A 71908-nucleotide genomic window follows, 5' to 3' on the forward strand; every position below is an offset into this window, starting at 1 on the left:
TCGGGAAAAAATCGGGAAAAAATCGGGGAAAAAAATCGGGAAAAAAATCGGAAAAAATCGGGGAAAAATCGGGAAATATCGGGAAAAAATCGGCGAAAAATCGGGAAAAAATCGGGAAAAAATCGGGAAAAAATCGGGAAAAAATCGGGGAAAATATCGGGAAAAAATCGGGAAAAAATCGGGAAAAAATCGGGGAAAAATCGGGAAAAAATCGGGAAAAAATCGGGAAATATCGGGAAAAAATCGGGAAATAATCGGGGAAAAAAATCGGGAAAAAAATCGGAAAAAATCGGGGAAAAATCGGGAAAAAATCGGGAAATATCGGGAAAAAATCGGGGAAAAAATCGGGAAAAAAATCGGAAAAAATCGGGAAAAATCGGGAAAAATCGGGAAAAATCGGGAAAATATCGGGAAAAAATCGGCGAAAAATCGGGAAAAAATCGGGAAAAAATCGGGAAAAAATCGGGAAAAATCGGGAAAAAATCGGGAAAAAATCGGGAAAAAATCGGGGAAAATATCGGGAAAAAATCGGGAAAAAATCGGAAAATATCGGGAAAAAATCGGGAAAAAATCGGGGAAAAAAATCGGGAAAAAATCGGAAAAAATAGGGGAAAAAATCGGAAAAAATCGGGGGAAAAAATCGGGAAAAAATCAGGAAAAATCGGGAAAAAATCGGGAAAAAATCGGGAAAAACTCGGGGAAAAAATCGGGGAAAAAATCGGGGAAAAATCGGGAAAATATCGGGAAAATATCGGGAAAAAATCGGGGAAAAAAATCGGGAAAAAAATCGGGAAAAAAATCGGAAAAAATCGGGGAAAAATCGGGAAAAAATCGGGAAATATCGGGAAAAAATCGGGAAAAAATCGGGGAAAAAATCGGGAAAAAAATCGGAAAAAATCGGGAAAAATCGGGAAAAATCGGGAAAATATCGTGAAAAAATCGGGAAAAAATCGGGAAAAAATCGGGAAAAAATCGGGGAAAAAATCGGGGAAAAAATCGTGAAAAAATCGGGAAAAAATCGGGAAAAAATCGGGGAAAAAATCGGGGAAAAAATCGGGGAAAAATCGGGAAAATATCGGGAAAATATCGGGAAAAAATCGGGGAAAAAATCGGGAAAAAAATCGGGAAAAAAATCGGGAAAAAAATCGGAAAAAATCGGGGAAAAATCGGGAAAAAATCGGGAAATATCGGGAAAAAATCGGGAAAAAATCGGGGAAAAAATCGGGAAAAAAATCGGAAAAAATCGGGAAAAATCGGGAAAAATCGGGAAAATATCGGGAAAAAATCGGGAAAAAATCGGGGAAAATATCGGGAAAAAATCGGGGAAAAAATCGGGGAAAAATCGGGAAAATATCGGGAAAATATCGGGAAAAAATCGGGGAAAAAATCGGGAAAAAAATCGGGAAATATCGGGAAAAAATCGGGGAAAAAAAATCGGGAAAAAAATCGGGAAAAAAATCGGAAAAAATCGGGAAAAAATCGGGAAATATCGGGAAAAAATCGGGAAAAAATCGAGAAAAAATCGGGAAATATCGGGAAAAAATCGGGAAAAAATCGGGGAAAAAAATCGGGAAAAAAATCGGAAAAAATCGGGGAAAAATCGGGAAAATATCGGGAAAAAATCGGCGAAAAATCGGGAAAAAATCGGGAAAAAATCGGGAAAAAATCGGGGAAAATATCGGGAAAAAATCGGGAAAAAATCGGAAAAAATCGGGGAAAAAATCGGGAAAAAATCGGGAAAAAATCGGGAAAAAATCGGGAAAAAATCGGGGAAAAAATCGGGGAAAAATCGGGAAAAAATCGGGAAAAAATCGGGAAAAAATCGGGGAAAATATCGGGAAAAAATCGGGGAAAAACGGGAAAAAATCGGGGAAAAAATCGGGAAATAATCGGGGAAAAAATCGGAAAAAATCGGGAAATAATCGGGGAAAAATCGGGGAAAAAATCGGGAAAAATCGGGAAAAAATCGGGAAAAAATCGGGGAAAAAATCGGGAAAAAATCGGGAAAAAATCGGGAAATAATCGGGAAAAAATCGGGAAAAAATCGGGAAAAAATCGGGGAAAAAATCGGGAAATAATCGGGGAAAAAATCGGAAAAAATCGGGAAATAATCGGGGAAAAATCGGGGAAAAAATCGGGAAAAATCGGGAAAAAATCGGGAAAAAATCGGGGAAAAAATCGGGAAAAAATCGGGAAAAAATCGGGAAAAAATCGGGGAAAAAATCGGGGAAATATCGGGAAAAAATCGGGGAAAAAATCGGCGAAAAATCGGGAAAAAATCGGGAAAAAATCGGGAAAAAATCGGGAAAAAATCGGGAAAAAATCGGGGAAAAAATCGGGGAAAAAATCGGGAAAAAATCGGGAAAAAATCGGGAAAAAATCGGGGAAAAAATCGGGGAAATATCGGGAAAAAATCGGGGAAAAAATCGGCGAAAAATCGGGAAAAAATCGGGAAAAAATCGGGAATATATCGGGAAAAATCGGGAAAAAATCGGGGAAAAAATCGGGAAAAATCGGGAAAAAATCGGGAAAAAATCGGGGAAAAAATCGGGAAAAAATCGGGAAAAAATCGGGGAAAAAATCGGGAAAAAATCGGGAAAAAATCGGGAAATAATCGGGGAAAAATCGGGGAAAAAATCGGGAAAAATCGGGAAAAAATCTGGAAAAAATCGGGAAAAAATCGGGGAAAAAATCGGAAAAAATCGGGAAAAAATCGGGAAAAAAATCGGGGAAAAAATCGGGGAAAAAATCGGAAAAAATCGGGAAAAAATTGGGAAAAAATCGGGGAAAAAATCGGGAAAAAATCGGGATAAAAATCGGGAAAAATCGGGGAAAAAAATCGGGAAAAAATCGGGAAAATCGGGAAAAATCGGGAAAAAATCGGGAAAAAATCGGGAAAAAATCGGGAAAAAATCGGGAAAATATCGGGAAAAAATCGGGAAAAAATAGGGGAAAAAAATCGGGAAAAAAATCGGAAAAAATCGGGGAAAAATCGGGAAAATATCGGGAAAAAATCGGCGAAAAATCGGGAAAAAATCGGGAAAAAATCGGGAAAAAATCGGGAAAAAATCGGGAAAAAATCGGGAAAAAATCGGGGAAAATATCGGGAAAAAATCGGGAAAAAATCGGGGAAAAAATCGGGGAAAAATCGGGAAAAAATCGGGAAAAAAATCGGGAAATATCGGGAAAAAATCGGGAAATAATCGGGGAAAAAAATCGGGAAAAAAATCGGAAAAAATCGGGGAAAAATCGGGAAAAAATCGGGAAATATCGGGAAAAAATCGGGGAAAAAATCGGGAAAAAAATCGGAAAAAATCGGGAAAAATCGGGAAAAATCGGGAAAAATCGGGAAAATATCGGGAAAAAATCGGCGAAAAATCGGGAAAAAATCGGGAAAAAATCGGGAAAAAATCGGGAAAAATCGGGAAAAAATCGGGAAAAAATCGGGAAAAAATCGGGGAAAATATCGGGAAAAAATCGGGAAAAAATCGGAAAATATCGGGAAAAAATCGGGAAAAAATCGGGGAAAAAAATCGGGAAAAAATCGGAAAAAATAGGGGAAAAAATCGGAAAAAATCGGGGAAAAAATCGGGAAAAAATCAGGAAAATCGGGAAAAAATCGGGAAAAAATCGGGAAAAACTCGGGGAAAAAATCGGGGAAAAAATCGGGGAAAAATCGGGAAAATATCGGCAAAATATCGGGAAAAAATCGGGGAAAAAAATCGGGAAAAAAATCGGGAAAAAAATCGGAAAAAATCGGGGAAAAATCGGGAAAAAATCGGGAAATATCGGGAAAAAATCGGGAAAAAATCGGGGAAAAAATCGGGAAAAAAATCGGAAAAAATCGGGAAAAATCGGGAAAAATCGGGAAAATATCGTGAAAAAATCGGGAAAAAATCGGGAAAAAATCGGGAAAAAATCGGGGAAAAAATCGGGGAAAAAATCGTGAAAAAATCGGGAAAAAATCGGGAAAAAATCGGGGAAAAAATCGGGGAAAAAATCGGGGAAAAATCGGGAAAATATCGGGAAAATATCGGGAAAAAATCGGGGAAAAAATCGGGAAAAAAATCGGGAAAAAAATCGGAAAAAATCGGGGAAAAATCGGGAAAAAATCGGGAAATATTGGTGAAAAAATCGGGAAAAAATCGGGGAAAAAATCGGGGAAAAAATCGGAAAAAATCGGGGAAAATATCGGGAAAAAATCGGGGAAAAAATCGGGGAAAAATCGGGAAAATATCGGGAAAATATCGGGAAAAAATCGGGGAAAAAATCGGGAAAAAAATCGGGAAATATCGGGAAAAAATCGGGGAAAAAAAATCGGGAAAAAAATCGGGAAAAAAATCGGAAAAAATCGGGAAAAAATCGGGAAATATCGGGAAAAAATCGGGAAAAAATCGGGAAAAAATCGGGAAATATCGGGAAAAAATCGGGAAAAAATCGGGGAAAAAAATCGGGAAAAAAATCGGAAAAAATCGGGGAAAAATCGGGAAAATATCGGGAAAAAATCGGCGAAAAATCGGGAAAAAATCGGGAAAAAATCGGGAAAAAATCGGGAAAAAATCGGGGAAAATATCGGGAAAAAATCGGGAAAAAATCGGAAAAAATCGGGGAAAAAATCGGGAAAAAATCGGGAAAAAATCGGGAAAAAATCGGGAAAAAATCGGGGAAAAAATCGGGGAAAAATCGGGAAAAAATCGGGAAAAAATCGGGAAAAAATCGGGGGAAAATATCGGGAAAAAATCGGGAAAAAATCGGAAAAAATCGGGGAAAAAATCGGGAAAAAATCGGGAAAAAATCGGGAAAAAATCGGGAAAAAATCGGGGAAAAAATCGGGGAAAAATCGGGAAAAAATCGGGAAAAAATCGGGAAATATCGGGAAAAAATCGGGAAATAATCGGGGAAAAAAATCGGGAAAAAAATCGGAAAAAATCGGGGAAAAATCGGGAAAAAATCGGGAAATATCGGGAAAAAATCGGGGAAAAAATCGGGAAAAAAATCGGAAAAAATCGGGAAAAATCGGGAAAAATCGGGAAAAATCGGGAAAATATCGGGAAAAAATCGGCGAAAAATCGGGAAAAAATCGGGAAAAAATCGGGAAAAAATCGGGAAAAATCGGGAAAAAATCGGGAAAAAATCGGGAAAAAATCGGGGAAAATATCGGGAAAAAATCGGGAAAAAATCGGAAAATATCGGGAAAAAATCGGGAAAAAATCGGGGAAAAAAATCGGGAAAAAATCGGAAAAAATAGGGGAAAAAATCGGGGAAAAAATCGGGAAAAAATCGTGAAAAATCGGGAAAAAATCGGGAAAAAATCGGGAAAAACTCGGGGAAAAAATCGGGGAAAAAATCGGGGAAAAATCGGGAAAATATCGGGAAAATATCGGGAAAAAATCGGGGAAAAAAATCGGGAAAAAAATCGGGAAAAAAATCGGAAAAAATCGGGGAAAAATCGGGAAAAAATCGGGAAATATCGGGAAAAAATCGGGAAAAAATCGGGGAAAAAATCGGGAAAAAAATCGGAAAAAATCGGGAAAAATCGGGAAAAATCGGGAAAAATCGGGAAAATATCGGGAAAAAATCGGGAAAAAATCGGGGAAAAATCGGGAAAAAATCGGGAAATATCGGGAAAAAATCGGGAAAAAATCGGGGAAAAAAATCGGGAAAAAATCGGAAAAAATCGGGGAAAAAATCGGAAAAAATCGGGGAAAAAATCGGGAAAAAATCGTGAAAAAATCGGGAAAAAATCGGGAAAAAATCGGGAAAAAATCGGGGAAAAAATCGGGGAAAAATCGGGAAAATATCGGGAAAAAATCGGCGAAAAATCGGGAAAAAAATCGGGAAAAAATCGGGAAAAAATCGGGAAAAATCGGGAAAAAATCGGGAAAAATCGGGAAAAAATCGGGGAAAATATCGGGAAAAATCGGGAAAAAATCGGAAAATATCGGGAAAAAATCGGGAAAAAAATCGGGGAAAAAAATCGGGAAAAAATCGGAAAAAATAGGGGAAAAAATCGGAAAAAATCGGGGAAAAAATCGGGAAAAAATCAGGAAAAATCGGGAAAAAATCGGGAAAAAATCGGGAAAAACTCGGGGAAAAAATCGGGGAAAAAATCGGGGAAAAATCGGGAAAATATCGGCAAAATATCGGGAAAAAATCGGGGAAAAAAATCGGGAAAAAAATCGGGAAAAAAATCGGAAAAAATCGGGGAAAAATCGGGAAAAAATCGGGAAATATCGGGAAAAAATCGGGAAAAAATCGGGGAAAAAATCGGGAAAAAAATCGGAAAAAATCGGGAAAAATCGGGAAAAATCGGGAAAATATCGTGAAAAAATCGGGAAAAAATCGGGAAAAAATCGGGAAAAATCGGGGAAAAAATCGGGGAAAAAATCGTGAAAAAATCGGGAAAAAATCGGGAAAAAATCGGGGAAAAAATCGGGGAAAAAATCGGGGAAAAATCGGGAAAATATCGGGAAAATATCGGGAAAAAATCGGGGAAAAAATCGGGAAAAAAATCGGGAAAAAAATCGGAAAAAATCGGGGAAAAATCGGGAAAAAATCGGGAAATATCGGGAAAAAATCGGGAAAAAATCGGGGAAAAAATCGGGGAAAAAATCGGAAAAAATCGGGGAAAATATCGGGAAAAAATCGGGGAAAAAATCGGGGAAAAATCGGGAAAATATCGGGAAAATATCGGGAAAAAATCGGGGAAAAAATCGGGAAAAAAATCGGGAAATATCGGGAAAAAATCGGGGAAAAAAAATCGGGAAAAAAATCGGGAAAAAAATCGGAAAAAATCGGGAAAAAATCGGGAAATATCGGGAAAAAATCGGGAAAAAATCGGGAAAAAATCGGGAAATATCGGGAAAAAATCGGGAAAAAATCGGGGAAAAAAATCGGGAAAAAAATCGGAAAAAATCGGGGAAAAATCGGGAAAATATCGGGAAAAAATCGGCGAAAAATCGGGAAAAAATCGGGAAAAAATCGGGAAAAAATCGGGAAAAAATCGGGGAAAATATCGGGAAAAAATCGGGAAAAAATCGGAAAAAATCGGGGAAAAAATCGGGAAAAAATCGGGAAAAAATCGGGAAAAAATCGGGAAAAAATCGGGGAAAAAATCGGGGAAAAATCGGGAAAAAATCGGGAAAAAATCGGGAAAAAATCGGGGAAAATATCGGGAAAAAATCGGGAAAAAATCGGAAAAAATCGGGGAAAAAATCGGGAAAAAATCGGGAAAAAATCGGGAAAAAATCGGGAAAAAATCGGGGAAAAAATCGGGGAAAAATCGGGAAAAAATCGGGAAAAAATCGGGAAATATCGGGAAAAAATCGGGAAATAATCGGGGAAAAAAATCGGGAAAAAAATCGGAAAAAATCGGGGAAAAATCGGGAAAAAATCGGGAAATATCGGGAAAAAATCGGGGAAAAAATCGGGAAAAAAATCGGAAAAAATCGGGAAAAATCGGGAAAAATCGGGAAAAATCGGGAAAATATCGGGAAAAAATCGGCGAAAAATCGGGAAAAAATCGGGAAAAAATCGGGAAAAAATCGGGAAAAATCGGGAAAAAATCGGGAAAAAATCGGGAAAAAATCGGGGAAAATATCGGGAAAAAATCGGGAAAAAATCGGAAAATATCGGGAAAAAATCGGGAAAAAATCGGGGAAAAAAATCGGGAAAAAATCGGAAAAAATAGGGGAAAAAATCGGGGAAAAAATCGGGAAAAAATCGTGAAAAATCGGGAAAAAATCGGGAAAAAATCGGGAAAAACTCGGGGAAAAAATCGGGGAAAAAATCGGGGAAAAATCGGGAAAATATCGGGAAAATATCGGGAAAAAATCGGGGAAAAAAATCGGGAAAAAAATCGGGAAAAAAATCGGAAAAAATCGGGGAAAAATCGGGAAAAAATCGGGAAATATCGGGAAAAAATCGGGAAAAAATCGGGGAAAAAATCGGGAAAAAAATCGGAAAAAATCGGGAAAAATCGGGAAAAATCGGGAAAAATCGGGAAAATATCGGGAAAAAATCGGGAAAAAATCGGGGAAAAATCGGGAAAAAATCGGGAAAAAATCGGAAAAAATCGGGGAAAAAATCGGAAAAAATCGGGGAAAAAATCGGGAAAAAATCGTGAAAAAATCGGGAAAAAATCGGGAAAAAATCGGGAAAAAATCGGGGAAAAAATCGGGGAAAAAATCGGGAAAAAATCGGGAAAAAATCGGGAAAAAATCGGGGAAAAAATCGGGGAAAAAATCGGGGAAAAATCGGGAAAATATCGGGAAAATATCGGGAAAAAATCGGGGAAAAAATCGGGAAAAAAATCGGGAAATATCGGGAAAAAATCGGGGAAAAAAAATCGGGAAAAAAATCGGGAAAAAAATCGGAAAAAATCGGGAAAAAATCGGGAAATATCGGGAAAAAATCGGGAAAAAATCGGGAAAAAATCGGGAAATATCGGGAAAAAATCGGGGAAAAAAAATCGGGAAAAAAATCGGGAAAAAATCGGGAAATATCGGGAAAAAATCGGGAAAAAATAGGGAAATATCGGGAAAAAATCGGGACAAAATCGGGGAAAAAAATCGGGAAAAAAATCTGAAAAAATCGGGGAAAAAATCGGGAAATATCGGGAAAAAATCGGGAAAAAAATCGGGGAAAAAATCGGGAAAAAATCGGGAAAAATCGGGAAAAAATCGGGAAAAAATCGGGAAAAAATCGGGGAAAAAATCGGGAAATAATCGGGGAAAAATCGGGGAAAAAATCGGGAAAAATCGGGAAAAAATCGGGAAAAAATCGGGGAAAAAATCGGGAAATAATCGGGGAAAAAATCGGGGAAAAAATCGGAAAAAATCGGGGAAAAACGGGAAAAAATCGGGGAAAAAATCGGGAAATAATCGGGAAAAATCGGGAAAAATCGGGAAAATATCGGGAAAAAATCGGGAAAAAATCGGGGAAAATATCGGGAAAAAATCGGGAAAAAAATCGGGAAATATCGGGAAAAAATCGGGAAAAAATCGGGGAAAAAAATCGGGAAAAAATCGGAAAAAATCGGGGAAAAAATCGGAAAAAATCGGGAAAAAATCGGGGAAAAAATCGGGGAAAAAATCGTGAAAAAATCGGGAAAAAATCGGGAAAAAATCGGGGAAAAAATCGGGGAAAAATCGGGAAAATATCGGGAAAATATCGGGAAAAAATCGGGGAAAAAATCGGGAAAAAAATCGGGAAATATCGGGAAAAAATCGGGGAAAAAAAATCGGGAAAAAAATCGGAAAAAATCGGGAAAAAATCGGGAAATATCGGGAAAAAATCGGGAAAAAATCGGGAAAAAATCGGGAAATATCGGGAAAAAATCGGGGAAAAAAAATCGGGAAAAAAATCGGGAAAAAATCGGGAAATATCGGGAAAAAATCGGGAAAAAATAGGGAAATATCGGGAAAAAATCGGGACAAAATCGGGGAAAAAAATCGGGAAAAAAATCGGAAAAAATCGGGGAAAAAATCGGGAAATATCGGGAAAAAATCGGGAAAAAAATCGGGGAAAAAATCGGGAAAAAATCGGGAAAAATCGGGAAAAAATCGGGAAAAAATCGGGAAAAAATCGGGGAAAAAATCGGGAAATAATCGGGGAAAAATCGGGGAAAAAATCGGGAAAAATCGGGAAAAAATCGGGAAAAAATCGGGGAAAAAATCGGGAAATAATCGGGAAAAAATCGGGAAAAAATCGGGAAAAATCGGGAAAAAATCGGGAAAAAATCGGGAAAAAATCGGGGAAAATATCGGGAAAAAATCGGGAAAAAATCGGAAAATATCGGGAAAAAATCGGGAAAAAATCGGGGAAAAAAATCGGGAAAAAATCGGAAAAAATAGGGGAAAAAATCGGAAAAAATCGGGGAAAAAATCGGGAAAAAATCGTGAAAAATCGGGAAAAAATCGGGAAAAAATCGGGAAAAACTCGGGGAAAAAATCGGGGAAAAAATCGGGGAAAAATCGGGAAAAATCGGGGAAAAATCGGGAAAAAATCGGGAAATATCGGGAAAAAATCGGGAAAAAATCGGGGAAAAAATCGGGAAAAAAATCGGAAAAAATCGGGAAAAATCGGGAAAAATCGGGAAAATATCGGGAAAAAATCGGGAAAAAATCGGGGAAAATATCGGGAAAAAATCGGGAAAAAATCGGGAAATATCGGGAAAAAATCGGGAAAAAATCGGGGAAAAAAATCGGGAAAAAATCGGAAAAAATCGGGGAAAAAATCGGAAAAAATCGGGGAAAAAATCGGGAAAAAATCGTGAAAAAATCGGGAAAAAATCGGGAAAAAATCGGGAAAAAATCGGGGAAAAAATCGGGGAAAAAATCGTGAAAAAATCGGGAAAAAATCGGGAAAAAATCGGGGAAAAAATCGGGGAAAAAATCGGAGAAAAATCGGGAAAATATCGGGAAAATATCGGGAAAAAATCGGGGAAAAAATCGGGAAAAAAATCGGGAAATATCGGGAAAAAATCGGGGAAAAAAAATCGGGAAAAAAATCGGGAAAAAAATCGGAAAAAATCGGGAAAAAATCGGGAAATATCGGGAAAAAATCGGGAAAAAATCGGGAAAAAATCGGGAAATATCGGGAAAAAATCGGGGAAAAAAAATCGGGAAAAAAATCGGGAAAAAATCGGGAAATATCGGGAAAAAATCGGGAAAAAATAGGGAAATATCGGGAAAAAATCGGGACAAAATCGGGGAAAAAATCGGGAAATAATCGGGGAAAAAATCGGGGAAAAAATCGGAAAAAATCGGGGAAAAACGGGAAAAAATCGGGGAAAAAATCGGGAAATAATCGGGAAAAATCGGGAAAAATCGGGAAAATATCGGGAAAAAATCGGGAAAAAATCGGGGAAAATATCGGGAAAAAATCGGGAAAAAATCGGGAAATATCGGGAAAAAATCGGGAAAAAATCGGGGAAAAAAATCGGGAAAAAATCGGAAAAAATCGGGGAAAAAATCGGAAAAAATCGGGGAAAAAATCGGGAAAAAATCGTGAAAAAATCGGGAAAAAATCGGGAAAAAATCGGGAAAAAATCGGGGAAAAAATCGGGAAAAAATCGGGAAAAAATCGGGAAAAAATCGGGGAAAAAATCGGGGAAAAAATCGGGGAAAAATCGGGAAAATATCGGGAAAATATCGGGAAAAAATCGGGGAAAAAATCGGGAAAAAAATCGGGAAATATCGGGAAAAAATCGGGGAAAAAAAATCGGGAAAAAAATCGGGAAAAAAATCGGAAAAAATCGGGAAAAAATCGGGAAATATCGGGAAAAAATCGGGAAAAAATCGGGAAAAAATCGGGAAATATCGGGAAAAAATCGGGGAAAAAAAATCGGGAAAAAAATCGGGAAAAAATCGGGAAATATCGGGAAAAAATCGGGAAAAAATAGGGAAATATCGGGAAAAAATCGGGACAAAATCGGGGAAAAAAATCGGGAAAAAAATCGGAAAAAATCGGGGAAAAAATCGGGAAATATCGGGAAAAAATCGGGAAAAAAATCGGGGAAAAAATCGGGAAAAAATCGGGAAAAATCGGGAAAAAATCGGGAAAAAATCGGGAAAAAATCGGGGAAAAAATCGGGAAATAATCGGGGAAAAATCGGGGAAAAAATCGGGAAAAATCGGGAAAAAATCGGGAAAAAATCGGGGAAAAAATCGGGAAATAATCGGGGAAAAAATCGGGGAAAAAATCGGAAAAAATCGGGGAAAAACGGGAAAAAATCGGGGAAAAAATCGGGAAATAATCGGGGAAAAAATCGGAAAAAATCGGGAAATAATCGGGGAAAAATCGGGGAAAAAATCGGGAAAAATCGGGAAAAAATCGGGAAAAAATCGGGGAAAAAATCGGGAAAAAATCGGGGAAAAAATCGGGAAAAAATCGGGAAAAAATCGGGAAATAATCGGGAAAAAATCGGGAAAAAATCGGGAAAAAATCGGGGAAAAAATCGGGAAATAATCGGGGAAAAAATCGGAAAAAATCGGGAAATAATCGGGGAAAAATCGGGGAAAAAATCGGGAAAAATCGGGAAAAAATCGGGAAAAAATCGGGGAAAAAATCGGGAAAAAATCGGGAAAAAATCGGGAAAAAATCGGGGAAAAAATCGGGGAAATATCGGGAAAAAATCGGGGAAAAAATCGGCGAAAAATCGGGAAAAAATCGGGAAAAAATCGGGAAAAAATCGGGAAAAATCGGGAAAAAATCGGGAAAAAATCGGGGAAAAAATCGGGGAAAAAATCGGGAAAAAATCGGGAAAAAATCGGGAAAAAATCGGGGAAAAAATCGGGGAAATATCGGGAAAAATCGGGAAAAAATCGGGAAAAAATCGGGAAATAATCGGGGAAAAATCGGGGAAAAAATCGGGAAAAATCGGGAAAAAATCGGGAAAAAATCGGGAAAAAATCGGGGAAAAAATCGGAAAAAATCGGGAAAAAATCGGGAAAAAAATCGGGGAAAAAATCGGGGAAAAAATCGGGAAAAAATCGGGGAAAAAATCGGAAAAAATCGGGAAAAAATCGGGAAAAAAATCGGGGAAAAAATCGGGAAAAAATCGGGAAAAAATCGGGGAAAAAATCGGGAAAAAAATCGGGAAAAAATCGGGAAATATCGGGAAAAAATCGGGAAAAAATAGGGAAATATCGGGAAAAAATCGGGACAAAATCGGGGAAAAAAATCGGGAAAAAAATCGGAAAAAATCGGGGAAAAAATCGGGAAATATCGGGAAAAAATCGGGAAAAAAATCGGGGAAAAAATCGGGAAAAAATCGGGAAAAATCGGGAAAAAATCGGGAAAAAATCGGGAAAAAATCGGGGAAAAAATCGGGAAATAATCGGGGAAAAATCGGGGAAAAAATCGGGAAAAATCGGGAAAAAATCGGGAAAAAATCGGGGAAAAAATCGGGAAATAATCGGGGAAAAAATCGGGGAAAAAATCGGAAAAAATCGGGGAAAAACGGGAAAAAATCGGGGAAAAAATCGGGAAATAATCGGGGAAAAAATCGGAAAAAATCGGGAAATAATCGGGGAAAAATCGGGGAAAAAATCGGGAAAAATCGGGAAAAAATCGGGAAAAAATCGGGGAAAAAATCGGGAAAAAATCGGGGAAAAAATCGGGAAAAAATCGGGAAAAAATCGGGAAATAATCGGGAAAAAATCGGGAAAAAATCGGGAAAAAATCGGGGAAAAAATCGGGAAATAATCGGGGAAAAAATCGGAAAAAATCGGGAAATAATCGGGGAAAAATCGGGGAAAAAATCGGGAAAAATCGGGAAAAAATCGGGAAAAAATCGGGGAAAAAATCGGGAAAAAATCGGGAAAAAATCGGGAAAAAATCGGGGAAAAAATCGGGGAAATATCGGGAAAAAATCGGGGAAAAAATCGGCGAAAAATCGGGAAAAAATCGGGAAAAAATCGGGAAAAAATCGGGAAAAATCGGGAAAAAATCGGGAAAAAATCGGGGAAAAAATCGGGGAAAAAATCGGGAAAAAATCGGGAAAAAATCGGGAAAAAATCGGGGAAAAAATCGGGGAAATATCGGGAAAAAATTGGGGAAAAAATCGGCGAAAAATCGGGAAAAAATCGGGAAAAAATCGGGAAAAAATCGGGAAAAATCGGGAAAAAATCGGGGAAAAAATCGGGAAAAATCGGGAAAAAATCGGGAAAAAATCGGGGAAAAAATCGGGAAAAAATCGGGAAAAAATCGGGGAAAAAATCGGGAAAAAATCGGGAAAAAATCGGGAAATAATCGGGGAAAAATCGGGGAAAAAATCGGGAAAAATCGGGAAAAAATCGGGAAAAAATCGGGAAAAAATCGGGGAAAAAATCGGAAAAAATCGGGAAAAAATCGGGAAAAAAATCGGGGAAAAAATCGGGGAAAAAATCGGAAAAAATCGGGAAAAAATTGGGAAAAAATCGGGGAAAAAATCGGGAAAAAATCGGGATAAAAATCGGGAAAAATCGGAGAAAAAAATCGGGAAAAAATCGGGAAAAATCGGGAAAAATCGGGAAAAAATCGGGAAAAAATCGGGGAAAAAATCGGGGAAAAAATCGGGAAAAAATCGGGAAAAAATCGGGGAAAAAATCGGGAAAAAATCGGGAAAAAATCGGGAAAAAATCGGGAAAAAATCGGGAAAAAATGGGGGAAAAAATCGGGGAAATATCGGGAAAAAATCGGGAAAAAATCGGGGAAAAAAATCGGGAAAAAAATCGGAAAAAGTCGGGGAAAAAATCGGAAAAAATCGGGGAAAAAATCGGGAAAAAATCGGGAAAAAATCGGGAAAAAATCGGGAAAAAATCGGGAAAAAATCGGGGGAAAAATCGGGGAAAAATCGGGAAAAAATCGGGAAAAAATCGGGAAAATATCGGGAAAAAATCGGGAAAAAATCGGGGAAAAAAATCGGGAAAAAAATCGGAAAAAATCGTGGAAAAATCGGGAAAATATCGGGAAAAAATCGGCGAAAAATCGGGAAAAAATCGGGAAAAAATCGGGAAAAAATCGGGAAAAAATCGGGAAAAAATCGGGAAAAAATCGGGAAAAAATCGGGGAAAAAAATCGGGAAAAAATCGGAAAAAATCGGGGAAAAAATCGGAAAGAATCGGGGAAAAAATCGGGAAAAAATCGTGAAAAATCGGGAAAAAATCGGGAAAAAATCGGGAAAAAATCGGGGAAAAAATCGGGGAAAAAATCGGGGAAAAATCGGGAAAATATCGGGAAAATATCGGGAAAAAATCGGGAAAAAATCGGGGAAAAAAAACGGGAAAAAAATCGGAAAAAGTTGGGGAAAAAATCGGAAAAAATCGGGAAAAAATCGGGAAAAAATCGGGAAAAAATCGGGAAAAAATCGGGAAAAAATCGGGGAAAAAATCGGGGAAAAATCGGGAAAAAATCGGGAAAAAATCGGGAAATATCGGGAAAAAATCGGGAAAAAATCGGGAAAAATCGGGAAAAAATCGGCGAAAAATCGGGAAAAAATCGTGAAAAAATCGTGAAAAAATCGTGAAAAAATCGGGAAAATATCGGGAAAATATCGGGAAAAAATCGGGAAAAAATCGGGGAAAAAAATCGGGAAAAAATCGGAAAAAATCGGGGAAAAAATCGGAAAAAATCGGGGAATAAATAGTGAAAAAATCGGGAAAAAATCGGGAAAAAATCGGGAAAAAATCGGGGAAAAAATCGGGGAAAAAATCGGGGAAAAATCGTGAAAATATCGGGAAAATATCGGGAAAAAATCGGGGAAAAAATCGGGAAAAAAATCGGGAAAAAATCGGGGAAAAAATCGGGAAAAAATCGGGAAAAAAATCGGGAAAAAATCGGGAAAAAATCGGGAAAAAATCGGGAAAAATCGGGAAAAATCGGGAAAAAATCGGGAAAAAATCGGGGAAAAAATCGGGAAATAATCGGGGAAAAAATCGGGGAAATATCGGAAAAAAATCGGGAAAAAATCGGTGAAAAAAATCGGGAAAAAAATCTGAAAAAGTCGGGGAAAAAATCGGAAAAAATCGGGGAAAAAATCGGGAAAAAATCGGGAAAAAATCGGGAAAAAATCGGGAAAAAATCGGGGAAAAAATCGGGAAAAAAATCGGGAAAAAATCGGGGAAAAAATCGGGGAAAAATCGGGAAAATATCGGGAAAATATCGGGAAAAAATCGGGAAAAAATCGGGGAAAAAAATCGGGAAAAAAATCGGAAAAAGTCGGGGAAAAAATCGGAAAAAATCGGGGAAAAAATCGGGAAAAAATCGGGAAAAAATCGGGAAAAAATCGGGAAAAAATCGGGAAAAAATCGGGGAAAAAATCGGGGAAAAATCGGGAAAAAATCGGGAAAAAATCGGGAAATATCGGGAAAAAATCGGGAAAAAATCGGGAAAAATCGGGAAAAAATCGTGAAAAAATCGGGAAAAAATCGGGAAAATATCGGGAAAATATCGGGAAAAAATCGGGAAAAAATCGGGGAAAAAAATCGGGAAAAAATCGGAAAAAATCGGGGAAAAATCGGAAAAAATCGGGGAAAAAATCGTGAAAAAATCGGGAAAAAATCGGGAAAAAATCGGGAAAAAATCGGGAAAAAATCGGGGAAAAAATCGGGGAAAAAATCGGGGAAAAATCGGGAAAAAATCGGGAAAAAATCGGGAAATATCGGGAAAAAATCGGGAAAAAATCGGGGAAAAAATCGGGAAATAATCGGGGAAAAATCGGGGAAAAAATCGGTAAAAATCGGGAAAAAATCGGGAAAAAATGGGGGAAAAAATCGGGGAAATATCGGGAAAAAATCGGGAAAAAATCGGGGAAAAAAATCGGGAAAAAAATCGGAAAAAGTCGGGGAAAAAATCGGAAAAAATCGGGGAAAAAATCGGGAAAAAATCGGGAAAAAATCGGGAAAAAATCGGGAAAAAATCGGGAAAAAATCGGGGGAAAAATCGGGGAAAAATCGGGAAAAAATCGGGAAAAAATCGGGAAAATATCGGGAAAAAATCGGGAAAAAATCGGGGAAAAAAATCGGGAAAAAAATCGGAAAAAATCGTGGAAAAATCGGGAAAATATCGGGAAAAAATCGGCGAAAAATCGGGAAAAAATCGGGAAAAAATCGGGAAAAAATCGGGAAAAAATCGGGAAAAAATCGGGAAAAAATCGGGGAAAAAAATCGGGAAAAAATCGGAAAAAATCGGGGAAAAAATCGGAAAGAATCGGGGAAAAAATCGGGAAAAAATCGTGAAAAATCGGGAAAAAATCGGGAAAAAATCGGGAAAAAATCGGGGAAAAAATCGGGGAAAAAATCGGGGAAAAATCGGGAAAATATCGGGAAAATATCGGGAAAAAATCGGGAAAAAATCGGGGAAAAAAAACGGGAAAAAAATCGGAAAAAGTTGGGGAAAAAATCGGAAAAAATCGGGAAAAAATCGGGAAAAAATCGGGAAAAAATCGGGAAAAAATCGGGAAAAAATCGGGGAAAAAATCGGGGAAAAATCGGGAAAAAATCGGGAAAAAATCGGGAAATATCGGGAAAAAATCGGGAAAAAATCGGGAAAAATCGGGAAAAAATCGGCGAAAAATCGGGAAAAAATCGTGAAAAAATCGTGAAAAAATCGTGAAAAAATCGGGAAAATATCGGGAAAATATCGGGAAAAAATCGGGAAAAAATCGGGGAAAAAAATCGGGAAAAAATCGGAAAAAATCGGGGAAAAAATCGGAAAAAATCGGGGAATAAATAGTGAAAAAATCGGGAAAAAATCGGGAAAAAATCGGGAAAAAATCGGGAAAATATCGGGAAAAAATCGGGGAAAAATCGGGAAAAAATCGGGGAAAAAATCGGGAAATAATCGGGGAAAAAATCGGAAAAAATCGGGAAATAATCGGGGAAAAATCGGGGAAAAAATCGGTAAAAATCGGGAAAAAATCGGGAAAAAATGGGGGAAAAAATCGGGGAAATATCGGGAAAAAATCGGGAAAAAATCGGGGAAAAAAATCGGGAAAAAAATCGGAAAAAGTCGGGGAAAAAATCGGAAAAAATCGGGGAAAAAATCGGGAAAAAATCGGGAAAAAATCGGGAAAAAATCGGGAAAAAATCGGGAAAAAATCGGGGGAAAAATCGGGGAAAAATCGGGAAAAAATCGGGAAAAAATCGGGAAAATATCGGGAAAAAATCGGGAAAAAATCGGGGAAAAAAATCGGGAAAAAAATCGGAAAAAATCGTGGAAAAATCGGGAAAATATCGGGAAAAAATCGGCGAAAAATCGGGAAAAAATCGGGAAAAAATCGGGAAAAAATCGGGAAAAAATCGGGAAAAAATCGGGAAAAAATCGGGAAAAAATCGGGGAAAAAAATCGGGAAAAAATCGGAAAAAATCGGGGAAAAAATCGGAAAGAATCGGGGAAAAAATCGGGAAAAAATCGTGAAAAATCGGGAAAAAATCGGGAAAAAATCGGGAAAAAATCGGGGAAAAAATCGGGGAAAAAATCGGGGAAAAATCGGGAAAATATCGGGAAAATATCGGGAAAAAATCGGGAAAAAATCGGGGAAAAAAAACGGGAAAAAAATCGGAAAAAGTTGGGGAAAAAATCGGAAAAAATCGGGAAAAAATCGGGAAAAAATCGGGAAAAAATCGGGAAAAAATCGGGAAAAAATCGGGGAAAAAATCGGGGAAAAATCGGGAAAAAATCGGGAAAAAATCGGGGAAATATCGGGAAAAAATCGGGAAAAAATCGGGAAAAATCGGGAAAAAATCGGCGAAAAATCGGGAAAAAATCGTGAAAAAATCGTGAAAAAATCGTGAAAAAATCGGGAAAATATCGGGAAAATATCGGGAAAAAATCGGGAAAAAATCGGGGAAAAAAATCGGGAAAAAATCGGAAAAAATCGGGGAAAAAATCGGAAAAAATCGGGGAATAAATAGTGAAAAAATCGGGAAAAAATCGGGAAAAAATCGGGAAAAAATCGGGGAAAAAATCGGGGAAAAAATCGGGGAAAAATCGTGAAAATATCGGGAAAATATCGGGAAAAAATCGGGGAAAAAATCGGGAAAAAAATCGGGAAAAAATCGGGGAAAAAATCGGGAAAAAATCGGGAAAAAAATCGGGAAAAAATCGGGAAAAAATCGGGAAAAAATCGGGAAAAATCGGGAAAAATCGGGAAAAAATCGGGAAAAAATCGGGGAAAAAATCGGGAAATAATCGGGGAAAAAATCGGGGAAATATCGGAAAAAAATCGGGAAAAAATCGGTGAAAAAAATCGGGAAAAAAATCTGAAAAAGTCGGGGAAAAAATCGGAAAAAATCGGGGAAAAAATCGGGAAAAAATCGGGAAAAAATCGGGAAAAAATCGGGAAAAAATCGGGGAAAAAATCGGGAAAAAAATCGGGAAAAAATCGGGGAAAAAATCGGGGAAAAATCGGGAAAATATCGGGAAAATATCGGGAAAAAATCGGGAAAAAATCGGGGAAAAAAATCGGGAAAAAAATCGGAAAAAGTCGGGGAAAAAATCGGAAAAAATCGGGGAAAAAATCGGGAAAAAATCGGGAAAAAATCGGGAAAAAATCGGGAAAAAATCGGGAAAAAATCGGGGAAAAAATCGGGGAAAAATCGGGAAAAAATCGGGAAAAAATCGGGAAATATCGGGAAAAAATCGGGAAAAAATCGGGAAAAATCGGGAAAAAATCGTGAAAAAATCGGGAAAATATCGGGAAAATATCGGGAAAAAATCGGGAAAAAATCGGGGAAAAAAATCGGGAAAAAATCGGAAAAAATCGGGGAAAAATCGGAAAAAATCGGGGAAAAAATCGTGAAAAAATCGGGAAAAAATCGGGAAAAAATCGGGAAAAAATCGGGAAAAAATCGGGGAAAAAATCGGGGAAAAAATCGGGAAAAAATCGGGAAAAAATCGGGAAAAAATCGGGAAATATCGGGAAAAAATCGGGAAAAAATCGGGAAAAATCGGGAAAAAATCGTGAAAAAATCGGGAAAAAATCGGGAAAATATCGGGAAAATATCGGGAAAAAATCGGGAAAAAATCGGGAAAAAAAATCGGGAAAAAATCGGAAAAAATCGGGGAAAAAATCGGAAAAAATCGGGGAAAAAATCGGGAAAAAATCGGGAAAAAATCGGGAAAAAATCGGGAAAAAATCGGGAAAAAATCGGGGAAAAAATCGGGGAAAAAATCGGGGAAAAATCGGGAAAATATCGGGAAAATATCGGGAAAAAATCGGGAAAAAATCGGGGAAAAAATCGGGAAATAATCGGGGAAAAAATCGGAAAAAATCGGGAAATAATCGGGGAAAAATCGGGGAAAAAATCGGTAAAAATCGGGAAAAAATCGGGAAAAAATCGGGGAAAAAATCGGGAAAAAATCGGGAAAAAATCGGGAAAAAATCGGGAAAAATCGGGAAAAAATCGGGGAAAAAATCGGGGAAATATCGGGAATAAATCGGGAAAAAATCGGGGAAAAAAATCGGGAAAAAAATCTGAAAAAGTCGGGGAAAAAATCGGAAAAAATCGGGGAAAAAATCGGGAAAAAATCGGGAAAAAATCGGGAAAAAATCGGGAAAAAATCGGGGAAAAAATCGGGGAAAAATCGGGAAAAAATCGGGAAAAAATCGGGAAATATCGGGAAAAAATCGGGAAAAAATCGGGAAAAATCGGGAAAAAATCGGCGAAAAATCGGGAAAAAATCGTGAAAAAATCGGGAAAAAATCGGGAAAAAATCGGGGAAAAAATCGGGGAAAAAATCGGGGAAAAATCGGGAAAATATCGGGAAAATATCGGGAAAAAATCGGGGAAAAAAATCGGGAAAAAATCGGAAAAAATCGGGGAAAAAATCGGAAAAAATCGGGGAAAAAATCGGGAAAAAATCGGGAAAAAATCGGGAAAAAATCGGGAAAAAATCGGGGAAAAAATCGGGGAAAAAATCGGGGAAAAATCGGGAAAATATCGGGAAAATATCGGGAAAAAATCGGGGAAAAAATCGGGGAAAAAATCGGGAAAAAATCGGGGAAAAAATCGGGAAAAAATCGGGAAAATATCGGGAAAAAATCGGGGAAAAAATCGGGAAAAAATCGGGAAAAATCGGGAAAAATCGGGAAAATATCGGGAAAAAATTGGGGAAAAAATCGGAAAAAATCGGGAAAAAATCGGGAAAATATCGGGAAAAAATCGGGAAAAAATCGGGGAAAAAATCGGGAAAAAAATCGGAAAAAATCGGGGGAAAAATCGGAAAAAATCGGGAAAAATCGGGAAAATATCGGGAAAATATCGGGAAAAAATCGGGAAATATCGGGAAAAAATCGGGAAAAAATCGGGAAAAAATCGGGAAAAATCGGGAAAAAAATCGGAAAAAATCGGGGAAAAAATCGGGGAAAAAATCGGGAAAAAATCTGGGAAAAATCGGGAAAAAAATCGGGAAAAAATCGGCGAAAAATCGGGAAAAAATCGGGAAAAAATCGGGAAAAAATCGGGGAAAAAATCGGGAAAAAATCGGGAAAAATCGGGAAAAATCGGGAAAATATCGGGAAAAAATCGGGAAAATATCGGGAAAATATCGGGAAAAAATCGGGAAATATCGGGAAAAAATCGGGAAAAAATCGGGAAAAAATCGGGAAAAATCGGGAAAAAAATCGGAAAAAATCGGGGAAAAAATCGGGAAAAAATCGGGGAAAAAATCGGGAAAAAATCTGGGAAAAATCGGGAAAAAGAATCGGGAAAAAATCGGCGAAAAATCGGGAAAAAATCGGGAAAAAATCGGGAAAAAATCGGGGAAAAAATCGGGAAAAAATCGGGAAAAATCGGGAAAAATCGGGAAAATATCGGGAAAAAATCGGGGAAAAAATCGGGGAAAAATCGGGAAAAAATCGGGGAAAAATCGGGAAAATATCGAGAAAATATCGGGAAAAAATCGGGAAAAAATCGGCGAAAAATCGGGAAAAAATCGGGAAAAAATCGGGAAAAAATCGGGAAAAAATCGGGGAAAAAATCGGGGAAAAAATCGGGAAAATATCGGGAAAATATCGGGAAAAAATCGGGGAAAAAATCGGGAAAAAAATCGGGAAAAAATCGGGGAACAAATCGGGAAAAAATCGGGAAAAAAATCGGGAAAAATCGGGGAAAAAAATCGGGAAAAAATCGGGAAAAATCGGGAAAAATCGGGAAAAAATCGGGAAAAAATCGGGAAAAAATCGGGGAAAAAATCGGGAAATAATCGGGGAAAAAATCGGAAAAAATCGGGAAATAATCGGGGAAAAATCGGGGAAAAAATCGGTAAAAATCGGGAAAAAATCGGGAAAAAATCGGGGAAAAAAATCGGGAAAAAAATCTGAAAAAGTCGGGGAAAAAATCGGAAAAAATCGGGGAAAAAATCGGGAAAAAATCGGGAAAAAATCGGGGAAAAAATCGGGAAAAAATCGGGAAAAAATCGGGAAAAAATCGGGAAAAAATCGGGAAAAAATTTGGGAAAAAATCGGGGAAAAAATCGGGGAAAAATCGGGAAAATATCGGGAAAATATCGGGAAAAAATCGGGAAAAAATCGGGGAAAAAAATCGGGAAAAAATCGGAAAAAATCGGGGAAAAAATCGGAAAAAATCGGGGAAAAAATCGGGAAAAAATCGGGAAAAAATCGGGAAAAAATCGGGAAAAAATCGGGGAAAAATCGGGGAAAAAATCGGGGAAAAATCGGGAAAATATCGGGAAAATATCGGGAAAAAATCGGGGAAAAAATCGGGGAAAAAATCGGGAAAAAATCGGGGAAAAAATCGGGAAAAAATCGGGAAAATATCGGGAAAAAATCGGGGAAAAAATCGGGAAAAAATCGGGAAAAATCGGGAAAAATCGGGAAAATATCGGGAAAAAATTGGGGAAAAAATCGGAAAAAATCGGGAAAAAATCGGGAAAATATCGGGAAAAAATCGGGAAAAAATCGGGGAAAAAATCGGGAAAAAAATCGGAAAAAATCGGGGGAAAAATCGGAAAAAATCGGGAAAAAATCGGGAAAATATCGGGAAAATATCGGGAAAAAATCGGGAAATATCGGGAAAAAATCGGGAAAAATTCGGGAAAAAATCGGGAAAAATCGGGAAAAAAATCGGAAAAAATCGGGGAAAAAATCGGGAAAAAATCGGGGAAAAAATCGGGAAAAAATCTGGGAAAAATCGGGAAAAAAATCGAGAAAAAATCGGCGAAAAATCGGGAAAAAATCGGGAAAAAATCGGGAAAAAATCGGGGAAAAAATCGGGAAAAAATCGGGAAAAATCGGGAAAAATCGGGAAAATATCGGGAAAAAATCGGGGAAAAAAATCGGGGAAAAATCGGGAAAAAATCGGGGAAAAATCGGGAAAATATCGAGAAAATATCGGGAAAAAATCGGGAAAAAATCGGGGAAAAAATCGGGAAAAAATCGGGAAAAATCGGGAAAAATCGGGAAAATATCGGGAAAAATCGGCGAAAAATCGGGAAAAAATCGGGAAAAATCGGGAAATATCGGGAAAAAATCGGGAAAAAATCGGGAAAAAATCGGGAAAAATCGGGAAAAAAATCGGAAAAAATCGGGGAAAAAATCGGGAAAAAATCGGGGAAAAAATCGGGAAAAAATCTGGGAAAAATCGGGAAAAAAATCGGGAAAAAATCGGCGAAAAATCGGGAAAAAATCGGGAAAAAATCGGGAAAAAATCGGGGAAAAAATCGGGAAAAAATCGGGAAAAATCGGGAAAAATCGGGAAAATATCGGGAAAAAATCGGGGAAAAAATCGGGGAAAAATCGGGAAAAAATCGGGGAAAAATCGGGAAAATATCGAGAAAATATCGGGAAAAAATCGGGAAAAAATCGGGGAAAAAATCGGGAAAAAATCGGGAAAAATCGGGAAAAATCGGGAAAATATCGGGAAAAAATCGGCGAAAAATCGGGAAAAAATCGGGAAAAAATCGGGAAAAAATCGGGAAAAAATCGGGGAAAAAATCGGGGAAAAAATCGGGGAAAAAATCGGGGAAAAATCGGGAAAATATCGGGAAAATATCGGGAAAAAATCGGGGAAAAAATCGGGAAAAAAATCGGGAAAAAATCGGGGAACAAATCGGGAAAAAATCGGGAAAAAAATCGGGAAAAATCGGGGAAAAAAATCGGGAAAAAATCGGGAAAAATCGGGAAAAATCGGGAAAAAATCGGGAAAAAATCGGGAAAAATCGGGAAAAATCGGCGAAAAATCGGGAAAAAATCGGGAAAAAATCGGGAAAAAATCGGGAAAAATCGGGAAAAAATCGGCGAAAAATCGGGAAAAATCGGGAAAAAATCGGGAAAAAATCGGGAAAAAATTGGGAAAAAATCGGGGAAAAAATCGGGGAAAAATCGGGAAAATATCGGGAAAATATCGGGAAAAAATCGGGAAAAAATCGGGGAAAAAAATCGGGAAAAAATCGGAAAAATCGGGGAAAAAATCGGAAAAAATCGGGGAAAAAATCGGGAAAAAATCGGGAAAAAATCGGGAAAAAATCGGGAAAAAATCGGGGAAAAAATCGGGGAAAAAATCGGGGAAAAATCGGGAAAATATCGGGAAAATATCGGGAAAAAATCGGGGAAAAAATCGGGGAAAAAATCGGGAAAAAATCGGGGAAAAAATCGGGAAAAAATCGGGAAAATATCGGGAAAAAATCGGGGAAAAAATCGGGAAAAAATCGGGAAAAATCGGGAAAAATCGGGAAAATATCGGGAAAAAATTGGGGAAAAAATCGGAAAAAATCGGGAAAAAATCGGGAAAATATCGGGAAAAAATCGGGAAAAAATCGGGGAAAAAATCGGGAAAAAAATCGGAAAAAATCGGGGGAAAAATCGGAAAAAATCGGGAAAAAATCGGGAAAATATCGGGAAAATATCGGGAAAAAATCGGGAAATATCGGGAAAAAATCGGGAAAAAATCGGGAAAAAATCGGGAAAAATCGGGAAAAAAATCGGAAAAAATCGGGGAAAAAATCGGGAAAAAATCGGGAAAAAATCGGGAAAAAATCTGGGAAAAATCGGGAAAAAAATCGGGAAAAAATCGGCGAAAAATCGGGAAAAAATCGGGAAAAAATCGGGGAAAAAATCGGGAAAAAATCGGGAAAAATCGGGAAAAATCGGGAAAATATCGGGAAAAAATCGGGAAAAAAATCGGGGAAAAATCGGGAAAAAATCGGGGAAAAATCGGGAAAATATCGAGAAAATATCGGGAAAAAATCGGGAAAAAATCGGGGAAAAAATCGGGAAAAAATCGGGAAAAATCGGGAAAAATCGGGAAAATATCGGGAAAAAATCGGCGAAAAATCGGGAAAAAATCGGGAAAAAATCGGGAAATATCGGGAAAAAATCGGGGAAAAAATCGGGAAAAAATCGGGAAAAATCGGGAAAAAAATCGGAAAAAATCGGGGAAAAAATCGGGAAAAAATCGGGGAAAAAATCGGGAAAAAATCTGGGAAAAATCGGGAAAAAAATCGGGAAAAAATCGGCGAAAAATCGGGAAAAAATCGGGAAAAAATCGGGAAAAAATCGGGGAAAAAATCGGGAAAAAATCGGGAAAAATCGGGAAAAATCGGGAAAATATCGGGAAAAAATCGGGGAAAAAATCGGGGAAAAATCGGGAAAAATCGGGGAAAAATCGGGAAAATATCGAGAAAATATCGGGAAAAAATCGGGAAAAAATCGGGGAAAAAATCGGGAAAAAATCGGGAAAAATCGGGAAAAATCGGGAAAATATCGGGAAAAAATCGGCGAAAATCGGGAAAAAATCGGGAAAAAATCGGGAAAAAATCGGGAAAAAATCGGGGAAAAAATCGGGGAAAAAATCGGGGAAAAATCGGGAAAATATCGGGAAAATATCGGGAAAAAATCGGGGAAAAAATCGGGAAAAAAATCGGGAAAAAATCGGGGAACAAATCGGGAAAAAATCGGGAAAAAATCGGGAAAAATCGGGGAAAAAAATCGGGAAAAAATCGGGAAAAATCGGGAAAAATCGGGAAAAAATCGGGAAAAAATCGGGAAAAAATCGGGGAAAAAATCGGGAAATAATCGGGGAAAAAATCGGAAAAAATCGGGAAAAAATCGGGAAAAAATCGGGGAAAAAATCGGGAAAAAATCGGGAAAAAATCGGGAAAAAATCGGGGAAAAAATCGGGGAAAAATCGGGAAAAAATCGGGAAAAAATCGGGAAATATCGGGAAAAAATCGTGGAAAAAATCGGGAAAAATCGGGAAAAATCGGGAAAAATCGGGAAAAATCGGGAAAAAATCGGGAAAAAATCGGGAAAAAATCGGGGAAAAAATCGGGAAATAATCGGGGAAAAAATCGGAAAAAATCGGGAAAATATCGGGAAAATATCGGGAAAAAATCGGGAAAAAATCGGGGAAAAAAATCGGGAAAAAATCGGAAAAAATCGGGGAAAAAAATCGGAAAAAATCGGGGAAAAAATCGGGAAAAAATCGGGAAAAAATCGGGAAAAAATCGGGAAAAAATCGGGGAAAAAATCGGGGAAAAAATCGGGGAAAAATCGGGAAAATATCGGGAAAATATCGGGAAAAAATCGGGGAAAAAATCGGGGAAAAAATCGGGAAAAAATCGGGGAAAAAATCGGGAAAAAATCGGGAAAATATCGGGAAAAAATCGGGGAAAAAATCGGGAAAAAATCGGGAAAAATCGGGAAAAATCGGGAAAATATCGGGAAAAAAATTGGGGAAAAAATCGGAAAAAATCGGGAAAAAATCGGGAAAATATCGGGAAAAAATCGGGAAAAAATCGGGGAAAAAATCGGGAAAAAAATCGGAAAAAATCGGGGGAAAAATCGGAAAAAATCGGGAAAAAATCGGGAAAATATCGGGAAAAATCGGGAAATATCGGGAAAAAATCGGGAAAAAATCGGGAAAAAATCGGGAAAAATCGGGAAAAAAATCGGAAAAAATCGGGGAAAAAATCGGGAAAAAATCGGGGAAAAAATCGGGAAAAAATCTGGGAAAAATCGGGAAAAAAATCGGGAAAAAATCGGCGAAAAATCGGGAAAAAATCGGGAAAAAATCGGGAAAAAATCGGGGAAAAAATCGGGAAAAAATCGGGAAAAATCGGGAAAAATCGGGAAAATATCGGGAAAAAATCGGGGAAAAAATCGGGGAAAAATCGGGAAAAAATCGGGGAAAAATCGGGAAAATATCGAGAAAATATCGGGAAAAAATCGGGAAAAAATCGGGGAAAAAATCGGGAAAAAATCGGGAAAAATCGGGAAAAATCGGGAAAATATCGGGAAAAAATCGGCGAAAATCGGGAAAAAATCGGGAAAAAATCGGGAAAAAATCGGGGAAAAAATCGGGGAAAAATCGGGAAAAAATCGGGGAAAAATCGGGAAAATATCGAGAAAATATCGGGAAAAAATCGGAAAAAATCGGGAAAAAATCGGGGAACAAATCGGGAAAAAATCGGGAAAAAAATCGGGAAAAATCGGGGAAAAAAATCGGGAAAAAATCGGGAAAAATCGGGAAAAATCGGGAAAAAATCGGGAAAAAATCGGGAAAAAATCGGGGAAAAAATCGGGAAATAATCGGGGAAAAAATCGGAAAAAATCGGGAAAAAATCGGGAAAAATCGGGGAAAAAATCGGGAAAAAATCGGGAAAAAATCGGGAAAAAATCGGGGAAAAAATCGGGGAAAAATCGGGAAAAAATCGGGAAAAAATCGGGAAATATCGGGAAAAAATCGGGAAAAAATCGGGAAAAATCGGGAAAAAATCGGGAAAAATCGGGAAAAATCGGGAAAAAATCGGGAAAAAATCGGGAAAAAATCGGGGAAAAAATCGGGAAATAATCGGGGAAAAAATCGGAAAAAATCGGGAAAATATCGGGAAAATATCGGGAAAAAATCGGGAAAAAATCGGGGAAAAAAATCGGGAAAAAATCGGAAAAAATCGGGGAAAAAATCGGAAAAAATCGGGGAAAAAATCGGGAAAAAATCGGGAAAAAATCGGGAAAAAATCGGGAAAAAATCGGGGAAAAAATCGGGGAAAAAATCGGGGAAAAATCGGGAAAATATCGGGAAAATATCGGGAAAAAATCGGGGAAAAAATCGGGGAAAAAATCGGGAAAAAATCGGGGAAAAAATCGGGAAAAAATCGGGAAAATATCGGGAAAAAATCGGGGAAAAAATCGGGAAAAAATCGGGAAAAATCGGGAAAAATCGGGAAAATATCGGGAAAAAAATTGGGGAAAAAATCGGAAAAAATCGGGAAAAAATCGGGAAAATATCGGGAAAAAATCGGGAAAAAATCGGGGAAAAAATCGGGAAAAAAATCGGAAAAAATCGGGGGAAAAATCGGAAAAAATCGGGAAAAAATCGGGAAAATATCGGGAAAAATCGGGAAAAAAATCGGAAAAAATCGGGGAAAAAATCGGGAAAAAATCGGGGGAAAAAATCGGGAAAAAATCTGGGAAAAATCGGGAAAAAAATCGGGAAAAAATCGGCGAAAAATCGGGAAAAAATCGGGAAAAAATCGGGAAAAAATCGGGGAAAAAATCGGGAAAAAATCGGGAAAAATCGGGAAAAATCGGGAAAATATCGGGAAAAAATCGGGGAAAAATCGGGAAAAAATCGGGGAAAAAATCGGGAAAAAATCGGGAAAAATCGGGAAAAATCGGGAAAATATCGGGAAAAAATCGGGGAAAAAATCGGGGAAAAATCGGGAAAAAATCGGGGAAAAATCGGGAAAATATCGAGAAAATATCGGGAAAAAATCGGGAAAAAATCGGGGAAAAAATCGGGAAAAAATCGGGAAAAATCGGGAAAAATCGGGAAAATATCGGGAAAAAATCGGCGAAAAATCGGGAAAAAATCGGGAAAAAATCGGGAAATATCGGGAAAAAATCGGGAAAAAATCGGGAAAAAATCGGGAAAAATCGGGAAAAAAATCGGAAAAAATCGGGGAAAAAATCGGGAAAAAATCGGGGAAAAAATCGGGAAAAAATCTGGGAAAAATCGGGAAAAAAATCGGGAAAAAATCGGCGAAAATCGGGAAAAAATCGGGAAAAAATCGGGAAAAAATCGGGGAAAAAATCGGGAAAAAATCGGGAAAAATCGGGAAAAATCGGGAAAATATCGGGAAAAAATCGGGGAAAAAATCGGGGAAAAATCGGGAAAAAATCGGGGAAAAATCGGGAAATATCGAGAAAATATCGGGAAAAAATCGGGAAAAAATCGGGGAAAAATCGGGAAAAAATCGGGAAAAATCGGGAAAAATCGGGAAAATATCGGGAAAAAATCGGCGAAAAATCGGGAAAAAATCGGGAAAAAATCGGGAAAAAATCGGGAAAAAATCGGGGAAAAAATCGGGGAAAAAATCGGGGAAAAATCGGGAAAATATCGGGAAAATATCGGGAAAAAATCGGGGAAAAAATCGGGAAAAAAAATCGGGAAAAAATCGGGGAACAAATCGGGAAAAAATCGGGAAAAAAATCGGGAAAAATCGGGGAAAAAAATCGGGAAAAAATCGGGAAAATCGGGAAAAATCGGGAAAAAATCGGGAAAAAATCGGGAAAAAATCGGGAAAAAATCGGGGAAAAAATCGGGAAATAATCGGGGAAAAAATCGGAAAAAATCGGGAAAAAATCGGGAAAAAATCGGGGAAAAAAATCGGGAAAAAATCGGGAAAAAATCGGGAAAAAATCGGGGAAAAAATCGGGGAAAAATCGGGAAAAAATCGGGAAAAAATCGGGAAATATCGGGAAAAAATCGGGAAAAAATCGGGAAAAATCGGGAAAAAATCGGCGAAAAATCGGGAAAAAATCGGGAAAAAATCGGGAAAAAATCGGGAAAAAATTTGGGAAAAATCGGGGAAAAAATCGGGGAAAAAATCGGGAAAAAATCGGGAAATATCGGGAAAAAATCGGGAAAAAATCGGGAAAAAATCGGGAAAAATCGGGAAAAAAATCGGAAAAAATCGGGGAAAAAATCGGGAAAAAATCGGGGAAAAAATCGGGAAAAAATCTGGGAAAAATCGGGAAAAAAATCGGGAAAAAATCGGCGAAAAATCGGGAAAAAATCGGGAAAAAATCGGGAAAAAATCGGGGAAAAAATCGGGAAAAAATCGGGAAAAATCGGGAAAAATCGGGAAAATATCGGGAAAAAATCGGGGAAAAAATCGGGGAAAAATCGGGAAAAAATCGGGGAAAAATCGGGAAAATATCGAGAAAATATCGGGAAAAGATCGGGAAAAAATCGGGGAAAAAATCGGGAAAAAATCGGGAAAAATCGGGAAAAATCGGGAAAATATCGGGAAAAAATCGGCGAAAAATCGGGAAAAAATCGGGAAAAAATCGGGAAAAAATCGGGAAAAAATCGGGGAAAAAATCGGGGAAAAAATCGGGGAAAAATCGGGAAAATATCGGGAAATATCGGGAAAAAATCGGGGAAAAAATCGGGAAAAAAATCGGGAAAAAATCGGGGAACAAATCGGGAAAAAATCGGGAAAAAAATCGGGAAAAATCGGGGAAAAAAATCGGGAAAAAATCGGGAAAAATCGGGAAAAATCGGGAAAAAATCGGGAAAAAATCGGGAAAAAATCGGGGAAAAAATCGGGAAATAATCGGGGAAAAAATCGGAAAAAATCGGGAAAAAATCGGGAAAAAATCGGGGAAAAATCGGGAAAAATCGGGAAAAATCGGGAAAAAATCGGGGAAAAAATCGGGGAAAAATCGGGAAAAAATCGGGAAAAAATCGGGAAATATCGGGAAAAATCGGGAAAAAATCGGGAAAAATCGGGAAAAAATCGGCGAAAAATCGGGAAAAAATCGGGAAAAAATCGGGAAAAAATCGGGAAAAAATTTGGGAAAAAATCGGGGAAAAAATCGGGGAAAAAATCGGGAAAAAATCGGGAAATATCGGGAAAAAATCGGGAAAAAATCGGGAAAAAATCGGGAAAAATCGGGAAAAAAATCGGAAAAAATCGGGGAAAAAATCGGGAAAAATCGGGGAAAAAATCGGGAAAAAATCTGGGAAAAATCGGGAAAAAAATCGGGAAAAAATCGGCGAAAAATCGGGAAAAAATCGGGAAAAAAATCGGGAAAAAATCGGGGAAAAAAATCGGGAAAAAATCGGGAAAAATCGGGAAAAATCGGGAAAATATCGGGAAAAAATCGGGGAAAAAATCGGGGAAAAATCGGGAAAAAATCGGGGAAAAATCGGGAAAATATCGAGAAAATATCGGGAAAAAATCGGGAAAAAATCGGGGAAAAAATCGGGAAAAAATCGGGAAAAATCGGGAAAAATCGGGAAAAATATCGGGAAAAAATCGGCGAAAAATCGGGAAAAAATCGGGAAAAAATCGGGAAAAAATCGGGAAAAAATCGGGGAAAAAATCGGGGAAAAAATCGGGGAAAAATCGGGAAAATATCGGGAAAATATCGGGAAAAAATCGGGGAAAAAATCGGGAAAAAAATCGGGAAAAAATCGGGGAACAAATCGGGAAAAAATCGGGAAAAAAATCGGGAAAAATCGGGGAAAAAAATCGGGAAAAAATCGGGAAAAATCGGGAAAAATCGGGAAAAATCGGGAAAAAATCGGGAAAAAATCGGGGAAAAAATCGGGAAATAATCGGGGAAAAAATCGGAAAAAATCGGGAAAAAATCGGGAAAAAATCGGGGAAAAAATCGGGAAAAAATCGGGAAAAAATCGGGAAAAAATCGGGGAAAAAATCGGGGAAAAATCGGGAAAAAATCGGGAAAAAATCGGGAAATATCGGGAAAAAATCGGGAAAAAATCGGGAAAAATCGGGAAAAAATCGGCGAAAAATCGGGAAAAAATCGGGAAAAAATCGGGAAAAAATCGGGAAAAAATCGGGAAAAAATTTGGGAAAAAATCGGGGAAAAAATCGGGGAAAAATCGGGAAAATATCGGGAAAATATCGGGAAAAAATCGGGAAAAAATCGGGGAAAAAAATCGGGAAAAAATCGGAAAAAATCGGGGAAAAAATCGGAAAAAATCGGGGAAAAAATCGGGAAAAAATCGGGAAAAAATCGGGAAAAAATCGGGAAAAAATCGGGAAAAAATCGGGGAAAAAATCGGGGAAAAAATCGGGGAAAAATCGGGAAAATATCGGGAAAATATCGGGAAAAATCGGGGAAAAAATCGGGAAAAAATCGGGGAAAAAATCGGGAAAAAATCGGGAAAATATCGGGAAAAAATCGGGGGAAAAAATCGGGAAAAAATCGGGAAAAATCGGGAAAAATCGGGAAAATATCGGGAAAAAATTGGGGAAAAAATCGGAAAAAATCGGGAAAAAAACGGGAAAATATCGGGAAAAAATCGGGAAAAAATCGGGGAAAAATCGGGAAAAAAATCGGAAAAAATCGGGGGAAAAATCGGAAAAAATCGGGAAAAAATCGGGAAAATATCGGGAAAATATCGGGAAAAAATCGGGAAATATCGGGAAAAAATCGGGAAAAAATCGGGAAAAATCGGGAAAAATCGGGAAAAAATCGGAAAAAATCGGGGAAAAAATCGGGAAAAAATCGGGGAAAAAATCGGGAAAAAATCTGGGAAAAATCGGGAAAAAAATCGGGAAAAAATCGGCGAAAAATCGGGAAAAAATCGGGAAAAAATCGGGAAAAAATCGGGGAAAAAATCGGGAAAAAATCGGGAAAAATCGGGAAAAATCGGGAAAATATCGGGAAAAAATCGGGGAAAAAATCGGGGAAAAATCGGGAAAAAATCGGGGAAAAATCGGGAAAATATCGAGAAAATATCGGGAAAAAATCGGGAAAAAATCGGGGAAAAATCGGGAAAATCGGGAAAAATCGGGAAAATATCGGGAAAAAATCGGCGAAAAATCGGGAAAAAATCGGGAAAAAATCGGGAAATATCGGGAAAAAATCGGGAAAATATCGGGAAAAAATCGGGGAAAAAATCGGCGAAAAATCTGGAAAAAATCGGGAAAAAATCGGGAAATATCGGGAAAAAATCGGGAAAATATCGGGAAAAAACCGGGGAAAAATCGGTAAAAAATCGGGGAAATATCGGGAAAATATCGGGAAAATATCGGGAAAAAATCGGGAAAAAATCGGGGAAAAAATCGGGAAATAATCGGGGAAAAATCGGGGAAAAAATCGGGGAAAAATCGGGAAAAAATCGGGGAAAAATCGGGAAAATATCGAGAAAATATCGGGAAAAAATCGGGAAAAAATCGGGGAAAAAATCGGGAAAAAATCGGGAAATATCGGGAAAAAATCGGGAAAAAATCGGGAAAATATCGGGAAAAAATCGGCGAAAATCGGGAAAAAATCGGGAAAAAATCGGGAAATATCGGGAAAAAATCGGGAAAAATCGGGAAAAAATCGGGAAAAATCGGGAAAAAAATCGGAAAAAATCGGGGAAAAAATCGGGAAAAAATCGGGGAAAAAATCGGGAAAAAATCTGGGAAAAATCGGGAAAAAAATCGGGAAAAAATCGGCGAAAAATCGGGAAAAAATCGGGAAAAAATCGGGAAAAAATCGGGGAAAAAATCGGGAAAAAATCGGGAAAAATCGGGAAAAATCGGGAAAATATCGGGAAAAAATCGGGGAAAAAATCGGGGAAAAATCGGGAAAAAATCGGGGAAAAATCGGGAAAATATCGAGAAAATATCGGGAAAAAATCGGGAAAAAATCGGGGAAAAAATCGGGAAAAAATCGGGAAAAATCGGGAAAAATCGGGAAAATATCGGGAAAAAATCGGCGAAAAATCGGGAAAAAATCGGGAAAAAATCGGGAAAAAATCGGGAAAAAATCGGGGAAAAAATCGGGGAAAAAAATCGGGGAAAAATCGGGAAAATATCGGGAAAATATCGGGAAAAAATCGGGGAAAAAATCGGGAAAAAAATCGGGAAAAAATCGGGGAACAAATCGGGAAAAAATCGGGAAAAAAATCGGGAAAAATCGGGGAAAAAAATCGGGAAAAAATCGGGAAAAATCGGGAAAAATCGGGAAAAAATCGGGAAAAAATCGGGAAAAAATCGGGGAAAAAATCGGGAAATAATCGGGGAAAAAATCGGAAAAAATCGGGAAAAAATCGGGAAAAAATCGGGGAAAAAATCGGGAAAAAAATCGGGAAAAAATCGGGAAAAAATCGGGGAAAAAATCGGGGAAAAATCGGGAAAAAATCGGGAAAAAATCGGGAAATATCGGGAAAAAATCGGGAAAAAATCGGGAAAAATCGGGAAAAAATCGGCGAAAAATCGGGAAAAAATCGGGAAAAAATCGGGAAAAAATCGGGAAAAAATCGGGAAAAAATTTGGGAAAAAATCGGGGAAAAAATCGGGAAAAAATCGGGAAATATCGGGAAAAAATCGGGAAAAAATCGGGGAAAAATCGGGAAAAATCGGGAAAATATCGGGAAAAAATCGGGGAAAAAATCGGGGAAAAATCGGGAAAAAATCGGGGAAAAATCGGGAAAATATCGAGAAAATATCGGGAAAAAATCGGGAAAAAATCGGGGAAAAAATCGGGAAAAAATCGGGAAAAATCGGGAAAAATCGGGAAAATATCGGGAAAAAATCGGCGAAAAATCGGGAAAAAATCGGGAAAAAATCGGGAAAAAATCGGGAAAAAATCGGGGAAAAAATCGGGGAAAAAATCGGGGAAAAATCGGGAAAATATCGGGAAAATATCGGGAAAAAATCGGGGAAAAAATCGGGAAAAAAATCGGGATAAAATCGGGGAACAAATCGGGAAAAAATCGGGAAAAAAATCGGGAAAAATCGGGGAAAAAAATCGGGAAAAAATCGGGAAAAATCGGGAAAAATCGGGAAAAAATCGGGAAAAAATCGGGAAAAAATCGGGGAAAAAATCGGGAAATAATCGGGGAAAAAATCGGAAAAAATCGGGAAAAAATCGGGAAAAAATCGGGGAAAAAATCGGGAAAAAATCGGGAAAAAATCGGGAAAAAATCGGGGAAAAAATCGGGGAAAAATCGGGAAAAAATCGGGAAAAATCGGGAAATATCGGGAAAAAATCGGGAAAAAATCGGGAAAAATCGGGAAAAAATCGGCGAAAAATCGGGAAAAAATCGGGAAAAAATCGGGAAAAAATCGGGAAAAAATCGGGAAAAAATTTGGGAAAAAATCGGGGAAAAAATCGGGGAAAAATCGGGAAAATATCGGGAAAATATCGGGAAAAAATCGGGAAAAAATCGGGGAAAAAAATCGGGAAAAAATCGGAAAAAATCGGGGAAAAAATCGGAAAAAATCGGGGAAAAAATCGGAAAAAATCGGGAAAAAATCGGGAAAAAATCGGGAAAAAATCGGGAAAAAATCGGGGAAAAAATCGGGGAAAAAATCGGGGAAAAATCGGGAAAATATCGGGAAAATATCGGGAAAATCGGGGAAAAAATCGGGAAAAAATCGGGGAAAAAATCGGGAAAAATCGGGAAAATATCGGGAAAAAATCGGGGAAAAAATCGGGAAAAAATCGGGAAAAATCGGGAAAAATCGGGAAAATATCGGGAAAAAATTGGGGAAAAAATCGGAAAAAATCGGGAAAAAAACGGGAAAATATCGGGAAAAAATCGGGAAAAAATCGGGGAAAAAATCGGGAAAAAAATCGGAAAAAATCGGGGAAAAATCGGAAAAAATCGGGAAAAATCGGGAAAATATCGGGAAAATATCGGGAAAAAATCGGGAAATATCGGGAAAAAATCGGGAAAAAATCGGGAAAAAATCGGGAAAAATCGGGAAAAAAATCGGAAAAAATCGGGGAAAAAATCGGGAAAAAATCGGGGAAAAAATCGGGAAAAAATCTGGGAAAAATCGGGAAAAAAATCGGGAAAAAATCGGCGAAAAATCGGGAAAAAATCGGGAAAAAATCGGGAAAAAATCGGGGAAAAATCGGAAAAAATCGGGAAAATCGGGAAAAATCGGGAAAATATCGGGAAAAAATCGGGGAAAAAATCGGGGAAAAATCGGGAAAAAATCGGGGAAAAATCGGGAAAATATCGAGAAAATATCGGGAAAAAATCGGGAAAAAATCGGGGAAAAATCGGGAAAAATCGGGAAAAATCGGGAAAATATCGGGAAAAAATCGGCGAAAAATCGGGAAAAAATCGGGAAAAAATCGGGAAATATCGGGAAAAAATCGGGAAAATATCGGGAAAAAATCGGGGAAAAAATCGGCGAAAAATCTGGAAAAAATCGGGAAAAAATCGGGAAATATCGGGAAAAAATCGGGAAAATATCGGGAAAAAACCGGGGAAAAATCGGTAAAAAATCGGGGAAATATCGGGAAAATATCGGGAAAATATCGGGAAAAAATCGGGAAAAAATCGGGGAAAAAATCGGGAAATAATCGGGGAAAAATCGGGGAAAAAATCGGGGAAAAATCGGGAAAAAATCGGGGAAAAATCGGGAAAATATCGAGAAATATCGGGAAAAAATCGGGAAAAAATCGGGGAAAAAATCGGGAAAAAATCGGGAAATATCGGGAAAAAATCGGGAAAAAATCGGGAAAATATCGGGAAAAAATCGGCGAAAAATCGGGAAAAAATCGGGAAAAAATCGGGAAATATCGGGAAAAAATCGGGAAAAAATCGGGAAAAAATCGGGAAAAATCGGGAAAAAAATCGGAAAAAATCGGGGAAAAAATCGGGAAAAAATCGGGGAAAAAATCGGGAAAAAATCTGGGAAAAATCGGGAAAAAAATCGGGAAAAAATCGGCGAAAAATCGGGAAAAAATCGGGAAAAAATCGGGAAAAAATCGGGGAAAAAATCGGGAAAAAATCGGGAAAAATCGGGAAAAATCGGGAAAATATCGGGAAAAAATCGGGGAAAAAATCGGGGAAAAATCGGGAAAAAATCGGGGAAAAATCGGGAAAATATCGAGAAAATATCGGGAAAAAATCGGGAAAAAATCGGGGAAAAAATCGGGAAAAAATCGGGAAAAATCGGGAAAAATCGGGAAAATATCGGGAAAAAATCGGCGAAAAATCGGGAAAAAATCGGGAAAAAATCGGGAAAAAATCGGGAAAAAATCGGGGAAAAAATCGGGGAAAAAATCGGGGAAAAATCGGGAAAATATCGGGAAAATATCGGGAAAAAATCGGGGAAAAAATCGGGAAAAAAATCGGGAAAAAATCGGGGAACAAATCGGGAAAAAATCGGGAAAAAAATCGGGAAAAATCGGGGAAAAAAATCGGGAAAAAATCGGGAAAAATCGGGAAAAATCGGGAAAAAATCGGGAAAAAATCGGGAAAAAATCGGGGAAAAAATCGGGAAATAATCGGGGAAAAAATCGGAAAAAATCGGGAAAAAATCGGGAAAAAATCGGGGAAAAAATCGGGAAAAAATCGGGAAAAAATCGGGAAAAAATCGGGGAAAAAATCGGGGAAAAATCGGGAAAAAATCGGGAAAAAATCGGGAAATATCGGGAAAAAATCGGGAAAAAATCGGGAAAAATCGGGAAAAAATCGGCGAAAAATCGGGAAAAAATCGGGAAAAAATCGGGAAAAAATCGGGAAAAAATCGGGAAAAAATTTGGGAAAAAATCGGGGAAAAAATCGGGAAAAAATCGGGAAATATCGGGAAAAAATCGGGAAAAAATCGGGGAAAAATCGGGAAAAATCGGGAAAATATCGGGAAAAAATCGGGGAAAAAATCGGGGAAAAATCGGGAAAAAATCGGGGAAAAATCGGGAAAATATCGAGAAAATATCGGGAAAAAATCGGGAAAAAATCGGGGAAAAAAATCGGGAAAAATCGGGAAAAATCGGGAAAAATCGGAAAATATCGGGAAAAAATCGGCGAAAAATCGGGAAAAAATCGGGAAAAAATCGGGAAAAAATCGGGAAAAAATCGGGGAAAAAATCGGGGAAAAAATCGGGGAAAAATCGGGAAAATATCGGGAAAATATCGGGAAAAAATCGGGGAAAAAATCGGGAAAAAAATCGGGATAAAATCGGGGAACAAATCGGGAAAAAATCGGGAAAAAAATCGGGAAAAATCGGGGAAAAAAATCGGGAAAAAATCGGGAAAAATCGGGAAAAATCGGGAAAAAATCGGGAAAAAATCGGGAAAAAATCGGGGAAAAAATCGGGAAATAATCGGGGAAAAAATCGGAAAAAATCGGGAAAAAATCGGGAAAAAATCGGGGAAAAAATCGGGAAAAAATCGGGAAAAAATCGGGAAAAAATCGGGGAAAAAATCGGGGAAAAATCGGGAAAAAATCGGGAAAAAATCGGGAAATATCGGGAAAAAATCGGGAAAAAATCGGGAAAAATCGGGAAAAAATCGGCGAAAAATCGGGAAAAAATCGGGAAAAAATCGGGAAAAAATCGGGAAAAAATCGGGAAAAAATTTGGGAAAAAATCGGGGAAAAAATCGGGGAAAAATCGGGAAAATATCGGGAAAATATCGGGAAAAAATCGGGAAAAAATCGGGGAAAAAAATCGGGAAAAAATCGGAAAAAATCGGGGAAAAAATCGGAAAAAATCGGGGAAAAAATCGGGAAAAAATCGGGAAAAAATCGGGAAAAAATCGGGAAAAAATCGGGAAAAAATCGGGGAAAAAATCGGGGAAAAAATCGGGGAAAAATCGGGAAAATATCGGGAAAATATCGGGAAAAAATCGGGGAAAAAATCGGGAAAAATCGGGGAAAAAATCGGGAAAAAATCGGGAAAATATCGGGAAAAAATCGGGGAAAAAATCGGGAAAAAATCGGGAAAAATCGGGAAAAATCGGGAAAATATCGGGAAAAAATTGGGGAAAAAATCGGAAAAAATCGGGAAAAAAACGGGAAAATATCGGGAAAAAATCGGGAAAAAATCGGGGAAAAAATCGGGAAAAAAATCGGAAAAAATCGGGGAAAAATCGGAAAAATCGGGAAAAAATCGGGAAAATATCGGGAAAATATCGGGAAAAAATCGGGAAATATCGGGAAAAAATCGGGAAAAAATCGGGAAAAAATCGGGAAAAATCGGGAAAAAAATCGGAAAAAATCGGGGAAAAAATCGGGAAAAAATCGGGGAAAAAATCGGGAAAAAATCTGGGAAAAATCGGGAAAAAAATCGGGAAAAAATCGGCGAAAAATCGGGAAAAAATCGGGAAAAAATCGGGAAAAAATCGGGGAAAAAATCGGGAAAAAATCGGGAAAAATCGGGAAAAATCGGGAAAATATCGGGAAAAAATCGGGGAAAAAATCGGGGAAAAATCGGGAAAAAATCGGGGAAAAATCGGGAAAATATCGAGAAAATATCGGGAAAAAATCGGGAAAAAATCGGGGAAAAATCGGGAAAAATCGGGAAAAATCGGGAAAATATCGGGAAAAAAATCGGCGAAAAATCGGGAAAAAATCGGGAAAAAATCGGGAAATATCGGGAAAAAATCGGGAAAATATCGGGAAAAAATCGGGGAAAAAATCGGCGAAAAATCTGGAAAAAATCGGGAAAAAATCGGGAAATATCGGGAAAAAATCGGGAAAATATCGGGAAAAAACCGGGGAAAAATCGGTAAAAAATCGGGGAAATATCGGGAAAATATCGGGAAAATATCGGGAAAAAATCGGGAAAAAATCGGGGAAAAAATCGGGAAATAATCGGGGAAAAATCGGGGAAAAAATCGGGAAATAATCGGGGAAAAAATCGGAAAAAATCGGGAAATAATCGGGGAAAAATCGGGGAAAAAATCGGGAAAAATCGGGAAAAAATCGGGAAAAAATCGGGGAAAAAATCGGGGAAAAAATCGGGAAAAATCGGGAAAAAATCGGGAAAAAATCGGGGAAAAAATCGGGAAAAAATCGGGAAAAAATCGGGGAAATATCGGGAAAAAATCGGGAAAAAATCGGGGAAAAAATCGGGAAAAAAATCGGAAAAAGTCGGGGAAAAAATCGGAAAAAATCGGGGAAAAAATCGGGAAAAAATCGGGAAAAAATCGGGAAAAAATCGGGAAAAAATCGGGAAAAAATCGGGGAAAAAATCGGGGAAAAATCGGGAAAAAATCGGGAAAAAATCGGGAAAATATCGGGAAAAAATCAGGAAAAAATCGGGGAAAAAAATCGGGAAAAAAATCGGAAAAAATCGGGGAAAAATCGGGAAAAAATCGGGAAATATCGGGAAAAAATCGGGAAAAAATCGGGGAAAAAATCGGGAAAAAAATCGGAAAAAATCGGGAATAATCGGGAAAAATCGGGAAAAATCGGGAAAATATCGGGAAAAAATCGGCGAAAAATCGGGAAAAAATCGGGAAAAAATCGGGAAAAAATCGGGAAAAATCGGGAAAAAATCGGGAAAAAATCGGGGAAAATATCGGGAAAAAATCGGGAAAAAATCGGAAAATATCGGGAAAAAATCGGGAAAAAATCGGGGAAAAAAATCTGGAAAAAATCGGAAAAAATCGGGGAAAAAATCGGAAAAAATCGGGGAAAAAATCGGGAAAAAATCGGGAAAAAATCGGGAAAAAATCGGGAAAAAATCGGGGAAAAAATCGGGGAAAAATCGGGAAAAAATCGGGAAAAAATCGGGAAAAAATCGGGAAAAAATCGGGGAAAAAATCGGGGAAAAAATCGGGGAAAAATCGGGAAAATATCGGGAAAATATCGGGAAAAAATCGGGAAAAAATCGGGGGAAAAAATCGGGAAAAAATCGGAAAAAATCGGGGAAAAAATCGGAAAAAATCGGGGAAAAAATCGGGAAAAAATCGGGAAAAAATCGGGAAAAAATCGGGAAAAAATCGGGAAAAAATCGGGGAAAAAATCGGGGAAAAAATCGGGAAAAATCGGGGAAAAAAATCGGGAAAAAATCGGGAAAAATCGGGAAAAATCGGGAAAAAATCGGGAAAAAATCGGGAAAAAATCGGGGAAAAAATCGGGAAATAATCGGGGAAAAAATCGGAAAAAATCGGGAAATAATCGGGGAAAAATCGGGGAAAAAATCGGGAAAAATCGGGAAAAAATCGGGAAAAAATCGGGGAAAAAATCGGGAAAAAATCGGGGAAATATCGGGAAAAAATCGGGAAAAAATCGGGGAAAAAAATCGGGAAAAAAATCTGAAAAAGTCGGGGAAAAAATCGGAAAAAATCGGGGAAAAAATCGGGAAAAAATCGGGAAAAAATCGGGAAAAAATCGGGAAAAAATCGGGGAAAAAATCGGGAAATATCGGGAAAAAATCGGGAAAAAATCGGGGAAAAAAATCGGGAAAAAATCGGAAAAAATCGGGGAAAAAAACGGAAAAAATCGGGGAAAAAATCGGGAAAAAATCGTGAAAAATCGGGAAAAAATCGGGAAAAAATCGGGAAAAAATCGGGGAAAAAATCGGGGAAAAATCGGGAAAATATCGGGAAAATATCGGGAAATATCGGGAAAAAATCGGGAAAAAATCGGGAAAAATCGGGAAAAAATCGGCGAAAAATCGGGAAAAAATCGGGAAAAAATCGTGAAAAAATCGGGAAAAAATCGGGAAAATATCGGGAAAATATCGGGAAAAAATCGGGAAAAAATCGGGGAAAAAAATCGGGAAAAAATCGGAAAAAATCGGGGAAAAAATCGGAAAAAATCGGGGAAAAAATCGTGAAAAAATCGGGAAAAAATCGGGAAAAAATCGGGGAAAAAATCGGGAAAAAAATCGGGGAACAAATCGGGGAACAAATCGGGAAAAAATCGGGAAAAAAATCGGGAAAAATCGGGGAAAAAAATCGGGAAAAAATCGGGAAAAAATCGGGAAATATCGGGAAATATCGGGAAAAAATCGGGAAAAAATCGGGAAAAATCGGGGAAAAAATCGGGGAAAAAATCGGGGAAAAATCGGGAAAATATCGGGAAAATATCGAGAAAAAATCGGGAAAAAATCGGGGAAAAAAATCGGGAAAAAATCGGAAAAAATCGGGGAAAAAATCGGAAAAAATCGGGGAAAAAATCGGGAAAAAATCGGGAAAAAATCGGGAAAAAATCGGGAAAAAATCGGGAAAAAATCGGGAAAAAATCGGGGAAAAAATCGGGGAAAAATCGGGAAAATATCGGGAAAATATCGGGAAAAAATCGGGGAAAAAATCGGGGAAAAAATCGGGAAAAAATCGGGGAAAAAATCGGGAAAAAATCGGGAAAATATCGGGAAAAAATCGGGGAAAAAATCGGGAAAAAATCGGGAAAATATCGGGAAAAAATCGGGGAAAAAATCGGGAAAAAATCGGGAAAAATCGGGAAAAATCGGGAAAATATCGGGAAAAAATCGGCGAAAAATCGGGAAAAAATCGGGAAAAATTGGGGAAAAAATCGGAAAAAATCGGGAAAAAATCGGGAAAATATCGGGAAAAAATCGGCGAAAAATCGGGAAAAAATCGTTTAAAAATTGGGGAAAAAATCGGAAAAAATCGGGAAAAAATCGGGAAAAATCGGGAAAATATCGGGAAAAAATCGGCGAAAAATCGGGAAAAAATCGGGAAAAATCGGGAAAAAATCGGGAAAAAATCGGGGAAAATATCGGGAAAAAATCGGGAAAAAATCGGAAAATATCGGGAAAAAATCGGGAAAAAATCGGGGAAAAAAATCGGAAAAAATCGGAAAAAATCGGGGAAAAAATCGGAAAAAATCGGGGAAAAAATCGGGAAAAAATCGGGAAAAAATCGGGAAAAAATCGGGGAAAAAATCGGGGAAAAATCGGGAAAAAATCGGGGAAAAAATCGGGAAATATCGGGAAAAAATCGGGAAATAATCGGGGAAAAAAATCGGGAAAAAAATCGGAAAAAATCGGGGAAAAATCGGGAAAAAATCGGGAAATATCGGGAAAAAATCGGGGAAAAAATCGGGAAAAAAATCGGAAAAAATCGGGAAAAATCGGGAAAAATCGGGAAAATATCGGGAAAAAATCGGCGAAAAATCGGGAAAAAATCGGGAAAAAATCGGGAAAAAATCGGGAAAAATCGGGAAAAAATCGGGAAAAAATCGGGAAAAAATCGGGGAAAAAATCGGGAAAAAATCGGGAAAAATCGGAAAATATCGGGAAAAAATCGGGAAAAAATCGGGGAAAAAAATCGGGAAAAAATCGGAAAAAATCGGAGAAAAAATCGGCGAAAAATCGGAAAAAAATCGGGAAAAAATCGGGAAATATCGGGAAAAAATCGGGAAAATGTCGGGAAAATATCGGAAAAAATCGGGGAAAAAATCGGAAAAAATCGGGGAAAAAATCGTGAAAAAATCGGGAAAAAATCGGGAAAAAATCGGGAAAAAATCGGGAAAAAATCGGGGAAAAAATCGGGGAAAAAATCGGGGAAAAATCGGGAAAATATCGGGAAAATATCGGGAAAAAATCGGGAAAAAAATCGGGAAAAAATCGGGGAAAAAATCGGGAAAAAATCGGGAAAAAAATCGGGAAAAATCGGGAAAAAATTGGGAAAAAATCGGGAAATATCGGGAAATATCGGGAAAAAATCGGGAAAAAATCGGGAAAAATCGGGGAAAAAATCGGGGAAAAAATCGGGGAAAAATCGGGAAAATATCGGGAAAATATCGAGAAAAAATCGGGAAAAAATCGGGGAAAAAAATCGGGAAAAAATCGGAAAAAATCGGGGGAAAAATCGGAAAAAATCGGGGAAAAAATCGGGAAAAAATCGGGAAAAAATCGGGAAAAAATCGGGAAAAAATCGGGAAAAAATCGGGGAAAAAATCGGGGAAAAATCGGGAAAATATCGGGAAAATATCGGGAAAAAATCGGGGAAAAAATCGGGGAAAAAATCGGGAAAAAATCGGGGAAAAAATCGGGAAAAAATCGGGAAAATATCGGGAAAAAATCGGGGAAAAAATCGGGAAAAAATCGGGAAAATATCGGGAAAAAATCGGGGAAAAAATCGGGAAAAAATCGGGAAAAATCGGGAAAAATCGGGAAAATATCGGGAAAAAATCGGCGAAAAATCGGGAAAAAATCGGGAAAAATTGGGGAAAAAATCGGAAAAAATCGGGAAAAAATCGGGAAAATATCGGGAAAAAATCGGGAAAAAATCGGGGAAAAAATCGGGAAAAAAATCGGGGGAAAAATCGGGAAAAATCGGGAAAAAATCGGGGAAAAATCGGGAAAAATCGGGAAAAATCGGGAAAATATCGGGAAAAAATCGGCGAAAAATCGGGAAAAAATCGTTTAAAAATTGGGGAAAAAATCGGAAAAATCGGGAAAAAATCGGGAAAAATCGGGAAAATATCGGGAAAAAATCGGCGAAAAATCGGGAAAAAATCGGGAAAAAATCGGGAAAAAATCGGGGAAAAAATCGGGGAAAAAATCGGGAAAATATCGGGAAAAAATCGGGAAAAAATCGGGGAAAAAATCGGGAAATAATCGGGGAAAAATCGGGGAAAAAATCGGGAAATAATCGGGGAAAAAATCGGAAAAAATCGGGAAATAATCGGGGAAAAATCGGGGAAAAAATCGGGAAAAATCGGGAAAAAATCGGGAAAAAATCGGGGAAAAAATCGGGGAAAAAATCGGGAAAAATCGGGAAAAAATCGGGAAAAAATCGGGGAAAAAATCGGGAAAAAATCGGGAAAAAATCGGGGAAATATCGGGAAAAAATCGGGAAAAAATCGGGGAAAAAAATCGGGAAAAAAATCGGAAAAAGTCGGGGAAAAAATCGGAAAAATCGGGGAAAAAATCGGAAAAAATCGGGAAAAAATCGGGAAAAATCGGGAAAAAATCGGGAAAAAATCGGGGAAAAAATCGGGGAAAAATCGGGAAAAAATCGGGAAAAAATCGGGAAAATATCGGGAAAAAATCAGGAAAAAATCGGGGAAAAAAATCGGGAAAAAAATCGGAAAAAATCGGGGAAAAATCGGGAAAAAATCGGGAAATATCGGGAAAAAATCGGGAAAAAATCGGGGAAAAAATCGGGAAAAAAATCGGAAAAAATCGGGAAAAATCGGGAAAAATCGGGAAAAATCGGGAAAATATCGGGAAAAAATCGGCGAAAAATCGGGAAAAAATCGGGAAAAAATCGGGAAAAAATCGGGAAAAATCGGGAAAAAATCGGGAAAAAATCGGGGAAAATATCGGGAAAAAATCGGGAAAAAATCGGAAAATATCGGGAAAAAATCGGGAAAAAATCGGGGAAAAAAATCTGGAAAAAATCGGAAAAAATCGGGGAAAAAATCGGAAAAAATCGGGGAAAAAATCGGGAAAAAATCGGGAAAAAATCGGGAAAAAATCGGGAAAAAATCGGGGAAAAAATCGGGGAAAAATCGGGAAAAAATCGGGAAAAAATCGGGAAAAAATCGGGAAAAAATCGGGGAAAAAATCGGGGAAAAAATCGGGGAAAAATCGGGAAAATATCGGGAAAATATCGGGAAAAAATCGGGAAAAAATCGGGGGAAAAATCGGGAAAAAATCGGAAAAAATCGGGGAAAAAATCGGAAAAAATCGGGGAAAAAATCGGGAAAAAATCGGGAAAAAATCGGGAAAAAATCGGGAAAAAATCGGGAAAAAATCGGGGAAAAAATCGGGGAAAAAATCGGGAAAAATCGGGGAAAAAAATCGGGAAAAAATCGGGAAAAATCGGGAAAAATCGGGAAAAAATCGGGAAAAAATCGGGAAAAAATCGGGGAAAAAATCGGGAAATAATCGGGGAAAAAATCGGAAAAAATCGGGAAATAATCGGGGAAAAATCGGGGAAAAAATCGGGAAAAATCGGGAAAAAATCGGGAAAAAATCGGGGAAAAAATCGGGAAAAAATCGGGGAAATATCGGGAAAAAATCGGGAAAAAATCGGGGAAAAAAATCGGGAAAAAAATCTGAAAAAGTCGGGGAAAAAATCGGAAAAAATCGGGGAAAAATCGGGAAAAAATCGGGAAAAAATCGGGAAAAAATCGGGAAAAAATCGGGGAAAAAATCGGGAAATATCGGGAAAAAATCGGGAAAAAATCGGGGAAAAAAATCGGGAAAAAATCGGAAAAAATCGGGGAAAAAAACGGAAAAAATCGGGGAAAAAATCGGGAAAAAATCGGGGAAAAAATCGGGGAAAAATCGGGAAAATATCGGGAAAATATCGGGAAATATCGGGAAAAAATCGGGAAAAAATCGGGAAAAATCGGGAAAAAATCGGCGAAAAATCGGGAAAAAATCGGGAAAAAATCGTGAAAAAATCGGGAAAAAATCGGGAAAATATCGGGAAAATATCGGGAAAAAATCGGGAAAAAATCGGGGAAAAAAATCGGGAAAAAATCGGAAAAAATCGGGGAAAAAATCGGAAAAAATCGGGGAAAAAATCGTGAAAAAATCGGGAAAAAATCGGGAAAAAATCGGGGAAAAAATCGGGAAAAAAATCGGGGAACAAATCGGGGAACAAATCGGGAAAAAATCGGGAAAAAAATCGGGAAAAATCGGGGAAAAAAATCGGAAAAAATCGGGAAAAAATCGGGAAATATCGGGAAATATCGGGAAAAAATCGGGAAAAAATCGGGAAAAATCGGGGAAAAAATCGGGAAAAAATCGGGGAAAAATCGGGAAAATATCGGGAAAATATCGAGAAAAAATCGGGAAAAAATCGGGGAAAAAAATCGGGAAAAAATCGGAAAAAATCGGGGAAAAAATCGGAAAAAATCGGGGAAAAAATCGGGAAAAAATCGGGAAAAAATCGGGAAAAAATCGGGAAAAAATCGGGAAAAAATCGGGGAAAAAATCGGGGAAAAAATCGGGGAAAAATCGGGAAAATATCGGGAAAATATCGGGAAAAAATCGGGGAAAAATCGGGGAAAAAATCGGGAAAAAATCGGGGAAAAAATCGGGAAAAAATCGGGAAAATATCGGGAAAAAATCGGGGAAAAAAATCGGGAAAAAATCGGGAAAATATCGGGAAAAAATCGGGGAAAAAATCGGGAAAAAATCGGGAAAAATCGGGAAAAATCGGGAAAATATCGGGAAAAAATCGGCGAAAAATCGGGAAAAAATCGGGAAAAATTGGGGAAAAAATCGGAAAAAATCGGGAAAAAATCGGGAAAATATCGGGAAAAAATCGGCGAAAAATCGGGAAAAAATCGTTTAAAAATTGGGGAAAAAATCGGAAAAAATCGGGAAAAAATCGGGAAAAATCGGGAAAATATCGGGAAAAAATCGGCGAAAAATCGGGAAAAAATCGGGAAAAATCGGGAAAAAATCGGGAAAAAATCGGGGAAAATATCGGGAAAAAATCGGGAAAAAATCGGAAAATATCGGGAAAAAATCGGGAAAAAATCGGGGAAAAAAATCGGAAAAAATCGGAAAAAATCGGGGAAAAAATCGGAAAAAATCGGGGAAAAAATCGGGGAAAAAATCGGGAAAAAATCGGGAAAAAATCGGGGAAAAAATCGGGGAAAAATCGGGAAAAAATCGGGAAAAAATCGGGAAATATCGGGAAAAAATCGGGAAATAATCGGGGAAAAAAATCGGGAAAAAAATCGGGAAAAAATCGGGGAAAAATCGGGAAAAAATCGGGAAATATCGGGAAAAAATCGGGGAAAAAATCGGGAAAAAAATCGGAAAAAATCGGGAAAAATCGGGAAAAATCGGGAAAAATCGGGAAAATATCGGGAAAAAATCGGCGAAAAATCGGGAAAAAATCGGGAAAAAATCGGGAAAAAATCGGGAAAAATCGGGAAAAAATCGGGAAAAAATCGGGAAAAAATCGGGGAAAAAATCGGGAAAAAATCGGGAAAAAATCGGAAAATATCGGGAAAAAATCGGGAAAAAATCGGGGAAAAAAATCGGGAAAAAATCGGAAAAAATCGGAGAAAAAATCGGCGAAAAATCGGAAAAAAATCGGGAAAAAATCGGGAAATATCGGGAAAAAATCGGGAAAATGTCGGGAAAATATCGGAAAAAATCGGGGAAAAAATCGGAAAAAATCGGGGAAAAAATCGTGAAAAAATCGGGAAAAAATCGGGAAAAAATCGGGAAAAAATCGGGAAAAAATCGGGGAAAAAATCGGGGAAAAAATCGGGGAAAAATCGGGAAAATATCGGGAAAATATCGGGAAAAAATCGGGAAAAAAATCGGGAAAAAATCGGGGAAAAAATCGGGAAAAAATCGGGAAAAAAATCGGGAAAAATCGGGAAAAATTGGGAAAAAATCGGGAAATATCGGGAAATATCGGGAAAAAATCGGGAAAAAATCGGGAAAAATCGGGGAAAAAATCGGGGAAAAAATCGGGGAAAAATCGGGAAAATATCGGGAAAATATCGAGAAAAAATCGGGAAAAAATCGGGGAAAAAAATCGGGAAAAAATCGGAAAAAATCGGGGGAAAAATCGGAAAAAATCGGGGAAAAAATCGGGAAAAAATCGGGAAAAAATCGGGAAAAAATCGGGAAAAAATCGGGAAAAAATCGGGGAAAAAAATCGGGGAAAAATCGGGAAAATATCGGGAAAATATCGGGAAAAAATCGGGGAAAAAATCGGGGAAAAAATCGGGAAAAAATCGGGGAAAAAATCGGGAAAAAATCGGGAAAATATCGGGAAAAAATCGGGGAAAAAATCGGGAAAAAATCGGGAAAATATCGGGAAAAAATCGGGGAAAAAATCGGGAAAAAATCGGGAAAAATCGGGAAAAATCGGGAAAATATCGGGAAAAAATCGGCGAAAAATCGGGAAAAAATCGGGAAAAATTGGGGAAAAAATCGGAAAAAATCGGGAAAAAATCGGGAAAATATCGGGAAAAAATCGGGAAAAAATCGGGGAAAAAATCGGGAAAAAAATCGGGGGAAAAATCGGGAAAAAATCGGGGAAAAAATCGGGGAAAAATCGGGAAAAATCGGGAAAAATCGGGAAAATATCGGGAAAAAATCGGCGAAAAATCGGGAAAAATCGTTTAAAAATTGGGGAAAAAATCGGAAAAAATCGGGAAAAAATCGGGAAAAATCGGGAAAATATCGGGAAAAAATCGGCGAAAAATCGGGAAAAAATCGGGAAAAAATCGGGAAAAAATCGGGAAAAATCGGGAAAAAATCGGGAAAAAATCGGGGAAAATATCGGGAAAAAATCGGGAAAAAATCGGAAAATATCGGGAAAAAATCGGGAAAAAATCGGGGAAAAAAATCGGGAAAAAATCGGAAAAAATCGGGGAAAAAATCGGAAAAAATCGGGGAAAAAATCGGGAAAAAATCGGGAAAAAATCGGGGAAAAAATCGGGGAAAAATCGGGAAAAAATCGGGGAAAAAATCGGGAAAAAATCGGGAAAATATCGGGAAAAAATCGGGGAAAAAATCGGGAAAAAATCGGGAAAATATCGGGAAAAAATCGGGGAAAAAATCGGGAAAAAATCGGGAAAAATCGGGAAAAATCGGGAAAATATCGGGAAAAAATCGGCGAAAAATCGGGAAAAAATCGGGAAAAATTGGGGAAAAAATCGGAAAAAATCGGGAAAAAATCGGGAAAATATCGGGAAAAAATCGGGAAAAAATCGGGGAAAAAATCGGGAAAAAAATCGGGGGAAAAATCGGGAAAAAATCGGGGAAAAAATCGGGGAAAAATCGGGAAAAATCGGGAAAAATCGGGAAAATATCGGGAAAAAATCGGCGAAAAATCGGGAAAAAATCGTTTAAAAATTGGGGAAAAAATCGGGGAAAAAATCGGGAAAAAATCGGGAAAAATCGGGAAAATATCGGGAAAAAATCGGCGAAAAATCGGGAAAAAATCGGGAAAAAATCGGGAAAAATCGGGAAAAAATCGGGAAAAAATCGGGGAAAATATCGGGAAAAAATCGGGAAAAAATCGGAAAATATCGGGAAAAAATCGGGAAAAAATCGGGGAAAAAAATCGGGAAAAAATCGGAAAAAATCGGGGAAAAAATCGGAAAAAATCGGGGAAAAAATCGGGAAAAAATCGGGAAAAAATCGGGAAAAAATCGGGAAAAAATCGGGAAAAAATCGGAAAAAATCGGGGAAAAATCGGGAAAAAATCGGGAAATATCGGGAAAAAATCGGGGAAAAAATCGGGAAAAAAATCGGAAAAAATCGGGAAAAATCGGGAAAAATCGGGAAAAATCGGGAAAATATCGGGAAAAAATCGGCGAAAAATCGGGAAAAAATCGGGAAAAAATCGGGAAAAATCGGGAAAAAATCGGGGAAAAAATCGGGAAAAAATCGGGAAAATATCGGGAAAAAATCGGGGAAAAAATCGGGAAAAAATCGGGAAAATATCGGGAAAAAATCGGGGAAAAAATCGGGAAAAAATCGGGAAAAATCGGGAAAAATCGGGAAAATATCGGGAAAAAATCGGCGAAAAATCGGGAAAAAATCGGGAAAAATTGGGGAAAAAATCGGAAAAAATCGGGAAAAAATCGGGAAAATATCGGGAAAAAATCGGGAAAAAATCGGGGAAAAAATCGGGAAAAAAATCGGGGGAAAAATCGGGAAAAAATCGGGGAAAAAATCGGGGAAAAATCGGGAAAAATCGGGAAAAATCGGGAAAATATCGGGAAAAAATCGGCGAAAAATCGGGAAAAAATCGTTTAAAAATTGGGGAAAAAATCGGAAAAAATCGGGAAAAAATCGGGAAAAATCGGGAAAATATCGGGAAAAAATCGGCGAAAAATCGGGAAAAAATCGGGAAAAAATCGGGAAAAAATCGGGAAAAATCGGGAAAAAATCGGGAAAAAATCGGGGAAAATATCGGGAAAAAATCGGGAAAAAATCGGAAAATATCGGGAAAAAATCGGGAAAAAATCGGGGAAAAAAATCGGGAAAAAATCGGAAAAAATCGGGGAAAAAATCGGAAAAAATCGGGGAAAAAATCGGGAAAAAATCGGGAAAAAATCGGGAAAAAATCGGGGAAAAAATCGGGGAAAAATCGGGAAAAAATCGGGGAAAAAATCGGGAAAAAATCGGGAAAATATCGGGAAAAAATCGGGGAAAAAATCGGGAAAAAATCGGGAAAATATCGGGAAAAAATCGGGGAAAAAATCGGGAAAAAATCGGGAAAAATCGGGAAAAATCGGGAAAATATCGGGAAAAAATCGGCGAAAAATCGGGAAAAAATCGGGAAAAATTGGGGAAAAAATCGGAAAAAATCGGGGAAAAAAATCGGGAAAAAATCGGAAAAAATCGGGGAAAAAATCGGAAAAAATCGGGGAAAAAATCGGGAAAAAATCGGGAAAAATCGGGAAAAAATCGGGGAAAAAATCGGGGAAAAATCGGGAAAAAATCGGGAAAAAATCGGGAAATATCGGGAAAAAATCGGGAAATAATCGGGGAAAAAAATCGGGAAAAAAATCGGAAAAAATCGGGGAAAAATCGGGAAAAAATCGGGAAATATCGGGAAAAAATCGGGGAAAAAATCGGGAAAAAAATCGGAAAAAATCGGGAAAAATCGGGAAAAATCGGGAAAAATCGGGAAAATATCGGGAAAAAATCGGCGAAAAATCGGGAAAAAATCGGGAAAAAATCGGGAAAAAATCGGGAAAAATCGGGAAAAAATCGGGAAAAAATCGGGAAAAAATCGGGGAAAATATCGGGAAAAAATCGGGAAAAAATCGGAAAATATCGGGAAAAAATCGGGAAAAAATCGGGGAAAAAAATCGGGAAAAAATCGGAAAAAATCGGAGAAAAAATCGGCGAAAAATCGGAAAAAAATCGGGAAAAAATCGGGAAATATCGGGAAAAAATCGGGAAAATGTCGGGAAAATATCGGAAAAAATCGGGGAAAAAATCGGAAAATATCGGGAAAAAATCGGGAAAAAATCGGGGAAAAATCGGGAAAAAATCGGAAAAAATCTGAGAAAAAATCGGCGAAAAATCGGAAAAAAATCGGGAAAAAATCGGGAAATATCGGGAAAAAATCGGGAAAATGTCGGGAAAATATCGGAAAAAATCGGGGAAAAAATCGGAAAAAATCGGGGAAAAAATCGGGAAAAAATCGGGAAAAAATCGGGAAAAAATCGGGAAAAAATCGGGAAAAAATCGGGGAAAAAATCGGGGAAAAAATCGGGGAAAAATCGGGAAAATATCGGGAAAATATCGGGAAAAAATCGGGGAAAAAATCGGGAAAAAATCGGGGAAAAAATCGTGAAAAAATCGGGAAAAAATCGGGAAAAAATCGGGAAAAAATCGGGAAAAAATCGGGGAAAAAATCGGGGAAAAAATCGGGGAAAAATCGGGAAAATATCGGGAAAATATCGGGAAAAAATCGGGGAAAAAATCGGGAAAAAAATCGGGAAAAAATCGGGGAAAAAATCGGGAAAAAATCGGGAAAAAAATCGGGAAAAATCGGGGAAAAAAATCGGGAAAAAATCGGGAAAAATCGGGAAAAATCGGGAAAAAATCGGGAAAAAATCGGGAAAAAATCGGGGAAAAAATCGGGAAATAATCGGGGAAAAAATCGGAAAAAATCGGGAAATAATCGGGGAAAAATCGGGAAAAAATCGGGAAAAAATCGGGAAAAAATCGGGAAAAAATCGGGAAAAAATCGGGGAAAAAATCGGGAAATATCGGGAAAAAATCGGGAAAAAATCGGGGAAAAAAATCGTGAAAAAATCGGAAAAAATCGGGGAAAAAATCGGAAAAAATCGGGGAAAAAATCGGGAAAAAATCGGGGAAAAAATCGGAAAAAATCGGGAAATAATCGGGGAAAAATCGGGGAAAAAATCGGGAAAAATCGGGAAAAAATCGGGAAATATCGGGAAAAAATCGGGAAAAAATCGGGGAAAAAAATCGTGAAAAAATCGGAAAAAATCGGGGAAAAAATCGGAAAAAATCGGGGAAAAAATCGGGAAAAAATCGTGAAAAATCGGGAAAAAATCGGGAAAAAATCGGGAAAAATCGGGGAAAAAATCGGGGAAAAAATCGGGGAAAAATCGGGAAAATATCGGGAAAATATCGGGAAAAAATCGGGAAAAAATCGGGAAAAAAATCGGGAAAAAAATCGGAAAAAGTCGGGGAAAAAATCGGAAAAAATCGGGGAAAAAATCGGGAAAAAATCGGGAAAAAATCGGGAAAAAATCGGGAAAAAATCGGGGAAAAAATCGGCGAAAAATCGGGAAAAAATCGTGAAAAAATCGTGAAAAAATCGGGAAAAAATCGGGAAAATATCGGGAAAATATCGGGAAAAAATCGGGAAAAAATCGGGGAAAAAAATCGGGAAAAAATCGGAAAAAATCGGGAAAAAAATCGGGAAAAAATCGGGAAAAAATCGGGGAAAAAATCGGGGAAAAATCGGGAAAAAATCGGGAAAAAATCGGGAAATATCGGGAAAAAATCGGGAAAAATCGGGAAAAAATCGGAGAAAAATCGGGAAAAAATCGTGAAAAAATCGGGAAAAAATCGGGAAAAAATCGGGAAAAAAATCGGGGAAAAAATCGGGGAAAAAATCGGGGAAAAATCGGGAAAATATCGGGAAAATATCGGGAAAAAATCGGGAAAAAATCGGGGAAAAAAATCGGGAAAAAATCGGAAAAAATCGGGGAAAAAATCGGAAAAAATCGGGGAAAAAATCGGGAAAAAATCGGGAAAAAATCGGGAAAAAATCGGGAAAAAATCGGGAAAAAATCGGGGAAAAAATCGGGGAAAAAATCGGGGAAAAATCGGGAAAATATCGGGAAAATATCGGGAAAAAATCGGGGAAAAAATCGGGAAAAAAATCGGGAAAAAATCGGGGAAAAAATCGGGAAAAAATCGGGAAAAAAATCGGGAAAAATCGGGGAAAAAAATCGGGAAAAAATCGGGAAAAATCGGGAAAAATCGGGAAAAAATCGGGAAAAAATCGGGAAAAAATCGGGAAAAAATCGGGAAATAATCGGGGAAAAAATCGGAAAAAATCGGGAAATAATCGGGGAAAAATCGGGGAAAAAATCGGGAAAAATCGGGAAAAAATCGGGAAAAATCGGGGAAAAAATCGGGAAAAAATCGGGGAAATATCGGGAAAAAATCGGGAAAAATCGGGGAAAAAAATCGGGAAAAAAATCTGAAAAAGTCGGGGAAAAAATCGGAAAAAATCGGGGAAAAAATCGGGAAAAAATCGGGAAAAAATCGGGAAAAAATCGGGAAAAAATCGGGGAAAAAATCGGGAAATATCGGGAAAAAATCGGGAAAAAATCGGGGAAAAAATCGGGAAAAAATCGGAAAAAATCGGGGAAAAAATCGGAAAAAATCGGGGAAAAATCGGGAAAAAATCGTGAAAAATCGGGAAAAAATCGGGAAAAAATCGGGAAAAAATCGGGAAAAAATCGGGGAAAAAATCGGGGAAAAATCGGGAAAATATCGGGAAAATATCGGGAAATATCGGGAAAAAATCGGGGAAAAAATCGGGAAAAAATCGGGGAAATATCGGGAAAAAATCGGGAAAAAATCGGGGAAAAAAATCGGGAAAAAAATCTGAAAAAGTCGGGGAAAAAATCGGAAAAATCGGGGAAAAAATCGGGAAAAAATCGGGAAAAAATCGGGAAAAATCGGGAAAAAATCGGGGAAAAAATCGGGAAATATCGGGAAAAAATCGGGAAAAAATCGGGGAAAAAAATCGGGAAAAAATCGGAAAAAATCGGGGAAAAAATCGGAAAAAATCGGGGAAAAAATCGGGAAAAAATCGTGAAAAATCGGGAAAAAATCGGGAAAAAATCGGGAAAAAATCGGGGAAAAAATCGGGGAAAAAATCGGGGAAAAATCGGGAAAATATCGGGAAAATATCGGGAAATATCGGGAAAAAATCGGGAAAAAATCGGGAAAAATCGGGAAAAAATCGGCGAAAAATCGGGAAAAAATCGTGAAAAAATCGTGAAAAAATCGGGAAAAAATCGGGAAAATATCGGGAAAATATCGGGAAAAAATCGGGAAAAAATCGGGGAAAAAAATCGGGAAAAAATCGGAAAAAATCGGGGAAAAAATCGGAAAAAATCGGGGAAAAAATCGTGAAAAAATCGGGAAGAAATCGGGAAAAAATCGGGGAAAAAATCGGGAAAAAAATCGGGGAACAAATCGGGGAACAAATCGGGAAAAAATCGGGAAAAAAATCGGGAAAAATCGGGGAAAAAAATCGGGAAAAAATCGGGAAAAAATCGGGAAATATCGGGAAATATCGGGAAAAAATCGGGAAAAAATCGGGAAAAATCGGGGAAAAAATCGGGGAAAAAATCGGGGAAAAATCGGGAAAATATCGGGAAAATATCGAGAAAAAATCGGGAAAAAATCGGGGAAAAAAATCGGGAAAAAATCGGAAAAAATCGGGGAAAAAATCGGAAAAAATCGGGGAAAAAATCGGGAAAAAATCGGGAAAAAATCGGGAAAAAATCGGGAAAAAATCGGGGAAAAATCGGGGAAAAAATCGGGGAAAAATCGGGAAAATATCGGGAAAATATCGGGAAAAAATCGGGGAAAAAATCGGGGAAAAAATCGGGAAAAAATCGGGGAAAAAATCGGGAAAAAATCGGGAAAATATCGGGAAAAAATCGGGGAAAAAATCGGGAAAAAATCGGGAAAATATCGGGAAAAAATCGGGGAAAAAATCGGGAAAAAATCGGGAAAAATCGGGAAAAATCGGGAAAATATCGGGAAAAAATCGGCGAAAAATCGGGAAAAAATCGGGAAAAATTGGGGAAAAAATCGGAAAAAATCGGGAAAAAATCGGGAAAATATCGGGAAAAAATCGGGAAAAAATCGGGGAAAAAATCGGGAAAAAAATCGGGGGAAAAATCGGGAAAAAATCGGGGAAAAAATCGGGGAAAAATCGGGAAAAATCGGGAAAAATCGGGAAAATATCGGGAAAAAATCGGCGAAAAATCGGGAAAAAATCGTTTAAAAATTGGGGAAAAAATCGGAAAAAATCGGGAAAAAATCGGGAAAATATCGGGAAAAAATCGGGAAAAAATCGGGGAAAAAATCGGGAAAAAAATCGGAAAAAATCGGGGGAAAAATCGGAAAAAATCGGGAAAAAATCGGGAAAATATCGGGAAAATATCGGGAAAAAATCGGGAAATATCGGGAAAAAATCGGGAAAAAATCGGGAAAAAATCGGGAAAAATCGGGAAAAAAATCGGAAAAAATCGGGGAAAAAATCGGGAAAAAATCGGGGAAAAAATCGGGAAAAAATCTGGGAAAAATCGGGAAAAAATCGGGAAAAATTGGGGAAAAAATCGGAAAAAATCGGGAAAAAATCGGGAAAATATCGGGAAAAAATCGGGAAAAAATCGGGGAAAAAATCGGGAAAAAAATCGGGGGAAAAATCGGGAAAAAATCGGGGAAAAAATCGGGGAAAAATCGGGAAAAATCGGGAAAAATCGGGAAAATATCGGGAAAAAATCGGCGAAAAATCGGGAAAAAATCGTTTAAAAATTGGGGAAAAATCGGAAAAAATCGGGAAAAAATCGGGAAAATATCGGGAAAAAATCGGGAAAAAATCGGGGAAAAAATCGGGAAAAAAATCGGAAAAAATCGGGGGAAAAATCGGAAAAAATCGGGAAAAAATCGGGAAAATATCGGGAAAATATCGGGAAAAAATCGGGAAATATCGGGAAAAAATCGGGAAAAAATCGGGAAAAAATCGGGAAAAATCGGGAAAAAAATCGGAAAAAATCGGGGAAAAAATCGGGAAAAAATCGGGGAAAAAATCGGGAAAAAATCTGGGAAAAATCGGGAAAAAAATCGGGAAAAAATCGGCGAAAAATCGGGAAAAAATCGGGAAAAAATCGGGAAAAAATCGGGGAAAAAATCGGGAAAAAATCGGGAAAAATCGGGAAAAATCGGGAAAATATCGGGAAAAAATCGGGGAAAAAATCGGGGAAAAATCGGGAAAAAATCGGGGAAAAATCGGGAAAATATCGGGAAAATATCGGGAAAAAATCGGGAAAAAATCGGGGAAAAAATCGGGAAAAAATCGGGAAAAATCGGGAAAAATCGGGAAAATATCGGGAAAAAATCGGCGAAAAATCGGGAAAAAATCGGGAAAAAATCGGGAAATATCGGGAAAAAATCGGGAAAATATCGGGAAAAAATCGGGGAAAAAATCGGCGAAAAATCGGGAAAAAATCGGGAAAAAATCGGGAAATATCGGGAAAAAATCGGGAAAATATCGGGAAAAAATCGGGGAAAAATCGGTAAAAAATCGGGGAAATATCGGGAAAATATCGGGAAAATATCGGGAAAAAATCGGGAAAAAATCGGGGAAAAAATCGGGAAATAATCGGGGAAAAATCGGGGAAAAAATCGGGAAATAATCGGGGAAAAAATCGGAAAAAATCGGGAAATAATCGGGGAAAAATCGGGAAAAAATCGGGAAAAATCGGGAAAAAATCGGGAAAAAATCGGGGAAAAAATCGGGAAATAATCGGGGAAAAATCGGGAAAAAATCGGGAAAAATCGGGAAAAAATCGGGAAAAAATCGGGGAAAAAATCGGGAAAAAATCGGGAAAAAATCGGGGAAATATCGGAAAAAATCGGGAAAAAATCGGGGAAAAAAATCGGGGAAAAAAATCGGAAAAAGTCGGGGAAAAAATCGGAAAAAATCGGGGAAAAAATCGGGAAAAAATCGGAAAAAATCGGGAAAAAATCGGGAAAAAATCGGGAAAAAATCGGGGAAAAAATCGGGGAAAAATCGGGAAAAAATCGGGAAAATATCGGGAAAAAATCAGGAAAAAATCGGGGAAAAAAATCGGGAAAAAAATCGGAAAAAATCGGGGAAAAATCGGGAAAAAATCGGGAAATATCGGGAAAAAATCGGGAAAAAATCGGGGAAAAAATCGGGAAAAAAATCGGAAAAAATCGGGAAAAATCGGGAAAAATCGGGAAAAATCGGGAAAATATCGGGAAAAAATCGGCGAAAAATCGGGAAAAAATCGGGAAAAAATCGGGAAAAAATCGGGAAAAATCGGGAAAAAATCGGGAAAAAATCGGGGAAAATATCGGGAAAAAATCGGGAAAAAATCGGAAAATATCGGGAAAAAATCGGGAAAAAATCGGGGAAAAATCGGGAAAAAATCGGGAAAATATCGGGAAAATATCGGGAAAAAATCGGGAAAAAATCGGGGAAAAAAATCGGGAAAAAATCGGAAAAAATCGGGGAAAAAATCGGAAAAAATCGGGGAAAAAATCGTGAAAAAATCGGGAAAAAATCGGGAAAAAATCGGGAAAAAATCGGGAAAAAATCGGGGAAAAAATCGGGGAAAAAATCGGGGAAAAATCGGGAAAATATCGGGAAAATATCGGGAAAAAATCGGGGAAAAAATCGGGAAAAAAATCGGGAAAAAATCGGGGAAAAAATCGGGAAAAAATCGGGAAAAAAATCGGGAAAAATCGGGGAAAAAAATCGGGAAAAAATCGGGAAAAATCGGGAAAAATCGGGAAAAAATCGGGAAAAAATCGGGAAAAAATCGGGGAAAAAATCGGGAAATAATCGGGGAAAAAATCGGAAAAAATCGGGAAATAATCGGGGAAAAATCGGGGAAAAAATCGGGAAAAATCGGGAAAAAATCGGGAAAAAATCGGGGAAAAAATCGGGAAAAAATCGGGGAAATATCGGGAAAAAATCGGGAAAAAATCGGGGAAAAAAATCGGGAAAAAAATCTGAAAAAGTCGGGGAAAAAATCGGAAAAAATCGGGGAAAAAATCGGGAAAAAATCGGGAAAATATCGGGAAAAAATCGGGAAAAAATCGGGGAAAAAAATCGGGAAAAAATCGGAAAAAATCGGGGAAAAAATCGGAAAAAATCGGGGAAAAAATCGTGAAAAAATCGGGAAAAAATCGGGAAAAATCGGGAAAAAATCGGGAAAAAATCGGGGAAAAAATCGGGGAAAAAATCGGGGAAAAATCGGGAAAATATCGGGAAAATATCGGGAAAAAATCGGGGAAAAAATCGGGAAAAAAATCGGGAAAAAATCGGGGAAAAAATCGGGAAAAAATCGGGAAAAAAATCGGGAAAAATCGGGGAAAAAAATCGGGAAAAAATCGGGAAAAATCGGGAAAAATCCGGAAAAAATCGGGAAAAAATCGGGAAAAAATCGGGGAAAAAATCGGGAAATAATCGGGGAAAAAATCGGAAAAAATCGGGAAATAATCGGGGAAAAATCGGGGAAAAAATCGGGAAAAATCGGGAAAAAATCGGGAAAAAATCGGGGAAAAAATCGGGAAAAAATCGGGGAAATATCGGGAAAAAATCGGGAAAAAATCGGGGAAAAAAATCGGGAAAAAAATCTGAAAAAGTCGGGGAAAAAATCGGAAAAAATCGGGGAAAAAATCGGGAAAAAATCGGGAAAAAATCGGGAAAAAATCGGGAAAAAATCGGGGAAAAAATCGGGAAATATCGGGAAAAAATCGGAAAAAATCGGGGAAAAAAATCGGGAAAAAATCGGAAAAAATCGGGGAAAAAATCGGAAAAATCGGGGAAAAAATCGGGAAAAAATCGTGAAAAATCGGGAAAAAATCGGGAAAAAATCGGGAAAAAATCGGGGAAAAAATCGGGGAAAAAATCGGGGAAAAATCGGGAAAATATCGGGAAAATATCGGGAAATATCGGGAAAAAATCGGGAAAAAATCGGGAAAAATCGGGAAAAAATCGGCGAAAAATCGGGAAAAAATCGTGAAAAAATCGTGAAAAAATCGGGAAAAAATCGGGAAAATATCGGGAAAATATCGGGAAAAAATCGGGAAAAAATCGGGGAAAAAAATCGGGAAAAAATCGGAAAAAATCGGGGAAAAAATCGGAAAAAATCGGGGAAAAAATCGTGAAAAAATCGGGAAGAAATCGGGAAAAAATCGGGGAAAAAATCGGGAAAAAAATCGGGGAACAAATCGGGGAACAAATCGGGAAAAAATCGGGAAAAAAATCGGGAAAAATCGGGGAAAAAAATCGGGAAAAAATCGGGAAAAAATCGGGAAATATCGGGAAATATCGGGAAAAAATCGGGAAAAAATCGGGAAAAATCGGGGAAAAAATCGGGGAAAAAATCGGGGAAAAATCGGGAAAATATCGGGAAAATATCGAGAAAAAATCGGGAAAAAATCGGGGAAAAAAATCGGGGAAAAAATCGGAAAAAATCGGGGAAAAAATCGGAAAAAATCGGGGAAAAAATCGGGAAAAAATCGGGAAAAAATCGGGAAAAAATCGGGAAAAAATCGGGAAAAAATCGGGAAAATATCGGGAAAAAATCGGCGAAAAATCGGGAAAAAATCGTTTAAAAATTGGGGAAAAAATCGGAAAAAATCGGGAAAAAATCGGGAAAATATCGGGAAAAAATCGGGAAAAAATCGGGGAAAAAATCGGGAAAAAATCGGAAAAAATCGGGGGAAAAATCGGAAAAAATCGGGAAAAAATCGGGAAAATATCGGAAAATATCGGGAAAAAATCGGGAAATATCGGGAAAAAATCGGGAAAAAATCGGGAAAAAATCGGGAAAAATCGGGGAAAAAAATCGGAAAAAATCGGGGAAAAAATCGGGAAAAAATCGGTGAAAAAATCGGGAAAAAATCTGGGAAAAATCGGGAAAAAATCGGGAAAAATTGGGGAAAAAATCGGAAAAAATCGGGAAAAAATCGGGAAAATATCGGGAAAAAATCGGGAAAAAATCGGGGAAAAAATCGGGAAAAAAATCGGGGGAAAAATCGGGAAAAAATCGGGGAAAAAATCGGGGAAAAATCGGGAAAAATCGGGAAAAATCGGGAAAATATCGGGAAAAAATCGGCGAAAAATCGGGAAAAAATCGTTTAAAAATTGGGGAAAAAATCGGAAAAAATCGGGAAAAATCGGGAAAATATCGGGAAAAAATCGGGAAAAAATCGGGGAAAAAATCGGGAAAAAAATCGGAAAAAATCGGGGGAAAAATCGGAAAAAATCGGGAAAAAATCGGGAAAATATCGGGAAAATATCGGGAAAAAATCGGGAAATATCGGGAAAAAATCGGGAAAAAATCGGGAAAAAATCGGGAAAAATCGGGAAAAAAATCGGAAAAAATCGGGGAAAAAATCGGGAAAAAATCGGGGAAAAAATCGGGAAAAAATCTGGGAAAAATCGGGAAAAAAAATCGGGAAAAAATCGGCGAAAAATCGGGAAAAAATCGGGAAAAAATCGGGAAAAAATCGGGGAAAAAATCGGGAAAAAATCGGGAAAAATCGGGAAAAATCGGGAAAATATCGGGAAAAAATCGGGGAAAAAATCGGGGAAAAATCGGGAAAAAATCGGGGAAAAATCGGGAAAATATCGGGAAAATATCGGGAAAAAATCGGGAAAAAATCGGGGAAAAAATCGGGAAAAAATCGGGAAAAATCGGGAAAAATCGGGAAAATATCGGGAAAAAATCGGCGAAAAATCGGGAAAAAATCGGGAAAAAATCGGGGAAAAAATCGGGAAATAATCGGGGAAAAATCGGGGAAAAAATCGGGAAATAATCGGGGAAAAAATCGGAAAAAATCGGGAAATAATCGGGGAAAAATCGGGGAAAAAATCGGGAAAAATCGGGAAAAAATCGGGAAAAAATCGGGGAAAAAATCGGGAAATAATCGGGGAAAAATCGGGGAAAAAATCTGGAAAAATCGGGAAAAAATCGGGAAAAAATCGGGGAAAAAATCGGGAAAAAATCGGGAAAAAATCGGGGAAATATCGGGAAAAAATCGGGAAAAAATCGGGGAAAAAAATCGGGAAAAAAATCGGAAAAAGTCGGGGAAAAAATCGGAAAAAATCGGGGAAAAAATCGGGAAAAAATCGGGAAAAAATCGGGAAAAAATCGGGAAAAAATCGGGAAAAAATCGGGGAAAAAATCGGGGAAAAATCGGGAAAAAATCGGGAAAAAATCGGGAAAATATCGGGAAAAAATCAGGAAAAAATCGGGGAAAAAAATCGGGAAAAAAATCGGAAAAAATCGGGGAAAAATCGGGAAAAAATCGGGAAATATCGGGAAAAAATCGGGAAAAAATCGGGGAAAAAATCGGGAAAAAAATCGGAAAAAATCGGGAAAAATCGGGAAAAATCGGGAAAAATCGGGAAAATATCGGGAAAAAATCGGCGAAAAATCGGGAAAAAATCGGGAAAAAATCGGGAAAAAATCGGGAAAAATCGGGAAAAAATCGGGAAAAAATCGGGGAAAATATCGGGAAAAAATCGGGAAAAAATCGGAAAATATCGGGAAAAAATCGGGAAAAAATCGGGGAAAAATCGGGAAAAAATCGGGAAAAATCGGAAAAAATCGGGAAAAAATCGGGAAAATATCGGGAAAATATCGGGAAAAAATCGGGAAATATCGGGAAAAAATCGGGAAAAAATCGGGAAAAAATCGGGAAAAATCGGGAAAAAAATCGGAAAAAATCGGGGAAAAAATCGGGAAAAAATCGGGGAAAAAATCGGGAAAAAATCTGGGAAAAATCGGGAAAAAAATCGGGAAAAAATCGGCGAAAAATCGGGAAAAAATCGGGAAAAAATCGGGAAAAAATCGGGGAAAAAATCGGGAAAAAATCGGGAAAAATCGGGAAAAATCGGGAAAATATCGGGAAAAAATCGGGGAAAAAATCGGGGAAAAATCGGGAAAAAATCGGGGAAAAATCGGGAAAATATCGGGAAAATATCGGGAAAAAATCGGGAAAAAATCGGGGAAAAAATCGGGAAAAAATCGGGAAAAATCGGGAAAAATCGGGAAAATATCGGAAAAAATCGGCGAAAAATCGGGAAAAAATCGGGAAAAAATCGGGGAAAAAATCGGGAAATAATCGGGGAAAAATCGGGGAAAAAATCGGGAAATAATCGGGGAAAAAATCGGAAAAAATCGGGAAATAATCGGGGAAAAATCGGGGAAAAAATCGGGAAAAATCGGGAAAAAATCGGGAAAAAATCGGGGAAAAAATCGGGAAATAATCGGGGAAAAATCGGGGAAAAAATCTGGAAAAATCGGGAAAAAATCGGGAAAAAATCGGGGAAAAAATCGGGAAAAAATCGGGAAAAAATCGGGGAAATATCGGGAAAAAATCGGGAAAAAATCGGGGAAAAAAATCGGGAAAAAAATCGGAAAAAGTCGGGGAAAAAATCGGAAAAAATCGGGGAAAAAATCGGGAAAAAATCGGGAAAAAATCGGGAAAAAATCGGGAAAAAATCGGGAAAAAATCGGGGAAAAAATCGGGGAAAAATCGGGAAAAAATCGGGAAAAAATCGGGAAAATATCGGGAAAAAATCAGGAAAAAATCGGGGAAAAAAATCGGGAAAAAAATCGGAAAAAATCGGGGAAAAATCGGGAAAAAATCGGGAAATATCGGGAAAAAATCGGGAAAAAATCGGGGAAAAAATCGGGAAAAAAATCGGAAAAAATCGGGAAAAATCGGGAAAAATCGGGAAAAATCGGGAAAATATCGGGAAAAAATCGGCGAAAAATCGGGAAAAAATCGGGAAAAAATCGGGAAAAAATCGGGAAAAATCGGGAAAAAATCGGGAAAAAATCGGGGAAAATATCGGGAAAAAATCGGGAAAAAATCGGAAAATATCGGGAAAAAATCGGGAAAAATCGGGGAAAAATCGGGAAAAAATCGGGAAAAATCGGAAAAAATCGGGAAAAAATCGGGAAAATATCGGGAAAATATCGGGAAAAAATCGGGAAATATCGGGAAAAAATCGGGAAAAAATCGGGAAAAAATCGGGAAAAATCGGGAAAAAAATCGGAAAAAATCGGGGAAAAAATCGGGAAAAAATCGGGGAAAAAATCGGGAAAAAATCTGGGAAAAATCGGGAAAAAAATCGGGAAAAAATCGGCGAAAAATCGGGAAAAAATCGGGAAAAAATCGGGAAAAAATCGGGGAAAAAATCGGGAAAAAATCGGGAAAAATCGGGAAAAATCGGGAAAATATCGGGAAAAAATCGGGGAAAAAATCGGGGAAAAATCGGGAAAAAATCGGGGAAAAATCGGGAAAATATCGGGAAAATATCGGGAAAAAATCGGGAAAAAATCGGGGAAAAAATCGGGAAAAAATCGGGAAAAATCGGGAAAAATCGGGAAAATATCGGGAAAAAATCGGCGAAAAATCGGGAAAAAATCGGAAAAAATCGGGGAAAAAATCGGGAAATAATCGGGGAAAAATCGGGGAAAAAATCGGGAAATAATCGGGGAAAAAATCGGAAAAAATCGGGAAATAATCGGGGAAAAATCGGGGAAAAAATCGGGAAAAATCGGGAAAAAATCGGGAAAAAATCGGGGAAAAAATCGGGAAATAATCGGGGAAAAATCGGGGAAAAAATCGGGAAAAATCGGGAAAAAATCGGGAAAAAATCGGGGAAAAAATCGGGAAAAAATCGGGAAAAAATCGGGGAAATATCGGGAAAAAATCGGGAAAAAATCGGGGAAAAAAATCGGGAAAAAAATCGGAAAAAGTCGGGGAAAAAATCGGAAAAAATCGGGGAAAAAATCGGGAAAAAATCGGGAAAAAATCGGGAAAAAATCGGGAAAAAATCGGGAAAAATCGGGGAAAAAATCGGGGAAAAATCGGGAAAAAATCGGGAAAAAATCGGGAAAATATCGGGAAAAAATCAGGAAAAAATCGGGGAAAAAAATCGGGAAAAAATCGGAAAAAATCGGGGAAAAATCGGGAAAAAATCGGGAAATATCGGGAAAAAATCGGGAAAAAATCGGGGAAAAAATCGGGAAAAAAATCGGAAAAAATCGGGAAAAATCGGGAAAAATCGGGAAAAATCGGGAAAATATCGGGAAAAAATCGGCGAAAAATCGGGAAAAAATCGGGAAAAAATCGGGAAAAAATCGGGAAAAATCGGGAAAAAATCGGGAAAAAATCGGGGAAAATATCGGGAAAAAATCGGGAAAAAATCGGAAAATATCGGGAAAAAATCGGGAAAAAATCGGGGAAAAATCGGGAAAAAATCGGGAAAATATCGGGAAAATATCGGGAAAAAATCGGGAAAAAATCGGGGAAAAAAATCGGGAAAAAATCGGAAAAAATCGGGGAAAAAATCGGAAAAAATCGGGGAAAAAATCGGGAAAAAATCGGGAAAAAATCGGGAAAAAATCGGGAAAAAATCGGGAAAAAATCGGGGAAAAAATCGGGGAAAAAATCGGGGAAAAATCGGGAAAATATCGGGAAAATATCGGGAAAAAATCGGGGAAAAAATCGGGAAAAAAATCGGGAAAAAATCGGGGAACAAATCGGGAAAAAATCGGGAAAAAAATCGGGAAAAATCGGGGAAAAAAATCGGGAAAAAATCGGGAAAAATCGGGAAAAATCGGGAAAAAATCGGGAAAAAATCGGGAAAAAATCGGGGAAAAAATCGGGAAATAATAGGGGAAAAAATCGGAAAAAATCGGGAAATAATCGGGGAAAAATCGGGGAAAAAATCGGGAAAAATCGGAAAAAATCGGGAAAAAATCGGGAAAAAATCGGGGAAAAATCGGTAAAAAATCGGGGAAATATCGGGAAAATATCGGGAAAATATCGGGAAAAAATCGGGAAAAAATCGGGGAAAAAATCGGGAAATAATCGGGGAAAAATCGGGGAAAAAATCGGGAAATAATCGGGGAAAAAATCGGAAAAAATCGGGAAATAATCGGGGAAAAATCGGGGAAAAAATCGGGAAAAATCGGGAAAAAATCGGGAAAAATCGGGGAAAAAATCGGGAAATAATCGGGGAAAAATCGGGAAAAAATCGGGAAAAAATCGGGAAAAAATCGGGGAAAAAAATCGGGAAAAAATCGGGAAAAAATCGGGGAAATATCGGGAAATATCGGGAAAAAATCGGGAAAAAATCGGGGAAAAAATCGGGAAAAAAATCGGAAAAAATCGGGAAAAATCGGGAAAAATCGGGAAAAATCGGGAAAATATCGGGAAAAAATCGGCGAAAAATCGGGAAAAAATCGGGAAAAAATCGGGAAAAAATCGGGAAAAATCGGGAAAAAATCGGGAAAAAATCGGGGAAAATATCGGGAAAAAATCGGGAAAAAATCGGAAAATATCGGGAAAAAATCGGGAAAAAATCGGGGAAAAAAATCGGGAAAAAATCGGAAAAAATCGGGGAAAAAATCGGAAAAAATCGGGGAAAAAATCGTGAAAAAATCGGGAAAAAATCGGGAAAAAATCGGGAAAAAATCGGGAAAAAATCGGGGAAAAAATCGGGGAAAAAATCGGGGAAAAATCGGGAAAATATCGGGAAAATATCGGGAAAAAATCGGGGAAAAAATCGGGAAATAATCGGGGAAAAATCGGGGAAAAAATCGGGAAAAATCGGGAAAAAATCGGGAAAAAATCGGGAAAAAATCGGAAAATATCGGGAAAAAATCGGGAAAAAATCGGGGAAAAATCGGGAAAAAATCGGGAAAATATCGGGAAAATATCGGGAAAAAATCGGGAAAAAATCGGGGAAAAAAATCGGGAAAAAATCGGAAAAAATCGGGGAAAAAATCGGAAAAAATCGGGGAAAAAATCGTGAAAAAATCGTGAAAAAATCGGGAAAAAATCGGGAAAAAATCGGGAAAAAATCGGGGAAAAAATCGGGGAAAAAATCGGGGAAAAATCGGGAAAATATCGGGAAAATATCGGGAAAAAATCGGGGAAAAAATCGGGAAAAAAATCGGGAAAAAATCGGGGGAAAAATCGGGAAAAATCGAGAAAAAATCGGAAAAAATCGGGAAAAAATCGGGAAAAAATCGGGGAAAAATCGGTAAAAAATCGGGGAAATATCGGGAAAATATCGGGAAAATATCGGGAAAAAATCGGGAAAAAATCGGGGAAAAAATCGGGAAATAATCGGGGAAAAATCGGGGAAAAAATCGGGAAATAATCGGGGAAAAAATCGGAAAAAATCGGGAAATAATCGGGGAAAAATCGGGGAAAAAATCGGGAAAAATCGGGAAAAAATCGGGAAAAAATCGGGGAAAAAATCGGGAAATAATCGGGGAAAAATCGGGGAAAAAATCGGGAAAAATCGGGAAAAAATCGGGAAAAAATCGGGGAAAAAAATCGGGAAAAAATCGGGAAAAAATCGGGGAAATATCGGGAAATATCGGGAAAAAATCGGGAAAAAATCGGGGAAAAAATCGGGAAAAAAATCGGAAAAAATCGGGAAAAATCGGGAAAAATCGGGAAAAATCGGGAAAATATCGGGAAAAAATCGGCGAAAAATCGGGAAAAAATCGGGAAAAAATCGGAAAAAATCGGGGAAAAAATCGGAAAAAATCGGGGAAAAAATCGTGAAAAAATCGGGAAAAAATCGGGAAAAAATCGGGAAAAAATCGGGAAAAAATCGGGGAAAAAATCGGGGAAAAAATCGGGGAAAAATCGGGAAAATATCGGGAAAATATCGGGAAATATCGGGAAAAAATCGGGAAAAAATCGGAAAATATCGGGAAAAAATCGGGAAAAAATCGGGGAAAAATCGGGAAAAAATCGGGAAAATATCGGGAAAATATCGGGAAAAAATCGGGAAAAAATCGGGGAAAAAAATCGGGAAAAAATCGGAAAAAATCGGGAAAAAATCGGGAAAAAATCGGGGAAAAAATCGGGGAAAAAATCGGGGAAAAATCGGGAAAATATCGGGAAAATATCGGGAAAAAATCGGGGAAAAAATCGGGAAAAAAATCGGGAAAAAATCGGGGAACAAATCGGGAAAAAATCGGGAAAAAATCAGGGAAAAAAATCGGGAAAAAAATCTGAAAAAGTCGGGGAAAAAATCGGAAAAAATCGGGAAAAAATCGGGAAAAAATCGGGGAAAAATCGGTAAAAAATCGGGGAAATATCGGGAAAATATCGGGAAAATATCGGGAAAAAATCGGGAAAAAATCGGGGAAAAAATCGGGAAATAATCGGGGAAAAATCGGGGAAAAAATCGGGAAATAATCGGGGAAAAAATCGGAAAAAATCGGGAAATAATCGGGGAAAAATCGGGGAAAAAATCGGGAAAAATCGGGAAAAAATCGGGAAAAAATCGGGGAAAAAATCGGGAAATAATCGGGGAAAAATCGGGGAAAAAATCTGGAAAAATCGGGAAAAAATCGGGAAAAAATCGGGGAAAAAAATCGGGAAAAAATCGGGAAAAAATCGGGGAAATATCGGGAAATATCGGGAAAAAATCGGGAAAAAATCGGGGAAAAAATCGGGAAAAAAATCGGAAAAAATCGGGAAAAATCGGGAAAAATCGGGAAAAATCGGGAAAATATCGGGAAAAAATCGGCGAAAAATCGGGAAAAAATCGGGAAAAAATCGGGAAAAAATCGGGAAAAATCGGGAAAAAATCGGGAAAAAATCGGGGAAAATATCGGGAAAAAATCGGGAAAAATCGGAAAATATCGGGAAAAAATCGGGAAAAAATCGGGAAAAAATCGGAAAAAATCGGGGAAAAAATCGGGGAAAAAATCGGGAAAAAATCGGAAAAAATCGGGGAAAAAATCGGGGAAAAAATCGGGGAAAAATCGGGAAAATATCGGGAAAATATCGGGAAAAAATCGGAAAAAATCGGGGAAAAAATCGGGAAAAAATCGGGAAAAAATCGGGAAAAAATCGGGAAAAAATCGGGGAAAAAATCGGGGAAAAATCGGGAAAATATCGGGAAAATATCGGGAAAAAATCGGGGAAAAAATCGGGAAAAAAATCGGGAAATATCGGGAAAAAATCGGGGAAATATCGGGAAAAAATCGGGAAAAAATCGGGGAAAAAAATCGGGAAATAATCGGGGAAAAATCGGGGAAAAAATCGGGAAATAATCGGGGAAAAAATCGGAAAAAATCGGGAAATAATCGGGGAAAAATCGGGGAAAAAATCGGGAAAAATCGGGAAAAAATCGGGAAAAAATCGGGGAAAAAATCGGGAAATAATCGGGGAAAAATCGGGGAAAAAATCTGGAAAAATCGGGAAAAAATCGGGAAAAAATCGGGGAAAAAAATCGGGAAAAAATCGGGAAAAAATCGGGGAAATATCGGGAAATATCGGGAAAAAATCGGGAAAAAATCGGGGAAAAAATCGGGAAAAAAATCGGAAAAAATCGGGAAAAATCGGGAAAAATCGGGAAAAATCGGGAAAATATCGGGAAAAAATCGGCGAAAAATCGGGAAAAAATCGGGAAAAAATCGGGAAAAAATCGGGAAAAATCGGGAAAAAATCGGGAAAAAATCGGGGAAAATATCGGGAAAAAATCGGGAAAAAATCGGAAAATATCGGGAAAAAATCGGGAAAAAATCGGGAAAAAATCGGGAAAAAATCGGGAAAAATCGGGAAAAAATCGGGAAAAAATCGGGGAAAATATCGGGAAAAAATCGGGAAAAAATCGGAAAATATCGGGAAAAAATCGGGAAAAAATCGGGGAAAAATCGGGAAAAAATCGGGAAAATATCGGGAAAATATCGGGAAAAAATCGGGAAAAAATCGGGGAAAAAAATCGGGAAAAAATCGGAAAAAATCGGGGAAAAAATCGGAAAAAATCGGGGAAAAAATCGTGAAAAAATCTTGAAAAAATAGTGAAAAAATCGTGAAAAAATCGGGAAAAAATCGGGGAAAAAATCGGGGAAAAAATCGGGGAAAAATCGGGAAAATATCGGGAAAATATCGGGAAAAAATCGGGGAAAAAATCGGGAAAAAAATCGGGAAAAAATCGGGGTAAAAATCGGGAAAAATCGAGAAAAAATCGGAAAAAATCGGGAAAAAATCGGGAAAAAATCGGGGAAAAATCGGTAAAAAATCGGGGAAATATCGGGAAAATATCGGGAAAATATCGGGAAAAAATCGGGAAAAAATCGGGGAAAAAATCGGGAAATAATCGGGGAAAAATCGGGGAAAAAATCGGGAAATAATCGGGGAAAAAATCGGAAAAAATCGGGAAATAATCGGGGAAAAATCGGGGAAAAAATCGGGAAAAATCGGGAAAAAATCGGGAAAAAATCGGGGAAAAAATCGGGAAACAATCGGGGAAAAATCGGGGAAAAAATCGGGAAAAATCGGGAAAAAATCGGGAAAAATCGGGGAAAAAAATCGGGAAAAAATCGGGAAAAAATCGGGGAAATATCGGGAAATATCGGGAAAAAATCGGGAAAAAATCGGGGAAAAAATCGGGAAAAAAATCGGAAAAAATCGGGAAAAATCGGGAAAAATCGGGAAAAATCGGGAAAATATCGGGAAAAAATCGGCGAAAAATCGGGAAAAAATCGGGAAAAAATCGGAAAAAATCGGGGAAAAAATCGGAAAAAATCGGGGAAAAAATCGTGAAAAAATCGGGAAAAAATCGGGAAAAAATCGGGAAAAAATCGGGAAAAAATCGGGGAAAAAATCGGGGAAAAAATCGGGGAAAAATCGGGAAAATATCGGGAAAATATCGGGAAATATCGGGAAAAAATCGGGAAAAAATCGGGGAAAAATCGGGAAAAAATCGGGAAAATATCGGGAAAATATCGGGAAAAAATCGGGAAAAAATCGGGGAAAAAAATCGGGAAAAAATCGGAAAAAATCGGGAAAAAATCGGGAAAAAATCGGGGAAAAAATCGGGGAAAAAATCGGGGAAAAATCGGGAAAATATCGGGAAAATATCGGGAAAAAATCGGGGAAAAAATCGGGAAAAAAATCGGGAAAAAATCGGGGAACAAATCGGGAAAAAATCGGGAAAAAATCAGGGAAAAAATCGGGAAAAAAATCTGAAAAAGTCGGGGAAAAAATCGGAAAAAATCGGGAAAAAATCGGGAAAAAATCGGGGAAAAATCGGTAAAAAATCGGGGAAATATCGGGAAAATATCGGGAAAATATCGGGAAAAAATCGGGAAAAAATCGGGGAAAAAATCGGGAAATAATCGGGGAAAAATCGGGGAAAAAATCGGGAAATAATCGGGGAAAAAATCGGAAAAAATCGGGAAATAATCGGGGAAAAATCGGGGAAAAAATCGGGAAAAATCGGGAAAAAATCGGGAAAAAATCGGGGAAAAAATCGGGAAATAATCGGGGAAAAATCGGGGAAAAAATCTGGAAAAATCGGGAAAAAATCGGGAAAAAATCGGGGAAAAAAATCGGGAAAAAATCGGGAAAAAATCGGGGAAATATCGGGAAATATCGGGAAAAAATCGGGAAAAAATCGGGGAAAAAATCGGGAAAAAAATCGGAAAAAATCGGGAAAAATCGGGAAAAATCGGGAAAAATCGGGAAAATATCGGGAAAAAATCGGCGAAAAATCGGGAAAAAATCGGGAAAAAATCGGGAAAAAATCGGGAAAAATCGGGAAAAAATCGGGAAAAAATCGGGGAAAATATCGGGAAAAAATCGGGAAAAAATCGGAAAATATCGGGAAAAAATCGGGAAAAAATCGGGAAAAAATCGGAAAAAATCGGGGAAAAAATCGGGGAAAAAATCGGGAAAAAATCGGAAAAAATCGGGGAAAAAATCGGGGAAAAAATCGGGGAAAAATCGGGAAAATATCGGGAAAATATCGGGAAAAAATCGGAAAAAATCGGGGAAAAAATCGGGAAAAAATCGGGAAAAAATCGGGAAAAAATCGGGAAAAAATCGGGGAAAAAATCGGGGAAAAATCGGGAAAATATCGGGAAAATATCGGGAAAAAATCGGGGAAAAAATCGGGAAAAAAATCGGGAAATATCGGGAAAAAATCGGGGAAATATCGGGAAAAAATCGGGAAAAAATCGGGGAAAAAAATCGGGAAATAATCGGGGAAAAATCGGGGAAAAAATCGGGAAATAATCGGGGAAAAAATCGGAAAAAATCGGGAAATAATCGGGGAAAAATCGGGGAAAAAATCGGGAAAAATCGGGAAAAAATCGGGAAAAAATCGGGGAAAAAATCGGGAAATAATCGGGGAAAAATCGGGGAAAAAATCTGGAAAAATCGGGAAAAAATCGGGAAAAAATCGGGGAAAAAAATCGGGAAAAAATCGGGAAAAAATCGGGGAAATATCGGGAAATATCGGGAAAAAATCGGGAAAAAATCGGGGAAAAAATCGGGAAAAAAATCGGAAAAAATCGGGAAAAATCGGGAAAAATCGGGAAAAATCGGGAAAATATCGGGAAAAAATCGGCGAAAAATCGGGAAAAAATCGGGAAAAAATCGGGAAAAAATCGGGAAAAATCGGGAAAAAATCGGGAAAAAATCGGGGAAAATATCGGGAAAAAATCGGGAAAAAATCGGAAAATATCGGGAAAAAATCGGGAAAAAATCGGGAAAAAATCGGAAAAAATCGGGGAAAAAATCGGGAAAAAATCGGGAAAAAATCGGGGAAAAAATCGGGGAAAAATCGGGAAAAAATCGGGAAAAAATCGGGAAATATCGGGAAAAAATCGGGAAAAAATCGGGAAAAATCGGGAAAAAATCGGCGAAAAATCGGGAAAAAATCGTGAAAAAATCGGGAAAAAATCGGGAAAAAATCGGGGAAAAAATCGGGGAAAAAATCGGGGAAAAATCGGGAAAATATCGGGAAAATATCGGGAAAAAATCGGGAAAAAATCGGGGAAAAAAATCGGGAAAAAATCGGGAAAAAATCGGGGAAATATCGGGAAATATCGGGAAAAAATCGGGAAAAAAATCGGGGAAAAAATCGGGAAAAAAATCGGAAAAAATCGGGAAAAATCGGGAAAAATCGGGAAAAATCGGGAAAAT

The sequence above is a fragment of the Oncorhynchus mykiss genome, chromosome 12, assembly GCF_057628025.1.
Source record: "Oncorhynchus mykiss isolate SJ-2025 chromosome 12, ASM5762802v1, whole genome shotgun sequence".
Classification (NCBI taxonomy): Eukaryota; Metazoa; Chordata; class Actinopteri; order Salmoniformes; family Salmonidae; genus Oncorhynchus; species Oncorhynchus mykiss.